At 41.8% G+C, this 72,089-nt stretch overlaps 1 protein-coding gene across 1 annotated transcript; it reads left to right on the top strand.

Annotated features, from left to right (window-relative positions):
- The first annotated feature begins 12,746 nt into the window (after positions 1–12,746).
- Amot (angiomotin) lies at positions 12,747–62,683 on the top strand. The gene is made up of 13 exons (XM_032904053.1): positions 12,747–12,801; positions 19,093–19,241; positions 21,461–22,394; positions 28,725–29,181; positions 32,987–33,131; positions 33,473–33,565; positions 37,256–37,401; positions 47,091–47,240; positions 48,800–48,990; positions 55,599–55,721; positions 56,463–56,695; positions 57,785–58,720; positions 59,049–62,683. Exons 3-13 carry the CDS (start codon positions 21,523–21,525, stop codon positions 59,144–59,146), a joined length of 3,444 nt encoding a protein of 1,147 aa, XP_032759944.1. The 5' UTR covers positions 12,747–12,801; positions 19,093–19,241; positions 21,461–21,522; the 3' UTR covers positions 59,147–62,683.
- Positions 62,684–72,089: the final 9,406 nt, after the last annotated feature.

Raw genomic sequence — 72,089 nt, 5'->3', positions numbered from 1 at the left:
TGTGTGACCTATGGTAGCTCTCCAGTTGCCCCTTTTATATGACTCCTATTTTCTATTCTTAGTAGTGTCCATTATCCTACTGACTTTAAGGACTCGTAAAGTTACAGATTCTGGGAGCACCATCATGATCTGTTTTCCACCTTCCTCCTTCTTCTAAGCGGAAACTCTTCCTCCAAAGCACTGTCTTCTTGGAGAGCACACTTGTACTTTTTGTACTTGTACTCTTTGTTTGCCTTAGGAACTTGGGTCCTGAAGGGCCATCATATAAGAACCACGCATTTGTCCCTTTGTGGCTGATTCATTTCATCTCACGTAATATTTTCAAGGCAGATATTTCTTTTTAGTAGACTCTTTTCACAGCACAGACTTTGTACACCGAAGTAGGAATTTCATTTTATGAAGAAGGTCAAACAGGGTCCGTGGTTTGGCCTGATGACTCTTTAGTTCTCAGATAAAAAAAAAAAAGTCTCCTTTTCCCCCCCTACCTAATGCGATAGTTTTTAATGCATAGTACTTCAGTAACCAAGTGTCTTTACACAGGTGTTTTACAGCTAGTGGCTAATTCTCCTGGTATCCCCCAGAGGGCTTCCCATATTTTATAGGCAAGTCTTGAAGACATAGGGATGTTGTGGGGATTAGTTAAATGTGTGTGGCATAGTTTGCTGTATAAACTCACTCTCTGAAACTTAGTTTTCACTCCCTGCTCTTAACTTCCACAGCTTTTACTGTCAATACCACTCATTTAGCACTTAGCATACACTTGTTACTTGTCTTTTTATGTGCATATGCTGGAAGGCAGGAGCCAAGTCGCATACCTTTTTGTTTTTTTAAAGTCCTGTCCATAATAGCAGTTCAGTCTAGGTTTGTTGATGTTGCCCTCTCCCTCCCTTTTAAGTAGGGCAGGCAATGTGGGGCTTTATAAATTCAAACTCAATTTAAACAAGCTGAAAGGTTTTCAGGGTAAAAACACAGAGGAAGTCTTGCATGGCAGGAGAGGAGGAACACCTAAGACCTTAAGACCCTTGGGAGACCCCCTGGAGAAAAGAGAATTACCTAAAAACCTGTTGTTTGCCACAGGCTAAGATAAAGGTGACTCACTCATCACCCGATTCACCATCAAATTTTCAACTGGTTGGAGAGTCATAGCCAAGATTCACAGTTATAGGTTCCAATAGCTTCGGGGAAGGCATTTTGAAAGTGATTTTGAAGGCAGCTTCGAAGATTATGAGCAAGCATATCACACTGAATCCCTCAGGCTTTTGCTACTGCAATTTATTTTTCCTTGGCGACACAAGACTGGCAAGGGCCCTCTTAATAATGAACTGAGTGAAAGTATTTTTGATGAGTTATGAACAAACAGAAGGTAAAAGTAGTTTTCCTGATAGGGACAGACATCTCAGGCATATCATTGAATAGACAAATTCAAGGTATGCCATGAGTGCTAACCTCACTTATAGGAGACCAAATGAAGACCTCAGCACTGGACTCATTCTTTATTGCTCGGCTTTCCTCTTTAGAACTGCATATTTTACTCCCTTTCCACTTAAACATCAGTGTTGTGGAAACAAGTATTCTCTTGTGGTGATGATCAGGAGGAATCCTTCTAAACACCAAACAACCTCACGAGGTAGATGTTTCTATGTTTAAGCACTCAAAAAGGTTGCCTCCCCATGGCAGGGGGGAAATCACCTGACTGACCTCTCCTCACACATAGAGTGAATCAGACTTAGAATCCATTTTGTCACGATCTTAGCCTCTGATTCAGCAGCTAGTAGAACATACTGTACAGTCTGCAGCAAGTCACCCACCCACTACCTTTCTTATAGCAGGAGGGATATTTGAAGACCCTATTTATCATGAGACAGCCTTCTGACCCTGCCTTCCTTGGTTGCCTAGATCAGTGGTACCCTCAAGGCTCCAAATTGGGTAGCCTAGGATTGGATGTCCCTCTCTCATTAGCATGGGTTCATTATAAAGACTCTGGACTAATGGGAGCTTTTGTACTTATACTTGTTTCCAATTCAGAACATTTTCACTTTGGTGATACACAGCATGTTTTCCTCTTTCAGCATCAGCACCATAGTACTATTAGGTGGTGACGAAAACCGCAAAACCTTTGGCAAAGAACTCACCCACTGTGATTAGAAGAGGGGGTAATTTATTATTCTAATCGGGGGAGCCAACTTCATATTCAGCCTCAAAACTATAGGAAAAGAGTTGCCTTTTCACAGTGAAGCCACAGAACCTCTACAATTGTGGCTATAAATGCTTAAAACAGGTGGGCAGGAGATCAGACTCTCAAATACAATCACATGCTAGAGGCTCTACTGTGTGCGTCACACATGTGGGGAGTGAATTAGAGTCTTTGCATACATTTCATTTGACTTTACCATCAGTGCCAGTTAGAACACGGTACATGCCTTATGGCGTTTACTTACAGATAAGAAAGTTAAGGCTGAGAAATTAAAGTCCTCTAAAAGTCACCCAGCCAGGTAATATGTGCTAGAGCCCACAGTGAATTCTTTCTTTGGTCCCAACTTTCTCATTATTTTGCTTCCCTTTAATGTTTGTGTTTTCACTTACCTAAATGGTAAATTTGCAGATTCCAAACCCAACCCTGTGTCCTGGGATACTGTAGTACTCAACTCTCCGTGTATTTGAGCAGTATCAATTTTATTCCACTGGAAGGAAATGTGAGTACCACAATGACACTTCATGTATTGTCCTTTCCTGGTTTTATGAACTAAGAGGTAAGTTACCAATTCCCAGAGAGCTGGACAGTGCTTTAAATATAAAGTTATATCTCAGTTGGCTAACACAGTGTCGCACCCTTTTAGGATACTGAGAAGCCAAGCATCTCATCTATCCCCAGCAGAAGCTGGGGAGAACAGAGAGCTAGACAATAGTCTCTTGTTTAGTTTTAATAATTTTAAGGGCGGGTGGGATCAAAGGATAAGATTGGCAACTAAAGAGACCAATCATAGGCCAACAGCAGTCGTGACTGGCCAATAAGTAGATGTAGAAGAATGGTGGGTGGGTCTTACTAAGGGCCGGCTCTTCTAAAGCAAGCACGCCCAGCCAGGCCAAGAGATGGAGCTTCTCCTGAGTCCCGCCCATCCCTTGGCGCCCTAGTGACCGGCCTCCGGGAGGGGGACATGGACCCTTCTAGAAATTTGGGGCAAGAGGCTGGCCGGGCAGGATGACGGAAGAAAAAGGGGCATTTTGTTGGTTTTGCCTTAGGTGGTCAAAGGAAACAAAGGGGGTAAAAACGAAGGAAAGCTGTTCTTGAATTTTGGGAAGCTTTGGCTCCGTGCTGTTTTTTGTTTTTGTTTTTAAATGCATTTCTATGATTTTTTCTTCCTCCCGCCCTGAGGCTGGGAGCTGTGCTGACGCTCCCACGCGTCTCTGCTACTCTGCTCCCATAGATTATTGAAGTCTTTGAACAAGAAAAATCCAACCAATCAACCAAATGTCCAAAACCAAAAAATCAAACCCCGTGCCTTTCTTTCTTCTCCCGCTTTAATTCCTGTACACACTCTCGGAACTACCATTACCGAGTAGAGTCCGCCGCGTGGGAGGACGGGAGACCTGCGCGTTATCCCAGATCTCTCCAGACTCCTGATCTTAGCCAACGTAGCAGATCAATTGTTTGAAAGTTCCCCGCCAGAAGGCCGCCTGACCTCCTGGGGCGCCGCCTCCTCCCGGTCGCCAGGGTCCAGCGGGCCTCCCCCCCCTGCCTCCCGCCCTGCTGGCCCCGCCCTCGGCCCGGCCCATCCCATCTTCCAGCCCCCCTTCTTGTGGGCGGTCCTAGCTGCTCACCGCCAGAAGAAAAGCCACCGTGCCTCCCCTGCTTCTACCTCTCATCCTTCTCTCAGGAGCTGCCTTCATCGCAGTCACGCCCCTTCCTTCCGAGGAGCTTTCGGGCTGCGTTCGCTGGTAGACCCCTGAAATCACCCCTCCGTCTCCCTTCTCTTTCGTCCCTTCCCTTAGTTCTCCTCGCCTTCCCCCACTACCACCACCTCCAGCCTATCTCGCCTCTCACCATCCGCTGCTCCACCCTCCGGCCCGGTATCCTGCTCGTCCACTGCCACCAAGGAGAGACCGGAGGGAGCAGCGAGGTTGGGAGTAGCCGGGACCTGGGGCTTCCTCCCTACCCATCCCTGGCCTCCGGCCCGGGACCAAAACCCCTTGAGGCTGCAGACGGAGAGTCCTCACCTTGTCTTCATTGCTTTCAGAGGTAGGAGAAGCGTCCTTACTTTTGCGGGGAACTGGGGCAGTAATCTGTAGTGCTGTGAACTTGATCACGTCCTTATTTGTGAGTAGGTTGTTGTATGTGCCTGTGGGGTCGCCTGTATGTTCTACAATTTTTGCCGTTGGCCTTGAGTTTTCTGAGATGTGCAAGAAGTTTATTTAACGCAGTTTAAAAGTATTGGTTCCTGTCCTACTTTTAGGAGGAGATGCTGGAGGGGGTACCATTGCTTGGTGCTACTTTACTTCCTCCCTGGGCTCTTGTAGGTTCCTACAGATTTGATCGCTTAAGGAACTAAGGACTTAACTAAGTTAGGGACTCCGAGGAGGTCTACCTTCAGTCCTGCAATTAATTGGGACTCCGGAGTCTAACTTCAGTCCCGCAGCGACTAAGTTAGGGACTCCGGGATCTACCTTCACTCCTGCAACCAAATTAGGGACTCCGGAGTCTAACTTCAGTCCAGCAACCAAGTTAGGGACTCCGGAGTCTAACTTCAGTCCAGCAACTAAGTTAGGGACTCCGGAGTCCAACCTCAGTCCAGCAACTAAGTTAGGGACTCCGGAGTCCAACTTCAGTCCAGCAACCAAGTTAGGGACTCCGGAGTCCAACTTCAGTCCAGCAACCAAGTTAGGGACTCCGGAGTCCAACTTCAGTCCAGCAACCAAGTTAGGGGCTCCGGAGTCCAACTTCAGTCCAGCAACCAAGTTAGGGACTCCGGAGTACAACTTCAGTCCAGCAACCAAGTTAGGGGCTCCGGAGTCCAACTTCAGTCCAGCAACCAAGTTAGGGACTCCGGAGTCCAACTTCAGTCCAGCAACCAAGTTAGGGACTCCGGAGTCCAACTTCAGTCCAGCAACCAAGTTAGGGACTCCGGAGTCCAACTTCAGTCCAGCAACTAAGTTAGGGACTCCGGAGTCCAACTTCAGTCCAGCAACTAAGTTAGGGACTCCGGAGTCCAACTTCAGCCCCGCAACCAAGTTAGGGACTCTGGAGTCTAACTTCAGTCCAGCAACTAAGTTAGGGGGACTCTGGGCTCTACCTTCAGTCCTGCTTGAGGAATTACCCTTATCTCAGAGAGCTAGATGGCTTTCTCCTAGGTGCTTACTTGGGTTGGGAGCTCACCCTCCCTGACCCCAAGGCCACAAATTCTTCAAGTTTTAAAATGTGGAAGTAATGTACCACACAACTATTCGCTTTATGCACGCATGTGTAGTGGTAGTGGTGGTGAGACTCCGGAGGCGGAGATTGCCGTTATTTGCTTCAAAAGGTCAGAAGATTTTAATAAGTGGTTGTGCAACATCACGAAGGTGGCTGGTTTAAGGTCCAAGCCCCCACGGCCACTGTACTTTTGTTCATCAACAGCAATACCATCTTCATAGATAGATGAAGATGAGGAGAAGGAGAAGGAGGAGGGAGAATGACAGATTTTATAGACCGCAAGCAGTCCCTGATGATTGCCTCTAATAAATCATAATAGGCGAATAATTTGCAGCAAGGGACTAAATACAAATTAATGAAAGATGAAAGGGATAGATTTGAAAAAGCCTTTTCTGTACTGCCCCTCACCTCCAGATGTGGGGAGACAATTGAAAACTTAGAACTTTTTCCCTCTCATTTAGAGAGAAAGATAATCAACCGTAATCTTTAAGGATGAAGGGCTAAGGATATATGTTACTCTTCTTGGGTTGGCCTTGTGAAACCTCTTCCTCAGGCCAGCTTTGGGAAACTACCTCAGACCTTTTGGTACCCTCCTTCAATAGCTAAGAAAAGTCTGAAATGGCATTTTGGACACAGGATAAATTTTTACCTGTCTCCTACTTCTCTTCACTTGGGCAAGTAAGTGCCACAGGCTTTATACTAGTTGGGTTGAAAGACTTGTTCCCAAAATGTCCGGAAGCTGTTGCTTATTCTTTAGAGAATAAATAATTTACATATTTACATAAAATCTTTGGTTGATTTTTAACAGGGGGCTGCGGAAGATGTAGGCAGGGCATCAGGGGTGGCCAGGAAGGTAGAGAAGGAATGCTACAGTGTTACATAGTGACGATTTTAAAGGCTATCATGTTTCAGATCAGCTGGGAGGGAAAAGCTGGCTGGACCACACTACATTTTAAAACGGGCCTGGGACATTTTAATAGCCAGGTGGTTGTAGTGTAGTTACATCTATTTACGGAAGATAACTCAGGTCCCAGCTATTCTGTATGGGTTTGCCTGGTGTCGTTTATGGGCCCTTTCTGGCGCTACATCATACTTTAGTTTAAGTTCCTTTGTGCTTTGGAAAAGTTTGTGTCTCTGGTAAATTGAAAGTTAATTTTCTTTTTAATTCACAGCCTAGGTACAAAGTAATCCTGTAACTCCACCTGTACTTACAGTAAGTTTTACATGGACATCCTGAATCCCTTTTACTTGACAAAAAATAAAGTTTAGAAAGAGATTTTAGCAATTCATATTTGTCATTGAGATTAGGACAATCAAATGTATTTTTTTAATTTATGAAGCAAGGTTTAGTAGACTAATGCATAACTAAGGCATTTTTGGAGGTCCATTTTCCTCTACTTTTGTATAGAGTGACAAGGACTTTCGAAAGCTTTTGAGAATGGAGTAGTAGGAAGATAGAGGGATGGGTACTTTGACTTTGAGGTCCCATTGAGTTGCCAGCATTCTAAGTGGGTACATCTGCTTCTGGGCCTCTCCTAAGAGCTCTCTCCCAGGGCCTGTGCCTTCTTTAAAAGGGTGTCTTTGTAATTAAGCAGCCCTTCCCCCCAACTCCCTTCTTCTTTTGATCCAGTTTTTTAGGCTTATTTTCCATTTGGAGACAAGAGGAGTTTCTCACACTCTCCTGCTCCCCTCTTAACATTTCTTTTCTTTTATCCCAGAGAATCACACCCCCCCTCCACACACACCAAGTTCTCAGGATGGTTAGCAGTTTTGTTTTGTTTGGGACAGAGGCAGTGTTACCAGTGAGGAGGAATAGAGGATATATTCCTTCTTGGGAAATGCTTGTGGCCAGGTAGCCTCCTCCATGGAGACTGAACATTTGGAATGCATGAGAACAGTCTATTCTTCAGGACTGTCTGGTAGAAATTGTCCTTTGCACCCATTAAGCCCAGCTTAAACCCACTGAAAGGGGTGGAGAGAGGTGTGTGTGGTCGGGGCCTAGCCTTTTAGGATGGTAAATGTTTCCAAATCTCCTATTACATCACCTCTTTCTCCCGTAGATTCAGTGGGTTTAGAGATCGGCATGACAAGTTAATTAGCTGGGGACTAAACCAATTTGTTTAGAATTGTGATCTATTGATTTCCTGTCCCCAGGAATTTTTGTTAGTGTTTTACTATGATGTGTTGTCTTTAGCATTACTTACTTTTCGTTCCTTCTTGCCTTTTGTGGACTTTGGTCCAAAATCTAGGTTTCCACCCCCAAGTCAAAGGTTAGAATTTAGCTGCAGGAACTAAGGGGGTATTAAACAGGCTGGGATACCGAAGCACTCGCCTCCATGGTGGGCTTCTGACCCTTTTTAAGGAAGTTGCCCCTTCCATATACAACACACACAATCTGAACAAAAAAGAAAAAAGAAAGAAAAGAAAGTAGAAGGTCATTTGCCTTATAAAAGCAGAAGTTCTTGAACAGAACTAGCTTTCTTGGTTAGTTTCTTTAAACCATTGCTTGATAGGTTAAAAAAAAAAAAAAAACTCACTATATCTGGGCTTTCGGAACATACTTTATTGCATAAAAGACTACATTAGCATTTTCTGTGTTGATTATTTCTTGAACTAAATGAGGCTGTTGTTGGGCTTTTGGAGCCTTTTGTTATATGGGATCGAGTTAATTGTCTATATCATTCTGGGTTGTAATAATGCTGGCCACCTTAGAATTAGCCCACACAGGCTTGTAGAAAGGATTTAGCATTACTTTCTAGAGACAAATCTAACGTTGCAGATTCTGAATGTCCACCTCATTTTGGTAAAATATTTTGTTTCCATTTATTATGTTTGACTAACAGAAGGACCTAGTTATTTTTTATTTTAGCAAACAACGATCCCTGATACCATTTTACATATAAGAATGTATAATAGGCTTTCTGGGTGAGCCCACTAGTGAGAGGAACCTGGGCTTTAGGCATGTTTCCTCCACTGTCAATTGTGGAGATTGGACAGAGTGGTTTTGATAGTCAATTTTCAAAAGTTTATGCATGTCTTTTGAGGCCTCATTTACGTGGTCTGCCTTTGAAGGATTGCTATGAGAGTGAGGTGTAACAGTTATGACAATCCTGTGTGTAGGGGTGGGTTGAGGGATCAGTTGTAATAACGTATGTATAGAAATGTGCTTTATATTTTAGTAGTATCAGATAATAAGCCAAAGAGGCTCTATGAAACTTCAAGAATCCTGGTCCCTCTACGCATGTGAATCTTCCTTGCTTTGGGTCGTGAGAGTAGGTAATGTCGCTTTTCAATAGGAGTTCGTCGGAGACAAAGCTTTGTAAACTGGTATAGAGTAATGGAGTATGCACCAATGACTCCATGCCATGATTCTCTTGTGCCATTGCTCCTGGTGTGCCAGGAAGCACATAGGTTTCAGTGAGCTCTAATCACTGTCTGACTTAGAGGTGGTTTATATATGTAGCAAGCCTGTTAATACTATTCTTTTTTTAAAAAATTTTTTTAAAGATTTATTTATTATATCTAAGTACAGTGTAGCTGTCTTTGGACACACCAGAAGAGGGCATCAGATCTCATTACAGATGCTTGTGAGCCACCATGTGGTTGCTGAGATTTGAACTCAGGACCTCTGGACGAGCAATCAGTGCTCTTAACCACTGAGCCATCTCTCCAGCCCCTGTTAATACTACTCCTGTAGTCTCCTCTTCCACTCTTCCACATGAAGACAAACCAAACCAGAACCCAGTGTTTACTTATCTAATTGATTGGACATTATTTTTAAATTGCTGCATCATTGATATTTCATTAAGATAGTGTCCATTCAGATGAACTGCAAAGGACCCAGAATGAGGTAAGGGGAAGCAGGCAGGCCTAGATATGCTTGATTGATAGCTTCAAAAGTAATGTTTGCCAGACTGGCGAAAAAAGAACCAGGGAGGAGATGATTTTTGTAGGCAATGGACTAATATACAGCACACAGGTATAGTAGTGTGGTCCACACACAAAGGGTTCTTTTATCTGAGAACTTTAGTACATAGTGAATCTTAAGTTTCTTAAACCTTTAACTTCCCTTTAATAAAATATAGTCTGTGTGTGATGTCTAGTTTTTGATATCGGGTAAACTAATAATATTTCTGCACAAATTCAATGAAATTTCTCTAGCCAAAATAGAAATACTAAAACCTAAGTCTCTGGCATGTAGACATTTCCAAATGAAATACAGGAATATATGCTTCATACTTTGTGCACCTGAGGGGAAATGGTGGTGGGTCTATTTGTTTGGTAAATAGTTTCAATGCAAATCAATCTCTCTCTCTCCTCTCCTCCCTCCCTCCTCTCCTCCTCCCTCCTCCTCCCTCCCTGCAAATTTAGTTGACATTTGTGAAGTTACTGTCACTCCTTCTCTGGCTGCCTAAAATGGCATTAGTCTGTGTGACTTGAAGGTAGATTCTCCACCCAGCCCCTCACTGACTTGCCATGTGACCAAGGATAGCTGAATTAGCTGCTCTAAGCTTCAGTTACCCTTCTGGGAAGCGAGGCTATTAAGACTTCACAGAGGTGTTTAGGCATGCTTCGTATTGGGCACATGCTTTGAGGTCATTGGATGAAAGGTGTTTGTATGATGGCAGAGACGGCTTATTATAGGGTCCTGAGCGGGTGTTCGTGTTTAATGAGCTTTTGCTCACTTATAACATACAGTGCCCTTTGGTGCCCTATTGCCTTACTGACTATAATTAAGATTGAGCCTACATTTGTGTTATTGACCCTCTCAACCTTTTCCAAAAACAATTAAAATATTTTCATATTCTGTATAGGCTGAGAGTAAGGATGAAGAGGATGGTGGTGACCTGGGGTGAGGAAAAACAGTTTTAGAAAGAGACCTTAGTTAAAAGTGACCAGTGAATTTTACCTACAAATGTTCTGAGGAAGAAAAGGTAGGGTCTGTGTTTGCAGGAGAAAAGTTTTGAGTAATATTTGCCTGTGACAAATAATACTAATAGCCAGTGACTAAAACCCAGCTCTTGTAGTGTTTTGTGCACAGCTGGTTTTTATTAATGATGGAATATTTATGCTTGCTGTACAATTCGTGGCTCATTTCCATGTATATGTCAGAATTTAAATACCCCTAAAGGCAACATTAAGATAACATTAAATATAAATGTGGCCAAGTTAGAGAGAGTGGATGGGGGTGCTATCTCCCTTATATTTATTGGTGATGCTTTAATTGCAATAACTGATCATCTTTACACAATGATGCTGATCTTATAATGTCCCTTAGTAAACTTCACATTTGATACCTTTGATTAGAACAAGTGATTGCCACCCCAAGCATGATGCAGATGAAACTGATGTATGTATTTTTTAGGAGCGGTTTTTTTCTTCCCCAACACATGCTTCTCATTATCTTGGAGGCCTGGTCTCAATCAGGAAAAGAGCAGAGAAACCACATAATTGAAAGGAGAAGGACGGTGGTGCATACTTGGAATATTTGTGGGAAGGGGATTGCTGACATCAGAAAATGCAGTGGCCTGAGTGTTAACAGCATTGGAGAGAAATCAGCTTTCTGTTTCTGTGTATTGAGAAGTATTTTAAGGCGATACAAATACGGGCCAGACTTGACATCTTTTATGAAGTTGTCCTGGAAACTTTGATGAAGGTTGTTATAGAAAAGTTCAATTAAAGCCTTCCCTATTAGGAAGCTAATTAGCGCCTCCTTTACTCATTTTAGTTGTTTTCAAGGGGGCACGAGTTTGCATTGAATTAGTGACATGCTTCCTCATGTGATAGCAAACTAAGATGAAAAAATATCACAGAGGGGGAAAGGCATTTAGATCGCCAGTCCTGAAGACATAGAATTTCCTCTGTTCCGTTTGGGTTTTCAGTTCAGATCTTTGTTTCACTCCCTTACTTTGGGTTGGGGACTATGAGCCATAGCTCACTAATGGGAGTTCTCTGTTCTGAATTGGGGAAATCCTGTGGCTTATCATGCCACACCGTTTTATTTTATTTTCCCTTCTTGTATGATTGTCTTCTCTCTGTCACCCTCCCCCCTCTGTGTGCGTGTGAGTGTTTGCCTTAATACATGCATGTGTGTTGGGGACAGGAGGGAGGTGGGTCCAGATTGAGAAAGGCAAATTATTTTCCCAAGGAAATAGTATTTGGAGCTAAGAAAAATATTGATGACCTGTTTCACCCCCTAGAGATTCTTTTTGCCCGAAGGTGCTGGTTAGGATTGTGTAGGGAACTGTGGCAAATTTTCTGGCCTGGTTGTTTCTATGACCAGGCTAAGCACTTTGCTCTGTTAGTAGTGTGAAGGGGACAGGTTATGGCGGTAATAACCTTAAGAGCATATGCTTCCTATAGTTTCTATTTTGCTTCACCTCTTTTGGGAAATAAACGTTGGTTTCTGAGATTTCAGAACCATCTTCAGAAGACTAGAGGTTCTGTAGAGGGATAAAATAGAAGTCTATTTTGAGCCTCATTTCCCTCCATAATTTGTAGGAGATGGTCATTCTTTATACATAGTCCCTCGTGCATTTTTCCCCATGGGCTATGCCTGCTTTAGTGTCTGTTACTGGGGCGGTTACTTTGGCTATATGGCATGTGGCATAACTGATCTTAAGTACTTTGAGAAGGCAAGATCTAAATTCAGCTCTATCAATCAACCCAGTCAAACTGGGTTTCTGGTGCTTGCAGGTCAGCAGTGGGAGGAGGGGCTGTCTGTGTCTTGGGAGAGTGACTCAGGTTCTTTGGCATGACGATATGAAACATTGGCTCCTGTCCATGCACCTGCTGGGTGAAGCCACACCTGCAGTGGGCACCTGAGCCTCGCTCAGACACGAAAACCTGACTCCAGGCAAATGGGGCTCCTTCCCAAAGTCATATCACAAAATGGGGGACTCTGAACTATGTCAGTGGAACACCCCATGAGAGTTAAATGAAGCCAGTCATACCTGTGTTAGCTTGGGGAAAGGTCTTAAATCTTTTCTTGTAGGTGGAACACACTTAGACATACTGTTGAAGTGTTGAGTGTGATTTGGCTTTTTGAATAAGTTTCTCTCTTTTTTTACATTAAAATTTATATGTAATTAAAACAATTCTGTTAGGAACTATCTTCTTGAAAGCCAGACAAGGAAAAAGTATGGGAGGTTTATGTCTTTACCTACATAGGATAGGAAGTCGCAAGATTTGGTTCTGATCCCAATCCTACTGGTAGACAACAGTGAAAGATTGATCGAGTGAATTAATATTAGCTATCTGTTCTGGAATCAAATTTCTCTTGTTGTAAAGTGGAGTTAATCACATCTGCCTTTATTTCCATCCACAGTTGCTGAGATAACCAGTAGGAATGAAAGAACCACCGATTCCTTAGAAAGAAGGCCGAGAAGCAAAAGGTAATAATCATGTTAACATTCTATGTCTTCCCTTCCTTTTCTTCTATTTTAGCTTCGCTTCTATACAAATCTTTGGAAAATCATCATTTACTTTATGCACATATCGGGCACATTGAATGCATGAGTTCATATTTTACATTCTGGGATAGAAATCGTATACACCCGTCCCATGGCCTCAATGATCTCATATCCTAGCAAGTTACACTTGTCTTCTGTTTCTGGCTCAATTTTCTGCTTGGACACTTTAGAAGCACAAAGGAGGAGAATTACCTTCTTTTATGTCTCCACATTACTCCTGGGGACTTCCATCCCTGAAGCAAAGTCTTCTTCATTGAAGTTATATAGAGGAAAGGACCGGAGAGTTTACTTTACTTATAAAGAAATTAGTTTCACTGTTACAATGTACCGATGATCATTTTCTTCTGGGGTCCATCTCTACCAGCCCTGGTGAACTCTGTTTCTCCTCTGTATGCCCCAACTCTCTCTTATGACTTTATCAATTAACCATATACCAATGACTTCTGAAGATATATTTTAGTATGTCTTGAAATCATGTGGATTCACAAATTCAGGGCCTTCCACAGAGCTCAGAGTTTTTTCCCCTTCTGCATTATTCGAGATATAGACCACAGCTCTGTGGTCTACAGAAATATTATATTATCTTTTCCAGGAGCTCCTGATGCCTGGGCTCTGATTGGCTTTGGATTTTTTTCCTACCCCAATGTTTACTTATTATAAGCTAAAGCTAAACACTTATCTATAGTAAATGCTCACTAAATGTTGGTGAAAATACACTATGATTGGTGCTAAAATAAACTGTATACAAAGTACAATAGCAACATAAAGGGAACAGAATTTATTTCCTATATTGAGAAGAATTCAGTGCAGGGAAGAACTGGAGAAGAATTAGTTCAGATCTTTGAAGGAGGAGAGAGAAAGCTGAACAACACTTTTCTGAGCGTTCTGGAAAAGAACAGAAGAAAAGAAATGACCATCGTCTTTTCTTCAGAAGCCAGAGACATCTCTGGCTGCTGCTTTCACTACCCAACGTTTCTGTCACATTGACCATTTAAACAGGTGGCACTCACTCATATTTTATTAAATCAGGTCACCTTTTTAAAGTGCTACTTTCACTGAGGCTCCAAATAGAGGCATGCACACAGACTCCTTGCTTGTGTACATTCAGTTTTACACAGCAACATGCGCATTCGAGTAGGTTGAAGATGAAGATGTCAAAACTCACAAATTCCATTCTCAGAATGTAGCAGGCTGGGTCACTAGAACTGAATGTCTTCAAGCTGACTGTCAGATCTTTCCAAGGGCAAAATGAAAGATGATATAAGCCATTACAGGCCATGAACCTGTTCTCACCCATCTGATGTTTTTGCTAATTAGCTTCTTGGCCAAGTGGCAATTTGGGGCAAGTGCATGCAAGCTAGATTCCTCAGGGAGCCCACATTCCACTCTCGGCCATTACCAAAGCCACTGAGGTCCTACACTGATTCTCTCAGCTGTAGCCTCCCAGTGTCCCCAGAGCCCTGCTCTGACTTGATAAAGAAATAGAAGCAGAACATTATATTAAGTGAAAGAAAGATTTCATGAGGCTTGACTGTTTTGCTACTTTTTGTTTATTTGTTTTAATGGGTTGTTGACAAATGTGTGCTCCTTCATCCATTTATTTCATCTGTGGGATTGTATCATTAAGAAACAATATGTTTTACTAAGATTAAGATTTTATCAATATTGGTAAGAGACCATTTTCCAAAATATGGCAAAGGATTAAATGACAAAGACATTTGTATAATATTATTTAAAGTAGCCCAAGACTGGAAGCCATTTGACTATCTTAATAATTGGAAACTGGGTAAGTGCATGTGACTACACTCATTTAATGGACTGTTACATGGCCATTAGAATATTTGTTACGTCGTCTATTCCAAAACATGGCTGAAAGGCTTACATTAAGGTACAAGTGGAAGAGCCTATGGTTATAGGCATGTTAATGCCTCATTGTGCTGGTTTGTGGCTTACACCTGTAGTCTGAGCACTTGGTGAACTGACGAAGATTGCTGTGAGTTTGAAGCCATCATGGATTACATAGTGATTTCCAGATGGATCCAGGCTACACAGGAAGACCTTGTCTCTCCAATCAAAAGCTGGTTTTTTTCCATTGTTTTGCCAAGATCTAAATACGTTCAATAATATTAACAATGTTGAAGTACTGGATTTATAAGTGACTTGTCTTCTTTATTAGAAATATTTACATGCCATGTTTATGTTGTTCATAAAAATTAAGTGTAAATCACAGCACCATAGTGGGAGGAGACCATTGAGGCAATGGGTATCCAGGTACAAATTCTTTTCCTTTTATGTTCACTCTGATTGTATGGATCCCTGATACTTTTTTGAGGCAGTAAGCAGTGAGATGTGGTAAAATGGTTCACTCATCTTCTTTTGAAATGGACATATATCAGAAGATAGAGCGGTGGCAACAGAATTCACCCTACTACTCTGTGTTTCGCTGGCCCCTCCACAGTCTATGTGATAAAAATTTTGCCTGTCAATATGCTTGGGCTAGTTGCTTCAGCACAATATAAACTAAAGTCTAAGTAGTCAATAAAAAAATGAGTGATCCTGGTCTGGGCATGATGGCTCAACTGGTAAAGCAAATACCCCTGGGGAAGACTGAGGTCCATCTCTAGGGGCTGCATGGTGGAAGGAGAGGTGACTCCTGCAAGTTGACCTCTGATCTGTACAAGCGTCACATGGTGTGCATGCCCACACACTACTGTCCATACACATACGTAAAATTTGAGTAAATGAATTAGCGTTTTAGAAACCGATCTCTCACAAGATCCTTGGTAAGACTTGAAAATTTCAAGGCCTTTCAACTATTTTCCAACGTGATCTAACCAATGAATGACATAGGTCAAAACTTGTTTTCTAAGCAAGTTAGGAGTTAAGCAAGAGCAGATGCCAATCTGGTGTGAGAGTCACCTGAGTGTGGGCCATTAAGTGGTCTCTCACGAGTCTTTCCAAATTTGATTGATGGCTTAAGAAACCCTGCACCAATTACTGTGACGCAAATGTGGACTTTAAAATAAAACAGCCCTAAATTTTTAAAATGCAAGAAAAAGAAACCTAAATTGACATGATAATTAGAGTAATAGTTAACTTTGGAGTCGTTACTGTGTTTCAGGCTCCATGCTCAACATTTTACTTGGAACACCTCTACCTATCTTAGTGTTTATAATGCTATTCATTGTGTAGACCACTGTAAGTGATGCCACCGAGCTCCATAAGAGTGAAGAAACCTGGATGACGGCAAGTAATAAAGACCTTGATTCAAGATTTGAAGTTAAGCCGGAAGACTATAGAACCCTTGCCTCTGGTGGTTTTACTGCTTCCCCATCACCTCTTAAACTCATGGTACCTTATGCAAGGAATTGAATGTGTGCTTTGTGTCATAAGATTTCTTGGGAAATATGTCCATGAAAGATCAGGCCAGTAAGCAGTCCAACTTGACAGAACATGAGAATATACTGGGACTTCTTCAAATTTTTGTTGTTGTTAGATTTATTTGAATGGATCTTTGGCCTGTATGTATTTGTGAATGATGTGTATGCAGTGCTTATGGTGAACAGGAGAAGATGTATTATACTGTGGGATTGGTGTTAGGCAGTTAGTTGTGAGCCATGCGGGTGATGAGAATTGATTGAACTCTAGTCCTCTGGAAGAGCAGTCAGTGCTCTTAACCACTGAGGAATCTCTCTAGCCCACACTTCTAGCTTTTAATGAGGGTGTGCCTATGTCCATGTGATGTTTTATTCACAATGACATAGTCACAGAAATTTTGACCATTTATGTGGAAATAAAGTATGAGGTAGTTCGATCCACATTTAACATAGGAAGGTTTTCTAGACTGTTTCCCCTCCTCGATTATGTAGTAAAGTGGAGGCAGAATGTAGGGGGAAGTAGAACAAGGGTTAGAAACACCTAATAGGCTTATTGCAAAATTCATTCGAAGGGCAAAAATAAGGCTTGTCCTGGCCACCATGTAATGTGAATTTTGCCGGGTCTTGGCTCGGGAAACATCTGAGCTCTCACTAATGTGCTAGGCTCAACTTCTAGTTATATGGGAGGGATAATGGCTGCAAATGGAGTAAGAATTGAGCTTCACCTTGCTGCCTTGCTGTTACAGAAGAGCTGAATATATGGATTTGTAAAGACAGAGCTAGGTATTTCCTTTCTTCTCCCAACCAGTATCGTCAAAGGCACTCTCTGTGTCCAAGAGCACCAAGGTTATTTTATTGATTGAAGATGATGTCAGATCTCTGGCAGTGGCATGATTAAAAGTGTGGGTAAATTAAAGGTTGCAGGGTTCATACTATTTTAGTTCTTGTGTATAAGGCAAGGAACCATGTCTTTAACAGTGTCATGTCTTTCCCTAGCATCCAGATGGTCATAAGGTCTTTAAGAACAGAGCCATAGCTGAATAGAAACTATGTTCAGTGTCTGTCTGTTTATTTGTTTGTTTCCGAACTGATTTGCTTTCCGCTAACTAGAAACCAAAAGGATCTTGTATGGGAGTGCAAGAGCACAGTGGGTTCTATAAAGTGATTGGGGTTTTGAAAAGAATACAGGAAAGAGGAGAAAAACATACGGGGAAAAGAGATTTGAGACGAGTCAAGCTTTCTCCAGTGAAGATCAGGGTGTCAGAAGAAATCCAGTCTTAATCAGCAAGAAGAACCTAAGAAGTTTTTGGAGAGAAAAACCTGTGGCACTTTCTCTCCAGAGGCTTCCACTTGAAAGGCCTTGGGCCGTTTTCTTGTGTTTCAGTTGAAACCCAGATAATTGTTTTGCTCTGAATAGGACAAAAGAAGCTTGGTGGTTCTTTACTAAAGTTCTTCGCACAGTCTGATTTTGATTCCAATTAAAAGTTGCTTCTCTGCTATGAAGTGAGGGAAAGACACCCTAACATAATTACCTTGCAGATTGGATGCAGTTTTGCTTTTGATCATGATTGTAATTTTGGACCAAAACAAGATGGAAAGACAAATTTCCGGGTTTGTTCACTCTTTATCTGCTCGGTTTATTTTTGGCAACATTGCAAGGAAATAATGTTAAATTAATCATTGTGTGGTTTTGTGGATTTTTTTTTTAAACTTGAAAATTTTGGACAAGCTCCCAAAATACGATGCTCGTGTGTTTCTTCTGCATTGCTATGCTGCTTACAGAGCCTCTGGTGTGGATTAAAGTTTTCTTTTATTTTTTTTTCTTTCCTTTAAAGTGATATGAATGAGTCATGGCTGGGCCAGGATGTGGTTCATGTGCAACCTTATCTAAACACACACTCTTAAATTTTATAACAGCATTGGTTGGACTTGGAGGGATTTTTTTTTTTGGAGAGATTCAAAGCAGAAATTGCAAATGAAGATGACCTCGAATCCGTGTCCGTGGGATGTTTGTATCTCATCTCCAATTGTAATTGTACTTAGCTTTTTTAAAACGTAGAATTCTTTTGCTGAGACCCTGGGTCACAGGAAGTGCTGAGAAAGAAAAATGAAGGCAGGTTCCGCTGCATGGAGAAGGGCTGCTGGTTTGAACTGGGTACATCAGCTTTCCTACTCTGGCGAGAGTGATTAGCCCTTGATCAGAGTGTAAGCGCCGTGAGAGCAGGGATTACATCATGTGTATCTTTGTGACTCATTGTGTCTAGCACAAGGCTGGCAAATGTCTGGAATGGTCAATATTCAATAAATATTAAAGGACTCGGCTGACGCTTTGTTTTTCTTCTGCCGACTGGAGGCTGAGGCAGTAGAATCAGGAGTTTGATATTCAGTGGCTTTTTTGTTTTTAACTTCAGATTTATTTTATGATGTCTGTCTTCCCTTCTAGCTTGTAAGACAGTTACAAACTCAGGAACCTATCCTGCTACTGACACCAACCAAACATTGTTCCTAAAGGTAACTGTGGTTGTGGTTCTTAACCATCAGCCAGGGTTCCGATCGGCATGGCGTTCCAAGGCTGTGAGACTTGAACATAGCAGCACTTTCTAGGGTCACACTTCAGCCTTCCTGTCTCCCGGAGACTGGAATGACCTCCTGCATACACCTGATGAACACTGCTTTCTGCCTTAGTGTGGATAGCCTTTGCCACTCATTTAAAAAGCCAAGCCACACAGGACAATACTTTCCCTTGGAAGGAGTAGTTCGGTTAACTGCTGGCTCTTGGTGGCAACTTAGAAACGACATTTTTATTTCTCCCCCCTACCCCTCCTGAACATTTCAGACTGACCAGTGGTTGGACTCTTGCCGGTGCTTACCCTGAACCTGAGTGTTAGGGGAGAGGGAATCTGCCGCTGCGGTTTCTGGAGCTGCGCATAAGCAAGAGTTTCCTATCCTGATCAAGGCTTTAAGCCTAAAAGAAAGCAGAAATAGGTACGAACCATTGGTGTGTGTGCATATGTATGTGTGTGTGCATGCCTGCTTGAATAAGTATGTATATTTGTGTGCCTGCGTGCATGGGCCCCGACGTTAGTGTGTGATGACCCACACATCCACATGACTGTTTGCTTCAGTGTGTGTTGGATGGGCGGGTGTGGCCTTGGGAGGGAGTGGCATACCTTTGAAGGTATGGGGTCTGGGACAGCTCAGTGTCGACATTCTCCTGCTTTGCAGGAGAGGGGTGGAAGTGGTCTGTGCTTTAACTGCAAACATTCTTGTTTCCACCTTTTTTTTTTTCTAGAAGAAAAGAATTTGGTAGTCATCTGTCCAATTTCAGGCAACCGAAGAGGTTTTTTGAGTCCAACTTTAACAACCCCAGAGTGTCATTGGAGTGGAGAGTACAATTATGGGTTAGGCTGGTTAGCCTTTTAGTGGTTAGTTTCCACCTCTCAAAAGAATATAGATGAAACTAAAACAAGGAGAAAGAGAGCTTCTAGGGCTGGGAATGTAGCTCAGAAGTAGCATGTTTGCCTAGCATGCCTAAGACCCTGAGTTCCATTTCTAACAGCACAAAATGAAGCCATCAACAAAAATAACTATTTATCTGAATTAAAAAAAGTAAACTGTACTTTTGGAAGGGTAACTGTTGGATCAGACTATCCCATGGAACAGTTGGAATGCAACTTGTGATAACCATTACAAAATGAGAAGAGCCAGAGGCTGAGTAGGCCCATCTGCTGTGCACCTCCTGGATGCCCTGCAGCACGAAAGAAAGGGAGTTGCAGAGAGCCTGGAGGTGGGGAAATATCAGAGAGATAAAAACCACCTGGCAGGTAGAGTCTAGAGTTTTCCTTTAGAAACCTCTAAAGACTCAGTAGGTTGACTTTTCCAGTGACTTCGTGTGTGTTCACACTGAGTTACTTCAGATATTTTCAATGAACAGTTCATTGTTTAACATTATTGCTTACTCGTAGTACTTAACATGACTGACTTGTATTTTTCAAAAGAGTCTTTGCGTGCCTGATAAGGTGATCTGAGTAGGATAGTGTTGAGAGAGATGGGGTGGTGCATGTGCCTTCCCATTCAGTTTCTCAGATGAGAAAATAGAAGTCATGAAAAGAAGAGTACTGCATATGGCTACCCTAGGTACCATAGTATGACTATGACGTGAATCTTAATGTGGGACTCTATTATCTGTTTTAGAAGATCCATCGTAGTTCTTTAGGAGAGCATGATGGTAGTCAGGGGCGTGGTCAACATTCCTGTTTCCGAAAGCATGGACATTGATTTTTTTTTTTTCAGTTTCTAAAAGTTGTCAGAGAACTATTTCAAATCAATTTGTCCTACCCAATAGCAGCACCAAATTATCCTAGCGCTATCCTTTGATGGCCCAAAAGAAAAGTGTCAGTAACATTTGTTCAATGACATTTTCTTATTAAATTACGGAGCATCCAAAATGAATACTAAAAAGGTTTTTTTAAGATTATATTTTGAGGGCTGGAAAGGTGGCTCAGTGGTTAAGAGCACTAACTGCTCTTCCAGAGGTTCTGAGTTCAAATCCCAGCAACCACATAGTGGCTCACAAGCATCTGTAGTGAGATCTGATGCCCTCTTCTGGTGTATCTGAACAGCTACAGCATACATACATATAATAAATAAGTCTTATTTTAGAGTTATAGGCAATCTGAGAAAAACTGGGCAGAGTTCTTTTATGCCTGGTATCAGCTAAGCTCTCTTTACCCATTATTTATTTATGTTATTATTTTGCATTTTATTTTCCTGGTCACATGCTGAAACTGCTTGATAAATGCTTTTTAGTGGGTAGATTTGCTCACTTTTCTGGCTGCACCTCCATAGCCATAGGGTATTTTTAATTTAAACAGAGTACAGGGAGATGAGCTTTGTGATTGAGAGTCTTAGAAAACAGCCCCCTCTGATCCCCCTACATGCCTGCCCCTTGTTTGCCTTTTTGAAATTAAATCAGGATCGTTTAAAGAAAAGTAAAAGAGAAATCAGTTTTTTGGGCTAACTCTTCCTCAACATATCAGTAGTAAAGACAATAATCATGGAATTAATCTATCGTTGATCTATACAATCCTCTGTTTTCTTTCTGTAATGGACTGCTCACCTTCAAAAGAAACACGTTTTCTTCCCCTATAGAGGACTGATTTATACATCAGCTGGATGTTAAGCTTCCTGTTTCCCCTTCCCAGGTCAAGGGCAGCCCAAGTGCCCAATTTCTCTCTCTCTTCACAAAGCACCGCCGGCTATAGAGATGAGAAATTCTGAAGATCAGCCTAGTGGAGGAACTACGGTACTGCAACGTCTGCTTCAAGAGCAGCTTCGCTATGGCAATCCCAGTGAGAACCGCAGTCTGCTTGCCATACACCAGCAAGCCACAGGGAATAGCTCTCCATTCTCCACTGGCAGTGGGAACCCAGTCCCTCAGAATGATGTATTGAGTTCCCAGGATCACCACCAGCAGCTTGTGGCACACCCTGCTCGTCAAGAACCCCAGGGTCAGGAAATCCAGTCAGAAAACGGCGTCATGGAGAAGCAAGTGTCCCCTCGAATGCAGAATAACGAAGAACTCCCCACCTATGAAGAAGCCAAGGTCCAGTCCCAGTACTTCAGGGGCCAGCAGCATGCTAGTGTTGGAGCTGCTTTCTATGTCACAGGAGTCACTAACCAGAAGATGAGAACCGAGGGACGTCCATCAGTTCAGCGACTCACTCCTGGGAAGATGCACCAAGATGAAGGCCTTAGAGATCTTAAGCAAGGGCATGTCCGATCCTTGAGCGAAAGACTGATGCAGATGTCATTGGCTACCAGTGGGGTTAAAGCCCACCCGCCTGTTACCAGTGCTCCCCTCTCCCCACCACAACCCAATGACCTCTACAAGAATCCGACCAGTTCCAGTGAATTCTACAAGGCCCAAGGGCCACCTCCAAGCCAACATAGTCTGAAGAGCATGGAACACCGTGGTCCCCCACCAGAATATCCTTTCAAAGGCGTGCCATCCCAATCTGTAGTGTGCAAGTCCCAAGAGCCAGGGCACTTCTATAGTGAGCATCGCCTGAACCAGCCAGGGAGAACAGAGGGGCAACTGATGAGGTATCAGCACCCACCTGAGTATGGGGCAGCCAGGTAAGAGTTCCCTTTCTGTCATTTCCTGGCCTTGTCCCCAATCAGCCTCTTCTGCTCTCTGCTGGGAATCTTAAGGGAAGGAACAGAACGGGCAGGTGTTTGATATGACAAATTGCCTAGTGGCTGAAGAGATGAGCAATGCTTTATTTTCCTACTGACTTGCTCTATTGCCTCCTAGGCCTGTAAAAAAAAGGGGTCAATGTTTCACGTCTGAATTCTTAAAGCCTTCCTTGAGGAGCAGAAGCTAATCATCTTGGCCTTGAATAAGTCTGCAACATCCTATCACTTACATGATTCACAAATCACTTTTGTTTGTGGGTACCGATCTGTTTCCTGTTGTCTGTGCCTTCTCAGAGAATTAATTGGGATCCTTTTGGATACTAAACAGTCGAGGAGATACGGTTGTTGGTGAAAGAAGAAGAATGATAGACGTATGCGGGTTCAGAATGTTTCTTGCCTTGAACTTCATGTCCAACTTCAGGGAACGTCTGAGCTGCTTGTTGGCTTTTCTTGAGAGAGTTTGTTAGGTAGCTGCCTGCCGTTCATGTGTTTTATGTATCTAGGTTAAGTTCACTTTAATGTCTGTAGAAGTTCCTCCAGATGTTCAATGGACATGGAATGCTACTATCATCTCTGTTCTGTATCTTAAGTATGTTTCCAATGCTTAATCATTCAACTCCCATTGTCCTTTGCACGACACACAAGATCCTATGGTTCTTTATATTATTTGTATTTTTACCATTTGGTAGACTTTCAGGACATGGTGTGGGGGAAGGGTTAAACCATGACAGATATTGCAACAGTTGTGCACGGGATCCTGGCCTCTTCCCCGGGGTAGGTAATTATGGCTGTCCAGAAGGCTTGAAGCCCCAGGTGGCTCGCAGTCCGAGACAGTGATATCACTGGCATCTTCCTCTTTGTCTCCTGGGTCCAATCATTCATTTGGGAAAGAACCTCCTGGCTAGCAGGTGGTGACTCACGAGATAAGGCACCTGGGGTGGGGTGGGAGGAGGTAAGAGAAGTTGCCTAGAATTTCCTGGTATTTTTTTTTTTTTCTCCCCCAGGTCCTGATTTTTCCCCATCCAGAGGCAATTCATTTTAAGCTCCTCCTTGCTTTACCGGTTTTGACTTTTTTTTTTTTTTGTTTCTCCCTAACTCAGGGTGATTTCTTAACCCTTTGCAAGGTCTTCTTCAGCTTTCAGAAGCCTAATTTTTGATAATTTTCTCAGAACAGGAAATGGGACAAAAACAGGTCCATTCAGCTTTCAACTAGTGCACAAACCCGGCCTTCTCATCTGCCCAGTGAAATGGAAGATCCAGGGAGAGCGCTGGCAGCACCTTTTGACGCCTAGCTTAGTGAAAATCCATTCAAGCTAGGAAAATGTCAAGGAAGCCCAGGGCTTTTTGTTTTGCTTTTGCCCATCAGTGTGGAAGCATCTGAGACAGTGCCTCCCTCCATGCTGATCTGTAGATGGGCTGACGTCTGATCTGTTGCCTTGTTGGAAGCACTGGTTGGTATATTGTGGAACTGAAGCCAAAGCCCCTGCTCAGCATGGCCCCCTTCTCAGGAAAGCCACTTTCAGAACTCATTCACCAGTGTTGTTTGTGATCTGAAGTGACTCCCACAGTGTTTGAAGCTAGATGGAAAAGCTCTTTGATCTGCCTAAATAAATAATGAGACAAAGAGGGGTTTTTCCTTCCCATACTGATTAAACAACCAAAGAAATTTAGCGGCACATATTTTATAGGAAGATAGGTCTAGTTTCTCCTTCTAAATGAGCTGTGGATCTCACTCTGAGTCTGTGCCTTGAAACGACAAAGCCCATGGGGACCTGCCTTTGTTTTTGTTTTTGTCTTGTTTGTTTGTTTTTCGGTTGGGCAGGGTGCTAGGCATCTATCTAATCCAGTGCCTCCAGCAGGCTAAGCAAATGCCCTACCTTTGAACTCCTCCCACCGCCCTTGGGAAGTATTTTGACACCGAGATATATGCCAAGAGTTGATTCTCTATGGGACAGGAACAACGTGGTTGATATTCTTAAGGGATAGTAAAATTGTCTAAGCTAGCAGTGCTCCATGTGAAGTTTGGGTATACATCAGACAAACCCTGTCTCTAAGCATTTGCATTCACTGGGTCCGGGCAGTGGCACCTATAGACAAATCTTTGGCAAAAGGAGGCAATTCAACAGCTTTCCAGAAGTCTACCATTGTTAGGTAGAGACGCATTTTCCTCCTTGATTTCCTATATGGCTTGTGAATATCTTCCCAAGTAACTGTAGTTTATAGGAAGATGGATGGATGGATGGATGGATGGATGGATGGATGGATGGATGGATGGATGGATGAGCCTACATTTTAAATTCTGAACCCACAAATGACAGATCAGTATGAAAAATAAGTTTTGTTTTGTTTTTTTTTGTTTGTTTGTTTTTTTGCTTTAACAAACTGCTATTAAAAGAAAATATCATTTTTCTTTTGCCTTTGGAGAGTCAATGAAATGTTGAGATTTGCTATTAAAATGAACAAAATGTTATAAACAATCCTTTGATTACTTCATCATCCCCATGCCCTCCTCCCTACTTAAAAAAAAAACTAAATAAATAGCATAAATGCTCAGAACTCCAAATGGGAAAGAAGGCCAAACCATTTCAAAAAAATTTAGTATCTAAATCTTTGTCTTTCTAAGTGCTGAACCCTTTTTGCATCCTGGGTTTAGACACTGATCAGTGCTTGTAAAAAATTAAATTATTTCTGTTTATAAAGCGGCCACCCCCTTTGCAATTGCTGAAATCATGCCCAGCTCTGAGGTTTCTTGAAATGCTTTTTTTGAGCAGAATCTCAGGGTGACCTAAATCTGTAGTTCCGAACAGAGCTCCTTGTGCAATTGGAACGGTCCGGAATTATTCACAAGCTGCTCTGCGATTCACATTCACTGCCACGGAGCCTGGGAGAGGCACCATTTCAGTGGTGAGACGTTGGCTATAGGCTGTTGGTGGCACCTGCTCTGATGAGAGTGTATGTTGGAGGGCAGGTGTGGGGAGGAGGGCACATGTGTTGCACTCGTGTTGGCAGGTGTGAGTGAAAGAGTGACAGAAGGGTATGGGGACCCTAGTCATGGAGGTAGCAGGGTAGAAAGGGGTGTGTGCGTGTGTGTGTGTGTGTGTGTGTGTGTGTGTGCTTGCAAGCACACACTCGGTTTTACTTTCCCTTTTTGTCTTTACATAACTTCTCTTTGAGATTATGTCCTCTCGTTCAGTGCAGCTTTTCGGAGGAGTGGTCTCCTGCATAGATAGTCAGGTTCTCTCTTTGGTAGAACACTTGTAGCCCATGAGTCTTACGAAGGAGTACAGAGTTGGGGAGAACAGGCAGGGAGGCAGATCAGATTGTCCGTGGGATCACGTGATTCTATTGTCTCCTGTTGGTGGCTTGTTGTTCCCAGAGCATTTCCAGCTGCTGTGGGGTGGGAGAACCTGTAGAATGTTCTCCTTTCTGCCCCTTTATTGCTGTCATTACTCTTTCTTTTATTATTTCCTCTTCAGTGTGTTTTTGTTTTCCCTGACAGATTGCCATAGTTCTCCCAACCTGTATCTTCTTCCCAAGAGCCCCCTGTTCTCAGAAAGAACCTCATTCCAGTGCCCCGCCTTTTGATGGTGGGCAGATGCTGGAGCCCAGATGGAGTTGTTTTGCCTGGAGGGTTTCTAGTCCTCCCTACCCCCAACTACCCAAGCCTTTGCTTGTTTGCAAATCTGCCAGTGAAGACTGAGGGTTTTTTCAACACCACAGTGTTCTGCTTCCTTTTGTAGCGTGGGGAGTCAAGGGCTAGCTGCTTTGTTTTTGCTTATCTTCATCCTGGGCTTATCTGACCCTAGAGACCTTCCGGAAACTTCACAGTATCCTTCCCTAGACCCCTGAGAAGCTGTGCACTGTCCAGGCCTTGACAGGCCATTCAACCCTCAGGGAGAGTGAGGCAGATGCCTCCCTGTTTGAGAGAAAGGCCCCTTTTACTTGATAAGCTTTCAGGGGAGCCATTGGGAGGAAGCCCCTTTTGAAAGTTCAGTTTGAAACTGTATTCAGAGAGAACATCTCCCAGGCAGTAAGTAGGCTTCCAAATCCCAAGAACAGGGACAAAAGAGAGTGGAATGACTTCTTTCCTCTTATTTGAAAGCAGGATTGGAAAATAGGAAATTTAAGACCCTCTTTCTGCCCAAGAGATTTAACACCCCCCCCACCTCAAATCCCTGGACATTCTAACTCTATATTGAAAGTCAATTAAAACAGCTCTTGGAAAGAGAACGGGTAGTTGTGTTGACCTGCATGGAAATTGAAGGTCCACAGAATAGAAAATGCGAACCTTTCACCTAGTAAGTTCATAAGCCACCCCCTGGCTTTAGAACAACTGAAAGTTTTCAGCTCTTGGAAAGAAAAGTTATGAATGGCACCAACTTTCCAGTTGTGGTCATTAATATCTTATCACACGTTCTATATGTAAGTTATTTGCATGATTTCTTCAATATTAAACAATTATTTCCAGTGACTTATATATAAAATTGGACAGATGTGTGTATGCTAGAGCCACATACTGGACCGTAGGACAGACCTTAGAGTCTAAACAGGTTTGAATACTTTTCTGAGTATCTAGGTCATTGGATGTGTTCTTGAGCCAATGTTTGCAATGATTTGGTTGTTGTAAACAGCCCGTATAGGGAGGAGTTTTGGGGGATGCTGGTGCCTGGAGTGTATGAAAGAGAAATGCATTAGAGCATCTGGATTGGTGGTCATTTGTCCAACTTCCATCAAGAATTTTATGCACATTAGCACAATGATTAACAGGTTATTCTATGTCGAAGATACTTAACAAGACAAACACATCTCACTGGTAGATAAGAAGCTATAATTCTTATAGAGTCAAAACATGTGAAGGTCCCAGTATTTTAGCCATTTATTTTCATCCGTGCCTCTCTAGAACTCACTATGTAGACCAGGTTGCTCATGAACTTACAAAGATCTGCTTGCCTCTGCTTTTCCGTGAGTGTTGGTACTAAAGGTGTGTGCCACCATGCCCCGAAGATAATTTTAAAAAGGTTTATAATTTTATAAAGGTTTATGGGTAATTTGCTTGCATGTATGTCTGTGCTACGCATGCATGCCTGATGCCCACCAGAACACAGCAAACCATCTCATACAACATGGCTGTTCTGTAGGTCTGAGAAATCAAACCGAGGTTCTCTAAATGAGCACCCAAAATGCTCTTAACCACAGAACCACCTCTCCAATTTCTATATTAAGTAATGAAACAAGGTTGCCCAGCTAGTGAACAGTGACAAAAGTCTCTCAAGTTCCTTTATTGGGATTTCTAGAGACTTTTTGTGTTTAGTAATTAGGAACCAAAAAAACAGCATACCAATGTTTTCTTTCTGAACATTCTGTAAGCAATAAGTTGGGGGTTTATGGGTTGCTGCTCAGAAATTAGTGGCGCCAGAAGATGGAGTGGGATCCTACCACTAACTCACCTGAATTAATTCTCCTCAATCTCTCTGTTTCTCTGTCTCTTTCTGTTTGTTTCCTTCAGGGTGGGACTCAGGGCCTTCCGCACTTCAGGCCTATGTTCTTGCCCAGTACGTCATCCTAATCCTCAGCACAGCTCTTTTCTTCCCTGAGTCTTTGTTTCACTCTGTTCAGTAAAATAATTTCTTTAAAGCCTTTCTAATTTCTAAATGTGGTGATCCAGTAAATCAAGGGGTATGGTGATGTTGCTTGTGTCCCCAAGCCTTCAAATCACCACTTCATCTGTAGTATTAAATTGATAACTGGAATGGGCAATAATTATTTGGTGTCTTGAAATGCAACGAATGTGTTCATCTCTTTAAGTCATTCTCGAGTGGAGGAATTCTCCAAGGTGGCCACAAGTGGAAAGGTGAAAGGTGGTGGAATGACTGCTTGAAATAAGCCAGTAAACATTTTTTACATTTAAGTCTGCATGTGATGGGTTGCATACGTAAAGTTTTTCCAGACAGGTTCAGTTTTCAGTCAACCACATGAGCATTACTTTGTACAAAAGGAATTTTAAACGAGTGAGCAATGAATGTGGAGATAGCCATCTTAAGATTCTCCTACTTACCTCAGAAGTTATCTGGTTTCATCTCCAAGAGGAGCATAGCTAGTGAGCAGTAGCAGTTGGACAGAGTCTCAAAATGTTTCGGTAAGAAGGAGCTCGAGAAGTCGTGGATGGGGATCTAACTCTGCCTACTTCTCATTCTACCTGAATTTGGGGAGGAATAGCTCCGTGTGCCTTGGGGATGAATTTAATCAGAGCTTGCATTTTGTGTTTTTCAGGGCAACACAGGACATCGCCTCCCTGTCTTTCTCAGCCAGGAACTCTCAGCCTCACAGCCCTACTTCGTCCTTGACAGCTGGGGCTGCCAGCTTACCCTTGCTGCAGTCTCCACCATCCACTCGATTGTCTTCTGGCCAACACGCCTTGGTCTCGAACCAAGGCGACCACTCTGCTCACCTGCCGAGGCATCAGCAGCATCTTCTTCCGAATCAGAGTCATCAGGGGGACCACTACCGGCACTCCCAGCCCAGCCTGACTCCAGCCCAGCAGCAACCAGGAGAAGCCTACTCAGCTATGCCTCGGGCTCAGCAGGCAGCTGCTTATCAGCCCATGCCAGCTGACCCTTTTGCCATCGTCTCTAGAGCTCAGCAGATGGTTGAGATCCTCTCTGATGAGAATCGCAACTTGCGGCAGGAGTTGGATGGATGCTATGAGAAGGTGGCAAGACTGCAGAAGGTACGGCTCCCCCTGAGGGTCAGTTCTACTCTTTGAATCTTTTTGGTGGGACTTGTTAAGTGATTGTTATGTTCATCTGTGTGGGTATATCTTTAAGATTCTTCTTCTGATGTTGGTCAAACTTTAGAAAACCTCTTTGCTTGTCTAGGATAACTAAGTTTTTCCTCTTTTTATTACCATACCTTAATTATATGAAATAATGGGTTTCATGGTGAAATTTTTATAGGAATTTTAAACGAGTGAGCAATGTATTACCGTGTAATATCATGTATACTTTTTTGTACACCCCCCCTCGTTTTTTAAGAGGAGTAACATTTTACATTTTTACTAAAAGAAATATACTACCGATTTCCCAGACTCTGCAATCCTAGAAAACTTAGTTGATTATTTTATTCAAAAAATCCTCAGAGATAGTTCTTCACAAAGAATATTAGTAAGGCCTGTGTTCGGAAAAAAACTAACAGCATTTAAAAGCCTTTTGTCTTGATTATGGTTTCTCCATATGATTTTGGCCTCAAAAATATAAAGCCATAGTACACAGTTACTAGAAAAATCCCACCAGCTGAGAGTTTGTATGCTTTATGTAAAGGCTGACAGTGCTTTTCCTTGTGGGAGTTCTTTTCTTCTCCTCCCTGCTTTTGCTTTGGTCTTTGACCACAGATCCAGCTCAACATCTGCTCTCTTTCTCTTGGTGTGTGTGTGTGTGTGTGTGTGTGTGTGTGTGTGTGTGTGTGTGTGTGTGTGTGTGTTGAGGGGGCACACAAAAAAGGAGCTTAGCATTACAGCTGGGTGACAGGTGACAGCCATAGGCAGAGGGAATTTTTTTTTTAAAAAAAGTGTCCCCAGTTACCCTTCTTCCCTGTTTCCCCCACACCCACTGTCTGTTTCAATTGGGACTTTAACTTCGAAGCATGTCCTAAGGCCCAAACCTAAGTTTTTTGCCTTGGTGACTCTTAGTGAGTTATGCCTCTGGCAGTTTCTTTGTAGCCTTTGTCCATGAGGGAATTCACGTGGCGTGATCTTGCAAACTGTTCTGGGAAGGTGAGGCTGAAGGTGGGGACAGAGAGACACTTGCTTTGTATTGCTCAGTAGCTCTGTCCCTAGGATACAAGAGGAATGGAGGTCTAGGGGCCTGCAGGATGCTGAGAATTCACTGACACCAGATCTTTTACCTAAAGGAGAAGTGGGCTTATTTTTCCATAGTAAAGTGATTTTTTAAAAAATATATTATGAAAAAGATCCCTCCCTTTCTCACTCTCTTCAAATTTGTTCGGGGGCTCTCAGGATGGATTGAGAGCTATTACTTTGTCTTGATTTTATTTTTTCTGTCTTCTTAGTTTGACAATAAATACGCCTTGCTCATTTCACATTCATGCCATCCATGGGTTTTGTTCATTGACTAGAAACCCCACTTCGCTGAGTAGACCTCCTCTAACTTTTAATTGGCCTTGGCCTGGCCTCCTCTTTGACACAATCACCCAGGACTGAGCTCAGATCTTCCTTGCTAAAGGATCGTGATGACAGGGACACTACTAGGAGCTGGGTTGGGAAACTAGTTTAGGTAGCGGAATAGGAACTTCGTTGATTGTTTGTTCCTTGTGCAGAAATACAATCAGAAAAGTACAATCATCATTCGCTGCAGTGTCTGCAGAGGCACAGTGTAAGCCAAGGCTAAGGTTGAGACAGGTAGGGGAGAAAAAGAAATTAAAAGTAGGGGAAGATAAGATTCACACAAGATAGATGCTAGAGCGAGGAAAAAATTGGAACACAAGGTCTTGAGGACAGGAAGTAGAATGAGCAAGTCTGGAAACCCATGGGCACTCTTCCTCTCTTCTCCCTATTCCGTCATGCATGCCCAGCCAGTGGATCCTCCCTTCAGGGTAAGCTTTATCTATCACACAGCTCTTTGGAAAGGGACAGTATGTCCACAAGGGGAAGGGGACTGGTTAGCACCAGATCCTTAACAAGCAGGCTGTGCACTTTGAGAAGAGGGTCTGTCTTCTTAGGTGTGGCCTTCTGGGCCGGAAGTAAGAAGCCTCAGTTTCTCTGGGCTGCTTCTTTCACAGCAACACCACCTGGCCTGCTCTTTCAAACGGGAAGTGCTTCTTTTCTCCTCTCCGGCAGTTGATTTTCCCGTTAAAGCTCCATCCAGCACAGACCCTGCGGATCTTGTCTCTAAAATGCCACTCACCAGTTTTCACCTTCTGTGCTGCTATCTTGGTGCCATCTGCAAGGCGAAAAACACTTTCATGTCTGCTCTTTTCAGGAGTGTAAGCCTCATTTGTTTGTAGGCAGTTCTGTCTCCAGCGGGATTTTGAAGATGGGGGCAGCTGGAATTGGAGTTGATTGAAATCCTCCCTCCCCTCCCCCACCCTCCATTGGGGCGCCTGTTTATTTCACCCCCTAAAGCCCCCGGAGCTTTGTTCTGGAAGAGTAGAAAACTGAGAAGAAATGCAGAGTGGTTGGAAGAGTCAGACTTAATTTGACAATTGCTTAATAGGCCAGGGGGTTTATTTGTCTTATACAAATTATATGCAAATAATCTCTGCGGTTATTACACAGGCACTGGAGCTGTACTGATCGCAAGACTCTGGAGTCTAATTTCTTCCTTTCTTCCTGTTTCTCTCTCATTCTGGACAAGAGTCTTTTTCCGATTTTTTTTTCCTTCTCCTTTTATAAGATTTGCAGAGAGGTGTCATAAAGCAACACAAATCCTGAATTTCAGTTAGAAATCTGCACTAGTTTCCCACTGACTCTGGTGACTATGGGATAAAGTCCAAATGCCTGACATTTAAAACCATTTTATGACCTGACTTCAGTCCATCTTCATGGCCACATCCCTCTAGCTTCCCTGTGGCTACCACACAGTGTCCAGCCAGATTAGACTCCTGGTCATTCTGGGAATGCATTTGCTTACTCAGAATAGAACACCCTTCCACTCACCTCTGCCCATTGAAATCCAATCCAGCTTTCAGGATCCGACTCTAAATGCCATCTCTCCCTGAAATTATTTTCCTCCCCTCCCCCAGACAGGGATAACTTCACTCGTTCTTTTGGCTTTGTATTGTTAGTCCTTGTTTTTTTAAAGCTGCAGCTTGCCCTCTATTCTCTGACTTGATTATATTGAAAGTTCCTTGAAGGCAAGGATAATGTGGATGTTCTTGCTCTGGTTTGCACAGTTCACAGTTTAATCAGACCTTCTTAACTATTTGACCCTTGATTAAATAGTCATGACGGATTGGATATACTACAGGAGGCTGACACTTTTGGGATTTCAGGGCTTATGCTTGCTGTTGATCTGTACTAATTAGATGGTTTAACTACTCTCTAAAATAGGGCAAGCTACATTGCCCTAGGCAGATGTCAAACAAATGAGAGAACTGCAAGAAGTCCTTTGAGTGCTTCAAAATAAAGGTATTACAATATTATTAATATTTTCTAAATCAGAAGATAATTTAGAAATTAATGTCATGTATGAAGTCTATTTTATCATACTACCTCCCATGAAGGCAGAAATTACACTGCCCAGCGTTCACTCCAGAGAGGAGAAAGAGAGAGGGGAGGGAGAGAGAGAGAGAGAGAGAGAGAGAGAGAGAGAGAGAGAGAGAGTCTTGCTTTTGTCCTAAGGAAATCCCATGAAGCATTTGAGTCATTTACTGAGTTTACAGTCAATCTTAAGTGTTTCCTGTATGGTTCTAAACTGTCATTTCCATCCAAGTCCTAGTAACACTTTCTTCCTTCCTTCTTTCCTTCCTTCCTTCCTCCCTCCCTCCCTTCCTTTCTTCCTTCCTTTTCTTATGTTAAGGTGGAGACAGAAATCCAACGGGTCTCTGAGGCATATGAGAACTTAGTGAAGTCATCTTCCAAAAGAGAGGCTTTGGAGAAAGCCATGAGGAACAAGCTGGAGGGCGAGATTAGAAGGATGCATGACTTCAACAGAGATCTGAGAGGTGAGCGACAAATGGACTTCACTTTCTAGTTCTTTTGTTTGTTTGCTTGTTTGTTTTTAAGATAATGTGTCTTTACCCATTTGGGGCTGGCCTAGGACTTACAACATAGTCTTTGCCAGCCTTATATTCTACAATTTCCCTGCTTTACTCTCCCAGGCAGTGAGGATAAAAGCATGTGCTGGCTCTTGCTTTAGACCAACTTGTATTACTTTAAGAATCACACTTGAAAATTCAGGACTGTGTCACCCACCCCTGTTTGTCCAAAAATATGCTGACCTTTGCCAAAGGCTAGTATTTAGAAGTCAAACTGTATGTGCATTAATCATCTTCATATTCCACAGACCGTCTAGAGACTGCCAACAAGCAGCTGGCAGAAAAGGAGTACGAGGGGTCCGAGGACACCAGGAAGACCATCTCTCAGCTCTTTGCCAAACGTAAGTCTGCAAACCCCAGAGGCAGGTATGAATGTGTTGAACAGGTCTGAAGATGTTGCAGGTATGGATAGAGGTATCATTTATGAAAATGTTGCCTGGCTCTTCTCTTTAGCTTTCTAGAACAACCAGGAAAGAATGAATATCTTTTTCCTGTTAGTGCCTGAAAGGCCAAGAAGGAGTATTCTTTGCACTGTCAGAGAAAACCCATTAGAATTCCTGCCATCGTCAAGGCTAGCTGCGGAAAAGACCTTAGGGAATACTGTCCTCAATAATGCCAAAGGAATTATCGTAGGTGATTCCATATGCTGGCTCTAGATGGGATGAACATACAGGACAATCTTTAATGTTTGAAATCCCCAGCCTATACCATGGGTTCACCTATCAGACACTTACTGCTGTGTCATATTATTACCCACTGGTAGATTGTAATTTAAGCAGGAAGAGCTTTGGCTGTGACTTGAACTCATGGTTCTGATTACAGAGTTGGAGGGTATGGGGCTGGGCAGAGCTGTGCTTTCCTCATAATAGTGTTTCCTTTGTCTGGAAATACTCCTAGGACTGTAACAATGAATTAATCCTCTTCTTTATCGAGTCCCTAATGGACTCCACCCAGCTAGACAATGCCTAATTCTTTCCAATTGCTATAATAAAAGTCGCAATAAAAACTTCATAGTAGATGGAGTCCGCTGGGAGAATGAATTGGGTTGAGAACAGATGAACTGTCCTTGTTTCGACAGATGCCTAAGCGTGGCTCCCCAACCCCCCACCCCAGCCTCCCTCAGTGCAACTCCCACTGAAGTCCTTCTTGTTGGGGACTTGTCAGTCTCTTCTATTTTTGCTGGGTCTCCCGATGACCCTTTCATGTCATTCTGTGCAGTTCCCAGTTGGCTTTGACAAGTCTGTTTGATCTTCATTGACAATATTCCCTTCCCTGCCTGGCCTGCTCTGTTGTACTCTGGCTCCAGAACAGTTTTTCTTCCTCTTGGCCCTGAGCCTCCTGTTCCTTTGTCAGTAGTCTTAAGGGCAAGGAATGTTGTTTTTCTGGTGTCATCAGAACCTAGGGTAAATTGTGAAGTTGCTTTTGTGGTATCACTGTTACCCTGGAAGCTAGTTCAGTGGTAGGAAGACGGTGGCAGCCTCCCAGAATAAAACAAAACATATGGATTCTTGCCCTGCATCTTCCAGTTTGTACTCCTCTGTGTGAAGAAATGGTATTTCAGGTACTCTCAGAGCTCTGGCGTGGGTTTATAAAATTCAGTTAGTTACTAAGCAGAATTATATTAACAGCAGGGCGAAAATACTGTCAGTGGTTCTAAAACTAGGTGAAGACGAGAGCATGCCTTTTTGACCCCTTTGTTTCTTGTGCCCTTGGGCATCCAAAGGGCCCTGGAAGATGGGAACTGTAACAGGAAGAAAGAGAGGTCTTTTGAAAAACCTTCCCTGGATATATATACTCCAGCAACCCCAGAGAGACGTAAGCATAGCAATTCAAGCCAGGAGGCAGTTGGGTACAGTAGAAAGACCTTAGTTCGAGTCTGGAATGCACCCCTCATTTTCCAGGAGCTCTTGCAAGTCAGTCATGTTTGCTTTCCAAGTCCTGTTTCCTTGTATGCAAAATAGAGAAGTGAAGAATGATACCTCATATCCTTGTTCTGAGAATTAAGCTAGCACGATGTCTGGTATGTAGTGAGCATTCAGCAAATGTTCATTTCTTTCCGAGGTACCTCGATTCAAATAAGGGTCTGTGGGAAAGGAGTCCAAACTGGTATCCTGGAGATAGTGTTCAAGGTCTTCAAAGGAAGACCACCTCTACCTACACGTCCACACTAACACACTAACACGTCTCTGTGATGAGGTTTGTCCTAGTCACTGGAGAGGTACCTGGAAAAACATGAGACATACAGTGTATGTCATTGTCCCTTGTAGCTGTACTTTAGTACTAAATTCGGAAACAAAATTACTACTCTTACAGGTCTGGTAACACTTAGCCATCATATTTTAAAAGTTAATATAAAAGAATCAGCCACGTTTAATTAAAAGACATATTTTGAAGCCTTTAATTCTTTTTCTTCGTTAATCATGGTGATGACTATCACTCTCTTTGGCACCTTTTCATGTGTCCTTCATTTAAATAAATTCTTTTATCTCATTGGATCCTTAGGAAATATGGATGACAAAAGACGGTATACTGTCACCTGTGCTTGCATTATAGAGGGTTTTTATCCTTTCATATGATCTTTTTACTTCCTCTCCTGTCCTTCCATTTTCTCTACTTTTTCTTATTAAAAACGTAAGCATCTTATTCCTAAGTGTTTCCAATTTTGGACCTGATCATTCGAACCTCCTTGACTTCCCTGGGTGTGGGTCTGGTGTAGAAAAGAAGCTGTGTAGTTTGTCTTTTAGTTAAAAAAATATTTTGATTATTGTTGCTGAGTAATAGGAATTATACAGGGGCTAGGAACTGCAGTAGACAGGCATTTGAATAACACTTCTCATGCATTGTTGTTTTAAGGGCAATACTCTTTCCTATTATAGCATAAGGCATGGGAATATAGCATAAGGCATGGAGCAAGTTAAATAGTATCTAGCCCTACGATTTTAGCTTTAGTGAGTCTGTGCTTTTGGACTATGGCCCTTACAAATGTGGCTCAGTCCCTATTCTTGTTTACTGTGCTAGGATCAGAGGGGCCTAGAGTCGGGGTATTTTTCTTTAGCCTGGAACATGTTAAAATGAACATTATCCCTTCTCCATACTGGTTAGCATCCAAACTATTCCAATAAGTTAGGTTCTGGTTAAAGTTTCTCCTCAGGCCATGCCTTGTTGAGGAGAACAGAATGCTCTGGGATATTTCATAATGGTCACCCCACCCCACCCAACCGCCCGTCACAAATAACACGAGGAAATTTTTTTCTGATCTCCTGGAAGAATCTAGATGAACACCTGATGGCAAAACTTCTAAAAATGTGGGTGTTCCAGTATGAGTGCCTCTCCCAGGAATTAGCTCTCACATGTGTGCATACTGAGCCACCAGCAATTTATCAATTATATAGTTCAGGGTTTCCTAACTAGCCTCGGGTTTCCATGGTCCCTGCTCATGGAATTCTAATTTGGTAAATTGTGATCCCCTGTCCACAGGTCTCCTGCTTTAAGGGCAGAAGCTCCTCTAGTAAACTTCACTTCTGAGGGCTCCCTACAGATCTCTCCTCAATTGTCTTCTTTTTTTTTTTTTTAATTCAGCCGTTTAAACCTCTGCTAATGTGGAGTCTCGCTTTTTAAATTCCTTTCATGCTGTATTAGAAACCAGAAGTTCTATTATTCTACTTTAGAAGAAAAAAAAATTAAGACATGGCTGGTCATGGACCTAACTGCCTTTCATGTTTAAGTAGGAAAGGTCCAGGCAGGAGAGAAGCTAGAATCAAGGTCCTATTTAAATGGAGCATCATAGATTCGAGGCTCAGACTCGTGATATTTACTGAACTACCCTTGCATGGTTGAGATAAAGGCCATTTCATTTTGCTAACTCATTTTGCTCAGATTTTGCTTGTTCAGCTTCATTTGAACAGAGATAAGGGAATGATTGTGATGTTCTTTTCTGTGTTTCAGTGTTTTTTTTCTCCTGTTTCTTTCGAGTATATTTTCTTTATCCTGCTTGACAAAGACTCTTCTTTGTGGTTTCCATGTGCACACAGATAAGGAAAACCAGCGGGAGAAGGAAAAGCTAGAAGCTGAGCTCGCTACTGCCCGTTCGACCAACGAAGACCAAAGGCGACACATTGAAATCCGAGACCAGGCATTGAGCAATGCCCAGGCGAAGGTGGTGAAACTGGAAGAAGAGGTAGGTTTCCTCAGGTAGCATATGAGCCTGAGAGTAAAAGCTGGGGAGCTCATAGCACTGGGTTTCTTATCCGTTTGAATATGCAGCTTATACAGTATTACAACAGAGACAGATTTTGGCTATTCAGTTTTATCTGGACAGAAATAAGGGATAGACTGCTGCTCGGATTCCATTTTCTATGTTTCAGAGTTTCGTTCTCTTATTCATTTTCTAATGTATTTTATTTATCCTGCAATGAAATTCTTCAGTGATTTCTCCTTTATGACTGGTAGTCTGCTTCTGACTGTGACTAACAATTAGAACCACTTTTTAGTGATTCTTCCATTCTAAAGAGTAGACGGTATCTACAAAAATCCTCATGCACACACACACACACACACACACACACACACACACACACACACACACAAGAATATATTTATATATGCCAGAATATGAAATCATTACAAAGGAGGCAATTTCCATTCTCCTATTTATTTAATAAACAGTTTCTATACCATAAGTTCTCCCTAGTACCTTAGCCTTGCCTTTAGCCTCTTCTTACTAAGCTTTAAGCATTTACCTTCAAAGGACTATAGAATGATTCCAGATATTTTAAAATACTCCACTGATCTTGCAATTGGAATGGTCCTGTTCTCCCCACACTCGATGGAAAGTCAAACCTGACCTTGTCCTAGGTCAGAAATGCATCTTGACAGCCCTGTCTTTGCTATTGAATTTGACAATATTGTTTGGAGATAGAAGCAGTCTTCAGAGGTCTGGGACAAAAATAAGACCCAGGGAGAGTTCATAGTTTATGTCAGGAGAATGCATTGGTAAAGATCTTTGTTGTGGCTTAGAGACCAGTTTTAAAGAATGTTATTATGTGGTGCGGTTGAATTTGTCAACTCTTTGTATGAGTAGATGGAGCCATCCCTTGACAAATACAAGGGCCTCTGAATTATTAGTAAGAATGCTTTAAATATGTATCCGATTAGTGTCCATGTAGAAGCTGCTATATTGCGACACTAAACTGTCTTACTATGAAAAAGCGGGAACTTCTCTGCTGTACTGTTCATTAATTAATCTTGGATGTTGGTTGTGATTGTTCTGGAGTAACATTAACTCTTAAATGTTTTGAATGTTTGGGGAATGGGTATATTCCAACAAAGAAGTGATGATGAAGTGTAAATTTGGCTAAAAAAATTAAAACCTTGTTAAATTCTGTTTTGAAATTGGAATTATTTTAAGAGAAATAGTACATTTCATGGATCTGTAGTAGGAAACCACTTGGGCTACATAGCAACTCCAAGGCCAGCCCAAGTAGTATAATGAAAACCTTTTGGAAAACAGTAATAATAGTCTCCGTTATTTTAAACTTGAAAGCTATAGGAGCCTAAAATAAAATAAGATCGTAGTTTTGCAAACTAAATGACATTGTAGCTATTGTATGAGAAATGTCTTCCCTGTGTCCATTAATTTTCCACTTCTTGGTCCTAGTAAGAAAGACTGTGGTTTCTGGAGCTCTCCAGACTTAGATTTCCTCTGATCTTCTTTTTGAGCCTCAAAGACTGGTCGGAGTTACGTTGTGAGTTAACAGTTTACTAGGAACTAATACCATGTAATCCATGATATCCTTTAGCCTGCCTTACCCAAGTGTTAATGTCAAGTTGTAGAGAATCGACATAATACTTCTTCAGTCCTCTCTCTTAAAAACATACTGTTACTTCATGATATGAAGAGGTTTTGGTTATTCAGGATTAAAACTGCTCAACAGAGAATGTTAGGATTCATAAACTCTGCAACGGTTTGATATGCGATCTTGAATGTAGTTCTGTCACAAAATCAGTGACTACTTCTGTCTTACGGATGCTTTCTGTGCTGGGCACAGTGGCACATGCCTTTGATCCTAGCAGTGGGGAGGCAGAGGCAGATGTGTTTCTGTGAGCCTAAGGCCAGCTCAGTCTACACATTGAGCTCTAGGACAGACAGAGTTACATTGTGAGACCCTGTCTCATAAAACAGAGTGACAGACAGGAAGGTAGAAATGAATTAATGAATAGATAAGATTTGCTTATGCTTGGTGGACATGGCTCAAGGAAGGCCATGTTGGAAAGCCGAGATACACTGGACTACCTGCCAGTGTCCTGTGTAAATCCGTATTGTGTGGTTCATGTCTGACTCAGAACTTTGGAGTTTTCCCAGGAAAAAGAAAGGTTTTTGTTTTTTTTTTTTTTTTAACTTATTTAGCAAATCAAAATTATTCTCGAAGCAGGCCTTTTGTGAGGGGAATATTTTTCCCAGGTTTCTTAAGTTCAAGGTCACTCAGGTAATTAGTTTTCATTACATCAAGGTGGCAGGGAATTAACTGTATTGATTCAAGGACCCTCGAGTTCTTTTATACCTTCACCTCTTGAAAGCCCTCATGTGGGTGCATTCCTTGACATTCATTTCATTTTCTAATCCGTTGGCTTCCTGTGAGTCTCGAGTCACCCTTCTAAGCATTCCATGGAAGGCCACCTCAAACAGAACTGTTTTCCACCGGTCATAACCTGATCTCTCTCAAGATAATACAGATTCCTTTATGAACCATGGTCTCATGACATCTACAGAGATATTTTGCTAGGGTGGGGATGAATAGATTCCTTTTTCTGACAAGTCACTGGGATACAGACCTTAAAATCAGACTACCTCCTATGTAGCAGACAGCCAGAGGAGGTAAATGATGCATTCCTAACCCCCTTTTCCCTTACCTTTTGGGACACATGGGTCTCATTGAAATTGACACTGATTCAACAAGTCTAAAGAGCTCTGTGTCCTAAAGCAACCGCAGTCTTCTCACATTCACAGAGCACTTCCTCCCATCCCCTCAAGGTTACCCTCACTGGGGAGTTTCCATGGATGTCTGGCATATCTTTTCACAAAACGCAAGTCAGCCCAGGCTTCTGGCCGGCTGCTACATTAGGAGAATACAGAGTTGAAGCAGTGGCTTGGATAATTGTTTCAGGGATGGTGGGAAAAATAGACTTGGCAAAACCCGAAGGGGAAGATGCTGAGGGCGAGCTGCTTAGTGAGCACAGTGTGTAGGAAAGTAGAAAGCAGGAGGTCAGAGGACCTGCTGGAAGAGCCAGGGAGTCACATTTGGGGCTGGAATGAATGATTGAAGTAGAGGCTGAAGTAAGTAGTCACGTGTTCAGAACCACAGCGACTGATGATGATTTGGACATTGCTATTCTTGTTGAGATCCTTGGGTAGCTCTCAAAGTCCTGTTGACACCTCAGCCACGTCTCCCAATGTACCTACCTCCCTTTTATTCCACTTTCACTTGCATTCTTCTTAAGAGCTAACATTTGCCAATCTTTCCATGCTCCTCACGACTAGAGTTACTTGGCTTTTTGTTTGTTTTGTTCTAAAAGATCATTTTGCTGTCTACCAAGTAATACACCAGTTTCTCCTTTCCAGTCATAGAGGAAGATGTCTGCATAACATTTATATGTTTAATACTCTCCAATAATTTTGAACCAGTTGAGCTCTGTCGGTGAAGTTTAAGCTTATACAGTAGCTAGAATGTTATAAGTTTGAGTGGAAGTCTGAGAGTGTGAATTATATGTGTACTTAGAGGGTTGATAGGATGGGGTACATATGCCATAAGGAATTTCCCGGAATGTTCTACTGATGAACTATCAATTCATTTGAAAGGCATCTCATCAAAAGATGACATTTCTCATCCCATGACACTGCAATTTTGTTATAGTGATTGTTTATTGTTTTTAGCCACACACCCAATAGAAATAGGACTGCCTCTCTTAGGTTGTTTTTTCCGTTCTTTTTTTTATATCACTATGGCCTTTTAAATTCCCAAGGTAGAAGCCTTATATATTTCTTTATTCCCGAGGCAGCAAGTTTTCAGAGGTGGTGTTTTACTCCTTAAGTCTTTTAATATCTACCAGCGGACCATAACCTTTTGGCATTGGACAGAGGCAGCTTGCTAATACCAGGCTAGTGTTACCAAGTTGCTTCGGTGTGAATCCTGACATAGAGCAGGGTCTCCGGGTAAAACTAAATCAGATCAAACAAAAATTACTGAAAGCTCATGGGGCAACATAAAGCTCCTCCTCTGCGAAGAAGTGGAACAGAGAAAATATACCGTAGACATGACATTAGAAAGGACTATGCGTACATAATGGAAGGCAAGAGACTAAGCAGATAAAATGCGGGCACACTGTATCAGCTTCAGTGTCCTTGAGAAGATGGGCGCCTGGGTATGTCAGGATTCACTCCTGCCTACACATCTGTATTTTTAATCTCTGATTTGTATTTTTTCCAGAGAGCCGTTGATGTGGCTCAGTGGTAGGGCACTTGCCTGGGATGCACATGGCCGAGTTAAGAAAGAAAAAAGAACAACAACAGATATATTTTATATCCTCTGGGAACCTTCCAAGTATTAGCATCTTTCCACAGATGAGAATATTAAAGTGCGGACAGATTAGGCAGGACAGTTAGAAAGAAATCTCGGGAAAACATACACACACTACGAGCCCTGTTACTCGTCATCCTGTAAATAAGTGGGAAACATATGGATTAAGGAACTTCCTTGTAAAAGCTTGAGACAAACAGCTTCCAGGTGCTCTAAAACTAATTTTGTATAGCTTTCTTAAAAAAAAAGTCAGTTTGAAAAGACACACACAGTTGTTGGAGGAAAAATGTCGTCACATGGCATTCATTTGGGATCAGATTCTCCTGAGTCAGAAGGGTTATGGGATCTACCAAATTCTTGGAATGGGTTCAAATTATTACAAGTGCAGTGGAAGATGATTGACTTAACCCGCGAAGATTTGTTCTGTTCTCTATCAGATTACTTTCTCGCTGTTCTTTCTCCCATTTCTTATGATTTTTAAAGATTCCTTTTGTGTGTCTGTGCATTTGTCTGTGAGGGCAGAAGGGAGAGAGGGAGGGGGAGAGATTGAAAAATTGAGAGAGAGAGAGGGAGAGACAGAGAGAGAGTGAGAGAGAGACAGACAGACAGACAGACAGACAGACAGAGAGAGAGAGAAGAGGCTTCTTCAGTTTTCAAAGCGCAGGGATGACAGACCTGCACTATATTTGACAAAGATTCTCCATTGAAAATTTGTATTTATTCTGGATAGGAATGATTTGATATCCTTATCATGACTTAGTGAAGCAAAGTAAATATTGGTGGGAAGACAAAAATGGTAGTTGTCATAGACTGAATCTCTGGGGTACAGTGGTTCCTGGATGGGGTGAGGAGAATATGACTCAGAGATGAAGACAAAAGCAAATAATGGGTTCTGGAGACAAATCGAGAGAAGACAGGCGAGAGGATAGTACGGGAAGGGAAAATCTTTAACGAACTTCTGAACCAATGTTTACTAAGAAAGCTTAAATAGATGGAATGATGTCTGCTATTCACTAGACAACTAGAAAGATTCAGGTTGAAATGATGGACTTACATGGCTTCTTCTAGGAACTCATGAGTACAGGGTTTGATTAGAAACTCAGAGTGACTAATCTGTGGTTCTGAAAACTCATTTTCTACATGCAGACCAGAGCCGCACTTGTGGATTTGGAAACTTAAAAAGTGAACCCTCATTTCCTTGAAGACTGAAGACGTCAAAAAATAAATAATCTAGATTTCTATAAAATCACATTTTCTGTGATCTCTCTTACACACACACACACACACACACACACACACACACAGAGAGAGAGAGAGAGCGCATTTACTTAGTTTTTAACCTCCACAGTTTTATATATATATATATATATATATATATATATTCTAGGACCTTATTTAACATCTTATTTTCTTTAACACTCTCAGATATTGTTCATTGTTAAATATGAAAAGACAACTCCTAGATCTGTGAACTATGGAAGTTTAAAGACCTGTAGAGGTCATCATAAATTATTTATCTAGTTTTGTGGGTTTTCTTTAAGTTCTTAAAACTTTGTGGGAGAAGGAATTGCTGAGCGGTGAGGAGCAAAATCACCAAAGGGTATATTGGAACCGTAAGTAGTATGTGTGTAACAATGATGCGTCTGTTTTATAAAAAGATAAATGTCACGCTGGATGTAGTGGAGTAGACCTGTAATCCTAGCATTCTGGAAGGAGGATCTTATGCTTGAGGTCAGCTTAGGCAGTTTAAAAAAACACTGTCTCAAACAAACAAGATGATTGAATGCTATAAGGTATGCAGCTAGTTCTTTATGAAAAACAACATTGGAAACAAAAGGGATGAGTATGCACATGTATGTATGTGTGTATGTATGTATATATGTATGTGTGTATTTATGTATGTGTGTATGTATATATATATGTGTGTGTATTTATGTATGTGTGTATGTGTGTATGTATGTATATATGTATATATTAGGATGTTTTTACATATTAGGATGTTTTATGTAGAACACTAAATATATAAATACCCAATAGAGGAGAAGATAGCAGCAACTCCGTACAAAACATCAGATCTGCAGAATTCAGTTTGAAGTTTTGACACCCTTCAGAGATTGATGAGGTGCCCACCCCCATAAGACACCCTGGCTGGCACTACATAGTAAATAGTTTTTAATATTTTTGAGGGCAATGTAGTATCGGTTGCAATTGCTGTACTCAGTCTTATTGGCTGGAAGGCAACGAACTGTTCACATTCTACAGGCCTGGCATAGCATCAGCCATCTAGCTTTGCTGATTCGTGCACTGCTCCTCCTATTACCCACAGTTGTCTGTTAACAAATGGAGACTCTGCGGCAGAGTGGGGACGTTGTCATTCATAGCCAACCAGTAACCCAAGTTGGGGAGCTTAACAGCACACATAACTGGAAAGAGAGTAAATTATAGCCCATAAAATCTCTGGGAGCAATGAAGTTAGAATACATAGACCGCAGTACTAGAAATATCTACACTCTGTGGAGTATATAACCCTAGAAGATGGCTGAGTTTATAAGTTAAATGCATAAAACCTAGCATACAAGGCGGTATCCAAAATTGCCACTCTCCATTCTGGCGTTATCTAAAAAGGTGAGGCTTCCCAGGTGCTTACAGTATTTGTTATTGAGCTATACTCTTTCATTTTTTTCTTTTTTTAAAAAAAGATGTACGACTGTGGCAGCAATAACGGCCTTTATTTTTCTTGGCTTGCTCTGCAGAATCTGTCTAAACACCCAGTTTTCAACAAACTCAGAGAACTCACCGATTCCACATTGCCTTTCCCATTCAGAGGGCTGGCTCAGTGGCTCCTCTTTTCTGTGGGTTTGCTTTCATGGGATGTTTAGGTTTCCCTTTGTGAGAAAAGGCAGGGGCGTAGAGAGTGGCATGACCGTGGATTGCCTTTTCAGTTTTCAGAGCTCCCTTGGCTGTACTTTGCCATCAGGGCCAGAAATGGCGATGCTGTCACGTTTAATTGCCTTTAAATTATAACTGCTCTAAGCCCGTGGTATAATTTCATTCTCTGCATTACCATTTACTGCTCCTTGGGGTTTTCAGCATGATTCTGAAATAAATGCATTCAGCTCTAAAATTACAAAACCCCAAAGGTGAAGGTGACAGAATGATTCCTTCTTTCTCAGTACCGAATGCTTTACAGAAAGCAAGGCAGAAGCATCCCACACCCCAATCTCTTGCTTGCCCTAGTAAGGAAGGAAAGGTTTAAGCTTCTTGAGAGGCAAAATAGGATGATTTCTTTGATCATTGTATACAGCTTAGGAAATTTTCATAAATAGTAAAGCATCTAGACTTAAATTCACTTCTGTTGGTTTACAGTGCCAGATTAAATGAGGCCTGCTTTGGAAGGCAATGCCAAAAAAAAACATTGAAACAATTTAAAATGGTTTCTTTTGTTGGTCAAAGGAGACATCAATGGTCTGGTGATAGGAAAATATAAGGTATGTTTCCTGACACCCAGGGAAAGCTCAGAAATTCTGACCTGGATAGGAGAGGATTCTGAGCAAATGTTGTTTCCCCACCAGTAAGTGGTAGTGCGGTTGAAGCAGAAATACAAAACAACTGTGGTTTAGCCTCATTATTACCATGAAGGAGTTACCTGGTCTCTGCACTGAGAAGATCTGATGGGTCCTACTGGCTTGACCAATCGGGCTATGTGGCTGTGGACAATATTGACATGGTGTGCAATTTCTGCCATTGCAGCTACCTACTGAAGTCATCCAGGGCTTAGGAATTACCTGCAGTTAACTGCCTGGATTTATGTTTTTTACTACCTGTTAGCAATAATATTTTTACTCTTAATCTCAGTGGCTGAGCTATCTCTAACCTTAGTGACCAAGGAAAAGATAATGATAGGAGTGCCCCACTTGGGAGGAATTTATTGTAGAAAGAGCCTACAAGTTGATATGCTCGCATTCAGGGAAGCTATATGGTAGTGTGGGAAGCAGAATCTGTTCTTTTGCAAGCAAAATGGTAAGGCTGCTGGCTAATTTTCCAATGTTATTGGATATTGGAGTATGAATGTCTTATTTAAGGCTGTCCAATGGCTTCCTTGATCATTGCTGCTTTGTCAGGGTTTGGCTTACAAGATAAACGGGTACAAAGAACATGCATTCTTCTCCCTGGTTATCTCAGTTTTTGCTTACAGTCTTGCAAAGGTGAAGAATCATATCTGACTCAATCGTTCTCTGAAATATATATTGATTCATTTGAGTATTTAAGGGACCCTTGGCTCCAGAATAAAACTAAACAGTATACAGTCCACAGTCACCATCAGCCTCAACTTTGGAAATGAAAATCCCAAATAATTTGTAGTCTTTTAATTAAAAATTAAACAAAAATAAAACAAGTAAGACACTGCTTGTCCTGAGGAGACCAAAAGTCATTTGAGCCATTATTTGGCATCACCAAGTTGAGAAACAGAAGTTCTCCAAGAGAGCCAATGTAGGCTACTTTGAAAAATGACCAGGGCAATTTTTCAGAAAGACATTTTTGGTGCCTTTGTATCCATAGTAGCTGCTTTCTCTAACCTCAGCCCTGGAAGGAGACAGTGTTTTAAGGGGATTGTAGGCTGCTGAGAGCTCTATGGGTAAATGGCTTGCCACCAAACCTGACCACCTCAGTTTGATCCCTGGAACCCAAATTGTAGAGGGAGAAAGCCAAGTCTCACAAGTTGTCTTCTGACTGCTATATGCCATTGTGGCCTGTGACCGTTTAAGTACGGATGAGTATCTCTTTGTCTCTCTGTCTTTCTCTGTCTCTATGTCCCCACACACAGATAATCAATGTAAAACACAATTCAAGGGAGTAGGCTTCTAAACAACATTGATCTTTTCTCCTTCTTCTCCTCCCACTTCTTTAGCATTTATTAACTGTGAGAGCGCAAATGAGACAAGCTTCCCTCAAACCTTCTCATTTATAGTAAAGAAGAGGGATGAGGGCAGCCATAACTGGGAAACTAACCATCTCGCATTCTAAGGTATTGTTTTGGGTGGAGAAAGCTTGATGAAGACATACAGATTAGGAGGAGGAGGAAGGGATACAAGAGAGGGTCCTACCTCTCTTCACATTTGTATGATATATACATTATAAGCAGAAAGCTCATTCCAAAGGTCCATCACACTGTTTTTTCTTCTTGAATCAGAAAGAAATCTCAGTATAAGGCTGAATTTGGGAAAGGGTATAACTGACCCCGTGTCTTATTTTCTTTTTATTTGCGAATCTCCCTCCCAACCTGGATTTCCAGCTGAAAAAGAAGCAAGTGTACGTGGACAAAGTGGAGAAGATGCAGCAGGCTCTGGTGCAGCTCCAGGCAGCATGTGAGAAGCGTGAGCAGCTGGAGCACCGACTCCGGACACGTTTGGAGAGGGAACTGGAATCCCTTAGAATCCAGCAGGTAATGCTGTGTGACATCCTGGGGATGGACAGAGATGATAGATGTGTGAAACTATGCTACCCAAGTCTGTCTTAATGAACCAGGAAGTTTCTTAGGGTTGCTTCCAGAAATACTGGCAGGGGGCTACTTACGGAAGTATAGGTGACTCAAATGCAGCTGGAAAGGTCTTCCTTCCCTAAGCATGGGGGATGACTCATTATAGCTGAATCACTGAAGATCTCTGCTGAACCTCCAGGCTGCTCCACCAATCAGAATTTTGTCTCTGTAGCAACTGTTACTGCTTATATAATCTTGGGGAGAGGGGGACTTATAAATCTTGTGCGGGGTATTTAGCCTTGGAACGATCGTTTACTTCTTTATTCCTCGGGGCTCGTTTCCTGAGGCTTACTTAACTAGTTGTGGAATGAAGGAACGGGAGAAAAGAAATGCCAAATTCCTGGGTATTTGCTTGCTTCTTTGTGTATTATTTTGTGTTCATCAGACTCTAAAGGTACTTAGTGCTTGTTAATCTTTACATGTTCGCCAGCTCCCTGTGGTAGAGTAAAAGGTGTGGCCAGTATAAATACATAGCCTACCTATTTCTTCCTTAGTTTTCTATTCCAGCAAAATCTGCCATTTTATTTTTCCCATGAACCAGAACAACAACAACAACCTCAAAAAAACCCATATGAAGTGAAACAGATGTACACCTAAATTAGTTGATGTTTTTTGAATTGAAGCTGGTGGGATCTTTGGACAGTTTTTCTGTTTTGTTCTGGGATTGGGTCTCTTGTAGTCCAGACAGGCTTACGACTTAGTCTGCGAAGGTGTACACCACCACTTCCAGCTGTAAGTGGTCTTTAATAATCTTCTGACCATACTACTTATTGGGGTTTAGAGGAGAAAAAAAATCAAGACCCCCTCACCCCAAATGTTGAGCACCTCAGTAAAGATCTCATAAATTAGGGACAATTTTGGAACCATATCATAGATATAAAAGAAAAAAATTCCCATTTTCCTTGAGGACTTTACTGTCAGCCAAGGACTGAAGTTTTTATTTCATTACATCTAAGTTTCAAACAACCTAGCAATGTGGAGATGTAAATTCTCCTTCCTTCTTTTGAATCAGCCTTGTACTCAAATTAAGAGCTGAGGTTAGGAATAGGTTAGGAATAGAACAGTTCATCAGTGCTCACAGCACTGTTTGGTTTGATACCTGGAAACACCAATCAATAACAGAGTGCTTGCCTAACATGCATGAAACTCTAGGTTAGATCTTCGACACTATGCAAAAAACAGGCAGGCAAAGAAACAAAATAGCATGGCCAAGCCTGTTCTTATAAAACAGAAGCTCTTTAGACCAGATTGGGTAGGGGAGGCTGTGTCAGGGGATTCATGAGTTCAAACCTAAATAGTGAAATCCTGTCTTAGAAAATCAGCAATGATTGATACATGGATGGATGGATAGATACATAGATAGATACATAGATACATAGATATATAGATAATCAATCTTCATGACTTAGGCAGTATGGTTTTTCTTTCACTAACTTGAGGGGTCTTGGAATCTCCCCCAATAGCGCCAGGGCAACTCTCAGCCCACTAATGCTTCGGAATACAATGCTGCTGCACTGATGGAGCTCCTCCGGGAGAAGGAGGAGAGAATTCTGGCTCTGGAAGCAGATATGACTAAGTGGGAGCAAAAGTATTTGGAAGAGAATGTGATGAGACACTTTGCTCTGGATGCTGCTGCAACCGTGGCTGCGCAGAGGTAAGTCACTGAAAGATGTGAATGGGAAAAGCAGGTACACTAACTCATTCAGAGATTTCCCAATATCTAGTCATTTTCCTCCCCTTCAGTTTCTCTTCATATATGTTTTTCTTTTTCCAATTACACATGGACCGGATGGATTTGGGGACAGAATTGTAAAGATTTCAAAATTATGGACTTTCTAGCATGATAATTGAGTTTGCATTAGGAATGAGCTGGAATATTACAGATAGGCTTAGTAAGTATTTGTACACCTCATTCCCTATTAGCTATAGATCCTTTCAGCCACGTGTGCCTGGTGTTTAGTCTCAGGACCAACGTGAAATCCCCACTGCAGAAATTCCAGTCAGAAAGCAAATGTCACTCAGGAGTAGCTGCTGCCATTTGATAGTCCTGGCTCTTCCTGGGTATGTGTGGAATATGAGTCCATCATGGCCCTTTGAGAAGGTCTATATCTGCAGGCTACAGGCTCTGTATTCCTGAGATCATCTTATATAAGAAGTCTCTTTCTATCTGGTACCAGAGAGAAAAAGGCAAGAGGAGTTCTATTTTTGGTTTCTTGGGTACTTTTTTTGCATATTAATAAAAAGAATTAATTAGCTTTTATAGGAAACAATTGTTCTTCACAGCTTTTGTATGTTGCCTATGTTCATAACTGTTAGCGGAGAAAGAAACAGCTCAGGTATCACCAGGGATAGCTTTGGTCGGGGGGATAATAGACAGGATGTGGGGTGTAGACATAGGTATTAAAAAGGGGGTCTTGTCTAGTCTCTTGCGTTACAGTATGTTATTTACCCAAACAGGCTTCTGCTATTCGAAAAGTTATTAGACACACAGTGTCTTTAATGCTTACAAATGTGCACATCAGTAGAGTCCATACTTGCTAGATTTTAGGTACTAATAGATGTGTGGAAGGAATCAGTGTTGGACTGGCACATTCTAAAGATACTCATGATTCTTCAGGTAGACTTATTCCAGAGTCTCCTGTCTCCAGATAACCTTATACCTTTAATAGACTGAAGCCATCTTTGTCTTAATCTTGAGGTCTTTGTCAGCTGAAGTTTCCCTGGCTTTGTTTCCTGGGAAAAGCATGCTCAGTAAAAAGCCAGTGTCATAATAGTGTCCAATGAATCTCCATGTGTGTCCGAAGATGGTCACAAGGCTTGGAGGCAGATATGAAGCAGAATTTAGTATCATATTATCTACAGGCTCCCAAAGAAGTGCAGCATTTGCTCAGAGATATTTGTGAAGGCCTGATGCAGGAAATGTGCTCATGGTGAGCCAGAGAGATGCAGGGTAGTTTTGTCCACTTTGTGCAGAAGCTTTGCATGATGTAGCTCATAACTGTACAAGGCATGAGAAAATGTTTGAAGGAGGCATCTTGGTGCTGACTACAGAATGGATTCCAGGGCAAAGTACAAGAAATCTAGAAAGGTGCTTGGCACAAGGGCCATTATATAAAAATAAACAAACCATTCCTCCTCTCCTTTCTGGAAAGCACTAAGGGTGGTGGGTTCACACAGATCTATGTCTAAAATGGGTTGACTTAAATTGGTGCTTTTATCACTGGGTAGATGTGTCCACATATTACAATTTTCAGCAAAATATGCATGTTTTTCATTTAATGGGATAGAACACAGGCTGTTCCCAGTGTTCCTAGCAAGTAGGAACACCTTCTTCCAGAGGCAAACATTCCTGATCTGCACTGTTTATAACGAATTCAGACAATAGGAGAAAATGAGAGGTGAAGAGATTATATTGAAATGCCTGTAGCATAAATGAGTTAGACTAGATGATTCCTCCTGACCCTTTTATTAAAGGTTTATTCTATATTTCCAACGATAATATCATTTCACTTTGTTCTACAGACTGGGTTCCTTATTTTAAATCTGTGAGATGATATTCAGAAAACAAGATTTCTTACCTTATAGGCCTTTCTCTCTGTCATGCCAATATCTCTTCACATTCCTTCACTTCGACCTGCCACCAACCTGAATCGTTTGTCCTTGTTCTGTGCTGGAAATCATTCATACACACACACACACACACACACACACACACACACACACACACACACACACACACACACACACAGACATTCAATGCAATTTTCATTCATTGCGATTAAATTCAAATTAAATGCAAAATGATGCCTGGGATGTTGACTGCAGATGGAAATTGCTCAAAATTTGATTAAAGAGGAAAAGTAAAAAAAAAAAATGGAGGGAGCAGAGAGGGAAGGAAGAAGAGGAAGTGAGAGAAAAAGCAAGGTTTCTTTAATCAATGTGTGATTAGCACTACATTTTAACACTCAAAATAGAAGTCACATTCTCCCGTGACCTCCTGGTCCTTAAACTTGATGCTTTCCTTCCTAGGCAATGACTCATCTGGTTCATGTCATAAAACTACAAACGTCTTTCCTAGACTGTCAATAGAAAAGGAGTTACATTGTGTTTACGCTCTGTTTTACTTGCCCTGCTCAGCATAATTATTTTGATCCATCACAGTTGATGCATTTATTAATAGCCCATGCCTTCTTATTTCTGTGTAATGTGTCATGGAATGGATGTATCATAGATCATTTATCCATTCATGTGATGATGGATATTTGGATTATTTCCAGTGTGTGACCTTTGAATATAAGGAAATACAAATTTTAACATAGGATTTTTTTAAAAGTTTATTTTCTTGCATTAGAAGCCATACTACATGGTAGTCTGTCTATAACCTTTGTAGTGCTTTGATTCTAAATAATCTTTTTCCAAGGGAAAGCTGTTGGTACAATGTTTTCAGACAGGAATTGGGGACTAGAAACTAGAAGTGTGTAGGAATAGACAGTGAGACTGATTGCTGTATGTATAGGTAAGTTGTATTCAATGCAGTGGAAAGGAAAAGAAGGGGAGAAAGAAAGAATACATTGAAGGCTTCTTTGGCTTTTCTAGTGAGGTAGTTGAATTTCACCTTTTAAAAAATAAGTACCTGAGCTGAGTGTGGTGGCACCAACCTGTTGTCTCAGTTCACAAGAGGGACAGGGAGGAAGGGTGTAAGTTCAAAGCCAGCTTAGGCTCTATCAAACCCTGTAGAAAATGAAATATAATAGTATGTGGCACTTAATATTTTTTGTCCAAAGGCTACGAAAAATGTATTTCTCAAAAACAGGCAGGGCTCTAGTGAGAACTTTAAACATATTACTTATCTTTTAAAGGTGGGTGCTATTATCTATTCTGCTCTCAGTCACGGAGGTATTCTATCATCTATAGAGCAGTACTCAAGGGCACAAGAGCCAGAATGGAAATCAATAGTGTATCCGTTTAACTGTCTCCTAGCTCAGTGATGATGAGTTTGAGATCCTTCGCTGTTCAATGAAGGATTAGCTGAAGATTCTTAGGCGCTTGCAGGAGTTGTCAATAATTGCAGGATCATGCCCTGCATTCAGGCTCTGAGTTACTGTGTCTCCAGAGAATCTAGGCACTTAATATGATGAATGGAAATCCCTAAAAAGAAGTCCTTCTTCATTCCCAGAAAATCTGATTTGGCAATCCAGATTTTGAGTTTGAGCGCATAAACGGTGAGGTTATACCTGGAGAGCAGCAAAAAGATAATACGATAACAACCCATCAACCATGTCATCTACTAGGATGGATTTACTGAATTGGGTTGTTAACTTGGAATGTTGCAGGTTTGTTTTGGCCAATGCAAATCCAGAAGAAGAGGTGGTAAAGTAACCGAGGGTGTGAGGAAGATTCGTACCACACTTGGCTATGTGTTCCTTCCTTAATGTCCTTTCTCAGTCTGCATTGTACTTACCTTGTTTTCAACCAGAACTTCTCTGCAATTAGAAAAATACTGTAATAGTAGTGCTTTCATCTCTAAGATTAAACTTAGAAATCTCCAGCAACTTGATGGATCCCATCATAGGGCTGTTCTCAAGACAACTTCACTGCAACAGCTCTGTAATCGAAAGCCATCATAGCACTTTGGAAAAATCCTCTCCTTGGTTCCCCATGACAGCAAACACTGTTCCATGATTTGAATTACAAGTACAGTTCTCATTCATTCTTTTATCTCCCTAATGTTACCATGGACATGGTCTCCAAGTCCAATCACGTCCACCACCTACAGCCCGTTCCCGTTTCCCGTGCCCCTTTACTGGTGTGCGTTTCATTATCGTCTGATGGGATTACTGCAATCACCTTCCAAACTGCTCTGCTTGATTCAAGTGCCTCTCTCCTCTGATCCACCTCTGTGTTTCAGCGACAGATAGTGCTGTTGTCACAGAGCTTGGCACACACTCTTTCATTCCCCACAAAAAGCTCTAGTGATTTTCAATGCCTGTGGACCAAAGTCCAAACTCACTCCTGTAGTAGTTAATTATTTATTTCTTGTCTACCCTTGCAAGTTTCCTACACCTAGGGCCTAATCATTTCCACATGTTTCTTCTCTCTAGCCTCCCATGATCTTTGGGTATTAAATAGGCAGCAAGATGCTACCAGTTAGAAAAGATGAAGCATATTTAGTGATTTATTTTTAAGGTATTTTTTGATCTTTAGAGACAGAGTCTCAAACAGACTTTGGCTGGCCTGATACTTGCTATATAGATCTGGTCTTGTACTGGTAATGATCTTCCTGCCTCAGTTGGGACTACGCTATTAGAGAAAAGGAGAGCATAATTTGGGTGGGGGGATGTTAACAAACATCTATTTATTTAAGAATTTTAGAGGACGAGATAGGAGGTCCAGGGGCATGTGGCTTTGAATGCTGTCTGCAGCCTGCAGCCATTATCTCCTGATATTCTTGAGGGTAGTCTCAGAGAGCTCTGGACCTAGTTCCTTCAAATGCTGTACTAGCTTGCATTGGCAAAGCCATTGGCTTCCTAGCCCTAGCCCTTCTCCAAGGAAGATTGATGTTGAGGGCTGTCCTGGCAGCCCTGTAGGAATTCACTAAGTGCCCCACATTTTCAGGCTCCATTCCTGAGCAGTTCACAATGTCCATATCAATTAGCTGGCAGGGCTCTGTGTACCCAAACTGGTCTTTTATGCAATGAATGGCTGTAGGCCAGCACCAGTTCCCCCAATGACAAACCGTACGTTCAAACCCCCAGTGTCTGTAGACAGCATGCACTTTTCAAGAGGCTTGGCTCTAAAGAGTTAGCCTTCAGTTTCCCTTGGCACTCTGTAAGAGCACAAATGGCCTCCAGGATTGCACCAAGGGGCACACTGTCTCAAACTCATACTGACATTTTGTTATTCTCTTTCTATTAAAAAAGAAAGGGCATTGTTGTGTGCCTTTCCTGTGCCCAATGGTAGATGTTTTTATATCACTAACTTTAATTTACATAAAAGGGCAGGAAATGTCACTTCAGTTCTCATTTTGCATGTGAAGAAGAGTAAGCATAAAAGCAGGTAACTGACTTTTGCACTTCAGAAAGTTGGTTTCTGGCAGAGTACTTGAGGAATCAGCGACTTGATCCTGGGGCTGTCTCTAGGAATAGCCTTCATATCGAGTACTATGCAAGGGGGTTAATTCAGGAGAATTGTGAACAAGTGGATTGCTCTGGAGAAATATAGAATTTGGGGATGTTAAACTAGTTTGATTTGGCAAATGATGGAGAGAAAGTGTATCCCTCCCACTTCTTCCCAACTCCAGTAAACGGTTACAAGTTTGCAAAGGAGCTGTAGGCATTGGGACAGCAGTGGTTTTTATAGAGGGCTACCAGACAGACTTCCCTAATCTTAGGGAAGCTAACTTACCACCTGGTCATTTCCTTGCTATTCTATTACCCCAAATCTTTTCTGGTCACAATCCCAATGCCAAGAGAACATGACTCTTTAGCTTCCATCAGATAACATACCTGGAATCCGGAAGGAGGTGAGTGAAGCAGGCCCACTTCGTCCTTCTTCAGCCTGTTGTCCTGATTCCTGTATAACCTTTAACCCCATGCATGTCTTCTTTAATCATAATACCTATCTCTCTCTTAGGCCTCATCTCTTTTCCTTGTCTTTTGGTCTCTCATCTACTCACCCCTCTCTGTCTCTGGTATTCTCCTCTGCACACATGTTTCTCCTTTTTTGAGGCTTTGAGTTAATGGCCTGAGACAATTCCAGGTGGAACACGATGATCCCTTGCACAGCTGAGACTCTGGCATGAGAACAGTCACTTGAGTTGGTTTAAAACCCATGTATTCAGTGAGAGAATGGTTGCTGATGTAGATTAGATGAAGAAGCAAAGAGCACCGAGTCAAAGGCCCCTTCTGTTAGTTCATATGGCATAACTGGCTTTAGTTTCTGTGTCTCTGTTGTGTGTTTCTAGCCCTCATATGTAAATGATCCTCAACTGTCATAGAACCTACTCAGCAATCCTCTGGTTTCTTTCAAAAATACCTTTCCATTTTGTGACTGTTAAGGGAATGAAGTCGGAAGTGTACATATTCCTGAAATCATACTTGCTCAAAGCTCTTTCCAGTGAGTCCCTGACAAATCAAACATTCCTGTTGAGATCAATGTTAATTTAAGAATTTTCAGCAAATCTTCCATTGACTTAGGATTGAAAATAACATGTATTGGTTTTGATGCCTGCTCATCATCGTCACTGCCCTTTGTCTCCCACAGAGACACAACAGTCATTAGCCACTCTCCTAACACCAGCTATGACACAGCCTTAGAGGCCCGCATCCAGAAAGAAGAGGAAGAGATCCTGATGGCAAACAAGCGTTGCTTAGACATGGAAGGAAGGTAAAGTCTGAATGCAGACCCAGAAGGATTGAGAAGTCGATATTGAGACCAGCTACATCAGTAGAGTAGGGCAAGCCTGTTTATTCAGAAATGATGAACTTGATTGTGCAGCCTGCCCACCTCCTACCTCTTTACCCCTGCCAGTCTGTTACCTAAGGTTTGATGTGATGACCTTAATAATGAACATTCTTGCTAACTGTGGAGTTCCAGGTAGGGTTGCTTTTTCCTGGATTTTATAATTGTTTTCCATTTGTATTCCATTCTGAGGTATTCCTTATAGCAATAATTCTATAATACAGATAATTTGTCAACAAAATATCTGGGGATTATGACACCCAATGTCTTTTATAGACTCAGTGTCATTTATTACTACCTGGAAGTCATGCCTTACTAGAAGACTCTTATCTTCTCACTGAACTTACTGTTATTATGGACATACTCCTTTACTAGAGAATGACTTCTTTCATACATGGCCTTTCTATTTGCCAATATTTGACTTTGATCTTCTAGGGTGTCCATAGAAATTTTTAGATACTCTCTTACGTCTACTTGGCAGTCCAGAGGATGTGCTATTTTATTTTCCTTCAAGCCCTAACACACTGTCCCTTGCCTCCAACTAAGAGTTAACTACACCAGCCCTTAATAGAAAGGATAATAGGAATACAAATTCATATAGGCAGTGAGATTAGAATGGAGAAGTAGTAACCAAGTCTCTGTGTGTGCTTTTTCTTTGTCTCCTAGGATTAAGACCCTCCATGCCCAGATTATTGAAAAGGATGCCATGATCAAGGTGCTGCAGCAGCGCTCCAGAAAGGAGCCTAGTAAGACAGAGCAACTCTCATCCATGCGGCCAGCGAAGTCTCTGATGTCCATTTCCAATGCTGGATCAGGCCTGCTTGCACACTCATCTACATTGACTGGTGTGCCCATCATGGAGGAAAAGCGAGATGACAAGAGCTGGAAGGGGAGCCTCGGTAAGAAAAATGAAAGGAACAGAAGCAAGGGTACAGTGACATACCTAGAAAGCATCATGGCTCTGTTACACGCAGCAAGGAAAAGGACAATGGTCCAGCTTCTAGAGAGGAGAGTTTGGGGTTATTTTTTCTCCTGATGGAACTAGATGCATAAGGAGGACTCTGAAGTCTCATGATGAGAACAGTAACTGAAAGACTGAAAATATGAGAATCCTGTGTTTAGGGTTGGGAAAGAACCTAACTTGAATTTTATGTAAAAAAAAAAAAAATTCTTGTATTTGGCTTTTGCCACATGGGAGCTTTGTTCAAAACTGAAATTGACTTTATCTCAGGAAAAATTCAAAATTACAGCATCGCTATGTTCCTTCCTCTCCTATGGAAAGAGGACCCAAAATTCTCTTAAGGCTAATGAAGTCACGTGTCAGCTTTTCTTACCAGAATGTTCAGATAAGAGAACAGAATGTACTTTTTTGTTCAATTCCTGTCCATTTTATCCCCTCTAATTAAAGCCTCGGAGTACCTTACATACTGAGACACATTTTTGATCCAAAGGAAGCAAACAAATGATATATTTCAAATATTTTGCTGTTTTTAACTCCTTTCTTGATCCAATGAATGCAGTATCCTTCAGTCAGAGTTCTTTGAGCCCTAGTCATGTTTGGAACCGTACATTACACAACTCAAAACACCCTTATTGGTATCTACAGGCTCCCCATGCCACTGAGTTATTTTCATCTCTCTGGTTAATGTGGGGTATTATGACTGGTACAAAAAAGACCTCTGACAAGTTGGTCTTCCGAACTCACTAACGAAAAAGAAGTGTAACCGATACCCAGGACACTTAGAGGTTTAATGTTATGTTGTTAATTGCATAATAAAGACAAGAAGGGATCCTCTAAGTCCAAAAGCAACTCTTAGCTGGGATGTAAGAGAGAGAGGATCCCAGAGGTTCACTAGAGGCAAAACCAATCACGTTTGGAAGAAAACTATCAAATATTTTCTTTTCCTCAATTCCGAAAAGGGTAAATAGTTAATCAGTATCTAGAGAAAAATCACTTCCCATCCTCTTGTTCCTTGCTTCACCCTTAGGCATTCTTTTGGGTGGAGACTACCGTGCTGAGCCTGGGCCATCCACACCTTCCCCTGTGCCTCCATCTACTCCTCTACCCTCAGCTCATTCGAAGACTGGCAGTCGCGATTGTAGCACCCAAACTGAGCGCGGATCGGAGTCCACCAAAACCGCAGCTGTCACTCCCATCTCGGTTCCAATGGCTGGTCCAGTTGCTGCTGCTGCTCCTGCTGCTGCCATCAATGCAACTGCTGCCACCAACACTGCCACTGCTGCCACCAACACCACTATCATGGTAGCTGCTGCTCCAGTTGCTGTTGCTGCTGCTGCTGCTCCAGCTGCTGCTACTGCCACCCCATCTCCAGCAAATGCTGCTGCTCTTGCTGCTGCTGCTGCTGCTGCTGTCACTCCAGCTACTCCTGTCTCTGCAGCTACCTCTGTCTCTGCAGCTACTTCGATCTCTCAGGCTGCTCCAGTCTCTCCAGCTGCTGTAGTCCCTCCAGCTGCTCCTGTCTCACCAGCTGCTGCTGGTCAGATTGCAGTTGCTGCGTCTCTTACTTCTGCTACCGTTTCTCCAACTCCTGCTGCTGCTACTGCTGCTGGTGCTGCAGTTGCTGGTGCTGGTGCTGGTGCTGGTGCTGGTGCTGCTGCTGGTGCTGCCGCTGGTGCTGCTGTTGCCACTGTTGCTGCTGCTGCGACCACTACTGCTATTCAGGTTGCTCCAGCTACTTCGGCTCCGGTTCCATCTCCAGCTTCGATTCCGGCTCCAGCAACGGCTCAGGCTTCTGCTCCGACTCCGACTCAGGCATCAGCTCCAGCTCCGATTGAACCTCCTACTCCAGTTCCGACTCCAACTCCAGCTTTGGTTCAAGATGAGGGTCCTGCAAGTCCAGGTGCCAGTTCCGGACCACGCTGTCTGTCTACACCAAATCTGATGTGCAATCCAGATAAGCCAGGTAGTTACAATTTTCTTTAGCAGGCATCTTCTGGTGGTGTTCTCGGGTGTACATCTATCAGTTGATGCCCGCCATTTTGACAGAGTTGAACACTGCATGATCCAAAGGGTCAGAGGAAAGAAAAGATGTTCTGGAAATGCCTTCTGTCACTCGCTAAAATGGGAATGGTCAAGAGCAGAGGCCATTTTTCAGTAAGGAAAAGGATAGGCATGTCTGTAGTGGCAAGTTCCATTTAGAAATGAGAATTGTAATGGTTCTTAACATGGTTTGCTGAAAGTTAATCTTTCCTTTCTGCCTAAGTCTTTTCTAACCCTTCGTTTCCATTCAGATGGTCCTGCTTTCCACTCCAGCACTCTGGAAAGGAAGACACCCATTCAGATCCTGGGGCAAGAGCCTGATGCAGAGATGGTGGAATATCTCATCTAAAGGCCACATCAAGCGCTGGAGTTATCAATCAGCAAGAGTTCTTTTTAATAATGTTTCCCTTTCATTTGTTTAATCTGGGGTGAAGATGGGGTTGGGAGGTGGGGATGATTTTTCTAAAGGGACTTTTTATTGGACTCTGGTAGTACATAAGTAATGCCATAGAAATGAATTCCAATCTATTTTGGAATCCTTAGGGAGTACCTCAAAAAGATAGGTTAAGCAGAATGTGCTCTACAGCTTACTGTTGGGCTTTATACAAATCATGGACTATTAACAGGTAGTGACGTCCATTGATGTTTTGAATACGCTTCAACTTGTTTTAAATTTCCCACTTGAGGTCACTTTTCATTGAAGAATACAGTATGTGTAGAAGGCAGGTTGTAACATGTAGTTACGAAGTGGAAATTCAGGGAGAGTTTGAGGACTTGCTACTTTGTGTAGTCACTACCTAGACAACAGCCACAGAAAACTCTTACTTTGGGCTTGAGAAAAGAAAGTGTTTTAGGAGCTATGGATGCTGAAGAAAAGGTAGAGAGGATTAGGGTAAAGAACGGTGCTGGAGCCAATTTTCTCTCCCAGTTGCCAGTTACCCTGCCTCCTCGTAATGATGGTATTTCTCTCCATTTTAATGGTGCTTTGGAAGTGGATTCTTTTGGTTTCTTCCTGGAGGTTGATACATTCATATATATACTCTGGAATAATATATGCATTTGGATAATTAATATATTGCTTTCAGAGGGTAGGAAGGTAAATGAACAGTGATCCATCACTGCCTCTCTTAGGGGATTAGATGTTAGAGGCCTTGATGAAGGGCTGCAAGAGACGCTGCATGCAGACGTTTGTGATCTGGGTATAGTCATGAATATGGCCCAGTCACCTTAAATTAGTCCACTTGACTGACATAGCCTTTTCCCCCCAACAATGCAGACTCACTGGCTGGTTTGCCAGTATTTGTTTGCCAATCGTTTGCACAATAAGGAAACATCTTTGCTGACAGGCTGAATGTGTTGAATTTCTGGCAAATACTCGGAAATGTTTCTTTTTTGTTTTTCCAAATCCTTAGCATGTGCCTTCAAAGGTATATGCAGCTGTCACCTCCAAGGAAATAGCATAAGAAATCCAAAGTACCAGGCTGCAGTCAGGAGCGAGGTTGATTGCAGCAATCTCCTCAACTACCTCTTCTCACTACCGGTGACTCCATCTTGGAATCCCTTTGGGCAGCAGCTGGGAATGTATACATGGGCGAGACCAACACGGGACCTTGCCATAGAGCTGCCTCCAAGGACACAGAGGGTGTCAGGTGTCACTGGTCCTTGTCCCTTGTCTCTGCCCTTCATTAAGGCAATAGAACTGCAGATAGTACCATTAAGATCAGTTTTCAGGACTATAGGGAGGTTAAGGGAGGGGGCTATTGGGTAAAGGGGGTAGACATTTAGAGATGTGTTAAGTTAGAAATGAGATTGATACAAGGGTACCCTGCATTATGCCATGGACTATAGCGGTGGGGAAGAACTTTATTTAGCAATATAGCATTAAGTTTAGTGATGAGGAATCTGAGAGTTGGAAAAGATCAGTGACTTTTTCAAGATTACCAAGCGCATCTCTCTGTTCTGCCAATTACATGCCCATTTTGGTAAACAATTATAAAAAAGAAGGTTCTGTTTTGAAGAAAGGACATCTTCATAGTCTAGGGCATACCTACATTATGAAAATCATCTTGGTGTGAATAGATTGATTGGGTATCTGAATTCTTATCTTGTCTCTGCTGGAGTGCCTTATATGAAATTGTTTTTTTCCTCATCCCATTTAATCATTGAGCTACATGAAATGCACCCCAACTGTTTTTCACTATAAAATTGGGTGTCTTGGGTCATTTTATGTATTCCTCTGTGAGAATAAGAGTGCTATATTTACCTGTATTCTTGTGTAGTTCCTAATTACCTTCCAAAAGATTTGTGTGTGTGTGTCTGTCCGTCTGTCTGTAGATGAGGGAAGGCAATACAACATCTTTTAACTAGTATTTTTTTCCACATTTTTAATAGCAAAATGATCATCCAATGTATTGGTCCTCAGTTACAGAGTGAATGCCAAATAGACATTTAAAAGTGCAAGGAAAAAAACCTTCAGACAGTAGAAGAACCAGGCAGCAAACACCAGGAGAGCTACTTTCTATTCAAGCAAATGAATGAGAATAAAAGAACCTACATGTCCTCTCACGATGAAAACATATTGCTAGAATTTGGGCTGACTCTGGGAGCCATGATTATAATCATATACTGTAAAGCGACAGATGAAATACATTCCTCACTGTGGCAACAATCTCTTTAGAATCCTGTGTTTGAGGAAAGAAGGAAGTCCTTGCTGAACTGTTAATTTGAACTTTGCAGAACCTCTGTGCCTTATCACCTAAGAGGCACTCCTTCTCTTCAGTGTCTGTCCCAGGCAATTTGCTAGAAGGACATTGCATGTCTAAAAGATGGAAGAATACTATGTTGGTAGAATCTGCATAGATTCTACCTTTTGAGAAAATCCCTACCACGTACCAGTTTAAAAATTCAGAATATGGATAAATCTCAAATTAACTCACGTCTTCACGGTTGCGTGAATGTAACATTCTGGGCCTCTTCCTGGACTTCCCAGAAGAGGAGGGAATATTTGTTGTCTTAACTTTTACTGTCTGGTCGTCTATGAGGATCTTATAATGCATTATGTTATCCCCCATGTCCCATGTCCAGCAAAATTTCACTTGAGGGAACTATACTTGATACAAAACTATTAACATTGTTGGGGAGGTAACTGAACTTCCTTTGAAAGTCATGTATTGTGACTGTTGTCTTAATGAAGGTTTTACTTTCAGTGTTGCTTTTGATCTGCAGGGTGATGGGGCAGTAGAAACTTGAAACATCTGCCATCATCAATGGCAGGAAACCTAGCAAGATACCTGTCATGTTCTCTTTTTACTTTTGCACTGTTGAGTGGGTCTAACCAACTTATTTCCCAACTACTTTTTTACATGAAGAATCTAAATCATGTGGCAGCTTAAAGTATAGATGTATGCGCTAACTTTAATAAATGCTCATATCTGTTAGCCATACAGTCTGTTATCTTACATGCTCCTTCATACATGGAATGTGTTACTTAGGATATGTTCCTACTTACAGAAAGTATTTTCAAAGGGAACTATTCGCTGTGGGTTCATTGTCACTGATTTCGGCCTGCCACAACCTTTAGAAGTTCTTCTTTCGAGTGCCGCCCATTGACAGTAGGAGAACGGTTGGAACCATGTGCGTTTTCTTCTGGTAGTAAGAGTGGGTTAAAAGAAGCTTTCAAATCCTTCTGACCTCCTTTGTGGTTAATGGCATGTGTTGAATAAGATGGCTACATGGGTTTGGCAGATTGTTCAAGAAGAATTACTTTTGGCTAATGTATGTGGTCTTTGTAGTGGTTATGATCCTATTCTGTAAATCAAGAGACTTAGATCAAATAAAGTTAAGCCTATCTTTTCAATGATAATAAAGTTAGCCGTTTTAAAATGCAGCACTGTGTGGAAAATGCTTTGGTGTTTACTGGCTTTGGGCGGTGTTGGTAATTACTTTCAAGATAGTGAAAATGTCTTACACCAGCAGCACAATTTGCATTTGCTCAAAGTATGGGATGTGCTTGAAACATCTTCAGACAATATGGCAAGCCGCATGCTCTATAGCAGTCTTTATATACAATGACAAGCAAGCTATATATAGTAAGAGCTTTGCACCTTTTAGATTTTGGGTTCTGAGGAGTAAAATGATGGGCATCCAAAGCAGAGAACTAATTTTGGGATTAGTATTTTCGAGCCACCTTCCCTTGGAATTCCTATTCTGTAACAGTAATAGTTATGCCAATTAGTTTTAGATGGGGCGTGGCTCCTTATAAAGGCCAGTCACACCTATGCGCTATATTGACAACACTCAGACAGCAAGAACACAGAAAAACAAGAACACAGAAAGTTTGGAAGAAAAGGTGGTGGGGATGTATGGGAAGAATTGGGGGTTGGAACATAGGGGTGGATTTGATCAAAACACATTGTGTAGTCATATTTGAAATTAAATAATAAAAATAAAATAAGGGGGAAAACACATAAGTTGGGCGTTCATTAGAAATGATGAGGCTGCTTTTCCTCTACCTTTTCTATGCCTCATGTTTAGTAGTGAGTCAGCATCCTAACTGGGGAAGAAACGCTCCGGAAGTACCTCGAAGTGACATATTTTCACAGTGGAGTTGATTGTGATTGACGTTACAAATGAAATGGATCAGGAATACAGGATTTAGACAACTGTAAGTCTAAGCTGGGACTGTACTTCCTCCATATTTATGAGTTATTTGAAAACTTTGGAGATGAAAAACGGCCCCTTTTCAGCACAAAGAAGATGGGATTAAATGTATCACATCTTACAAAGCTTTGCCAACCAGAGCTTTCACAAGGATCTTGTCCCTGGTTTTTAAATGGTTGTGATTCAAGGGTCCATTCAGAACATACGGCGTTTCAGAGGTAGGAGCATATCTAGGGAGGATTCTAACACAATTTGATATCTGCCTGCTACTCACACCCCTCGATGTAGGCATGCCCCACTGAGATCAGAAATCATATCTCACACTCCTTTAGCTGCCAACTTCCCATACAGGAAGGCTGCTAGGTTTGTTCATTTGCTTACTCGATTGCTTTGGGGGAAAATGCAAATGCTCTGCTCTTGAAATTGACTGGTTTTACCTGATATTTGACGGAAGAATCCTCAATAATAGGACCTACTCCCTACCCCCTCCGAATCCATGTTCTTTTCAACACCAACACTGCGTAGCGCATCACGAGTACTCTTAGATGCAAGTTTGTTGTCATCTACCGCTGGATATGTGAGAGTTTCTGAGTATGTACTTATTTGATGCTTGCATATTGAAAAACACAGGAATACACAATTTTAAGTCCCTAGGAAATTATAGCAAATCACATATCTGTGGACGTGTAGGCTCATAAAATTCACGGAGATACATGAAATAACCAAAAATTCGAGCAAGTCAGGACTAGGGCAAAGGAAAGGAATGGCTGTTGGGCTGACTTGAGGGAAAACTATTCAAGTGTCAACCTGACAGACTAGGGGGTTTTCTTAACATTCCAGGTGAAAGGATCAGTATGTGCAAAGGTGAAATCGAATGACTGTTTCCAAGTACAAAGGTTCTAGAAAATAGGTACAACTGCTGAAAAGCTGAAGAAAACCTTAACATCTAAATTACCTGGCATACAGAACTAGTGTGGAAGTCACCAGAGCTCTGTGTTTGAGTCCTGGCTCTTCCAACAAACACATTTACCTGTGGATATGTTTTGTTTGTTTGTTTCTAAGATAAGGCTTATCAGTAAAACAAACAAATATATTAGTCTCTGTGTATCACATGAGCATATGGTAGAAGAGCCACTCAAAGAACATTAAAGATCACAGTCGAAGCAATAGACTAAAATGTGGGGAGCAGAGGAAGTCCTAAGTGTGTGAGGTCCTCAGTCAATATGTGTTGTTGACATGGATACCGCCATGTCAAGTTGCCCATCCTCAGACTCTCAAGGAAATGGCAAAATCTTCTCTTTAGTCCATGTGTGGATGTTGATAATGTATGCAGAAAATGTCCAACATAGCTACCCATAGATGTTTATGGCTCAAAGACTTCTCCCCTACATAGATTGCTCCTAATGAGATTAGATAAGTCTGTCACCTTGATCAAGCATAAACCCTGCCTCCTTGGTCTTCTGCATGTAATAATTCCTCCTCCAAGTCTGGCTAGATGCAATAATTCCTCTTCTCTCTTTGACTCTAATAAACAGGCTTAGGCTTTGGGGTGCTGTGGTTTCTCCTGCAGAGAGCCTGGAGTTTATGATAAACTATCTGATGTCCTTTTATTTAGCTTTCTGCAATGCATATAGTAATCTTACAACATTTTTATTTTTTTTCTTTTCTTTTTTTTTTCGGAGCTGGGGACCGAACTCAGGGCCTTGCACTTGCTAGGCAAGTGCTCTACCACTGAGCTAAATCCCCAACCCCGACAACATTTTTATTATACAGATAGTCACCCTACAACATTTTTACATGGCTCATATGACTAAAATAGAAAGCGGTTCTTAAGTAAGTGCATTGCTAAGCAATGAGCTCACCATCATCTCAGGTATTCATTCAGTGTCCACTACCTGGCCTTGCATTTAAATATGCTGATCTTATGGTTCTAAAGTAAGACCTTGGAATCTTCATTGGATCCTGCTCCCTGGAAGATAGTGATAGAACTCCTAAGATCACATAGTTTGATTAAAAATGATTTCCTGGCATTTATTTTATTCCCCTTCTCTGAAATTCTCCAACAATGGAATAGACTCCTAACCGTACATGGCTAAATTGTCAATTTAACACGAGTGTTAACTGCAATGCATTCTCCTATTTAAGTGGATGTTTTATTTTCTTCATTCATCCTTGGAAATGGCTGCCCATAGTTCTCAACAGCGATGACTCTAAGTAGTTGGATTTACTGCTACTATCAAACAGAGTGTGTTGTTGGTAACTTTAGTGATTGGTTTACATGGATTATAGTTCTTGAGGCAAGTGCAACCACATTTGGGATTTGCCCAGCTCGTTTGGTGCCAATGACCATTTTGTAATATGAAGTCACTGGATTATGATCTCTAATGTCCTTTCTGGCTCTTAGACTACATGATTCCATGAGACTAAATACTGCTTCTGAGGTCATACATTCTTTCACACAGATCCAAAACCGACTATGAGACACACATAAAAATATCTCCAAATCTGAATGTACTGTAAGTGTTCTATGTACCTGAAGATGTGCCCCTAAAGCTGCCATTTCTTTTTATGGGTTCTGTCTACATAACACCTTTTCTCCCATTCTGCCTTCACCAACAATATTGTCCTGCCACGAGTATGGTTTTTGATAGAAGCAATATCCACAAGAATCCCGTTCATAGAAAATTTGAGAGCTCAAATGAGAGAAAAAAAAAGGATCGTTGGCCTCTCTTTGAAACCCTGAATGTATGGTAGCTTGCATTCAGTCAGTTTTAGAGGAACCAGTGGAATAAACAAGAGATAGTAAAGGGAAAATGTTCAAGATTGGGTTGCAGAATATGGTCAAGAGAAGTATAGCAGTTGCTGGAGCACCATGAAAATGTATGGCAATAACAAGACATGGGCAAAGCAGGAAGGGGGTTTGCTATTTTGTGCCCTGTTGAGTATTATATGCTAATGTGACAGATGTATCACTTATGTACTTTGGGTCATGGTAATATTTTTCCTACAGTTATACAGTAAGAAAACCCAGTATAACCAGTTATAAGATCAAAAAATGGGGGCAGGGCATGTCTTTCAATACTTGTCTTTCTCTCCTACAGAGGGGTAAAGCCATATTTTTACAAAACTTCAAGCTTAAACAGTTTGGAAAGTCTTTTTTACATCAAATATCCTGGAAAACTGTGAAAACAGGGCTTGGAGATGACTCAGTGAACAAAGTCACTTACTTTGCTAGCATTAGGACTTGAATTTGAATTCCCGGCAACCACATAGGAAGTTGAACATAGCTGCATGTGCCTGTAACCATCAAAGGGGACAGGGGTAAGTAGATTTCAAGAGTCCACTGGAACAGCAAGCAACCAGTTATGTGAGACATCTGTCTCCAGGCAACAGGGTTGAGAGAGATAGAGGAAGACATCTGACTTCCTGCTTTGCCCTCTGCACACACGTTCACAGGCATATATATATATATATGTGTGTGTGTGTGTGTGTGTGTGTGTGTGTGTGTGTGTGTGTGTGTGTGTGTATTATATATATATATATATATATATATATATATATATATATATATATATTACAAACCACTGTGGACACATATGCCATATGCATGCAAAAATATTGTGAAGGCAAGCACAGATACAAAAACATTTTTATAACGAAAAATCCCAACTCTATACAAAACTTAAATCAAACTGCCCCAAACACCACAATGAAAATAATTGAATGTAATATAGTCATTCACTACAAATACACACACACAATACCTTGCTTCTGACCTTTGCCCTAATTTGCTTTCTGTTTCTGTGATAAAACATTTACCAAAACCTACTCGAGGTGGAAAGAATTTATTTCATCTTACAGGTTATGTTCTGTCATCAAGGCAAACAAAGGCAGGAGATTGAAGCAGAAATAATGCAGGTACACTGTTTCCTAGATTTTACCCTGTCTTGCTAGGCTAAATTTTTTTGCACAGTCCAGGCTCACCTGACCAGGGGTGACATGGCCCAGTGCACTGGGCCATCCTACATCATTAGCAATCTAGAGCAGGACCTACAGACATATCCACAGGTCAATCTGATGAAGGCAATCCTTCAACAGAAGCTTCTTCCAATTTGTTGCAAGTTGAAAACCAAGATTAGCCAGCATAGTATTAATGTTATTTTTTTTTTGCTCCTTTATTATTGTAATGGTTTGACTATACCAGAGAGTCATTTCTATTCAGAGAACTGACAATTTGTCTTTCTATTCGCATGATTGATTAAAATTACTTACCTGTTGATAGCTGTCACACAAAAGCACGGTTAAAATTCACATATAGATGTTCTCCATGCTTATAAAAGTAATTTAGTTCGGAGAATTTTAACAATATAGGAGATTTGTTAACTTATAGCGTATGTTTATTGCATTGAGAATAAATATAATTACAATTCATTCTTGTATATATTTTGTTATTGAGTGTGATTGTAATAAGAAATTCTTTAGGAACAATACATTAATACCATTTCATTACAGTTTCAAACACTAAAGAACTAGCCTCTTAATATTTTAATTTAATGGTGTCTCAGAAAAACACCAAACTAAATGAATCATAACATATATGCAGAGTACCTAGCACAGACCCACACAGACTGTGTGATTGTCCCTTCAGTTTTTGTGAGCCCCTATGCTTAGTTGACTGTGGGCTGTGTTCCCCTATTGTCATTCTCCTCTCTGGCTCTTACAGCCCCTCATCTCCATATTTTAGTTGTGACTGTTCAAATTCACTCTTTTCTAATGTATCACCATTTTTACGGTTCGTTAATCTCTGCTTTGTGTTTTGGATGTAAAGAACTGATTACTCCCACATGTTTCTAATTTTTGTGAGTGTCTGTATGTACAATTATCTGGTTTGGGGAGAACATTTTGTACTGCTTGAGTTTTTGTTATACATTTCGATGTATAAAAGCATTATACCTTTATCCAGTGCTGGGTCCATTCCATTTAATCATCTACCTTTGGACAGTTGGGAGTATCCTAACCTATAGGCTTTTAAAGGCAGCACCGGGGGAAATTTGGGGCAGTAGCCTTCCTTGATCAACAGTCTATTTTAAAGCACTATATACAAAACAAGTCAGGGAGACTTTGAGCAAGAACAATTCCCAGATTGGGTATCTTTCAGAAACTATGTGATGGGAAGAAACGACATGGGCAGTGGGTACAGAGATAGAATAGAATGGAAGAAAGCTGAACCAGGGAATCAAAATGGACTGGTTATTCCCAAAGCGACTTAGGATATAGGATAGAGCAGAGGTGACTTCTTATCAGGCTGGTATGCTGCTCTAAACCTGCTCTGCTTGACGATGTAGTTATCTTCTCTGATTTTTTCCCGTAAGTTATATTTCTTTATTCATATTGTATCACAATCTCATCTGTCTTCCCTCCTCTCCTCCCAGTCCTGCCTTTATAAATCCCTCCCTCCATTATCCCCTCCTCTTCTCTCCAGAGAAGGGGAGCCCCAGTTAGGTACCACACTGCTGTCCTGGGACAGCTAGTCTCAGCAGGACTAGGCATAGCCTCTCCTGCTGAGGCCCAACCAGGCAGTCCAATTAGGGGAAGGGGAACCAATGGCAGGCAACAGAGTCAGTGATGGCCCCTTCTCCTGCTGCTAGGGGACCCACATGAAGACCAAACTGCCTATCTGCTATAAATGAATGGGGGGGGGTCTAGGTCCAACCCCTGTATGGTCTTTGGTTAGTGGTTCAGTTTCTGTGTGCCCCCATTGGCCCAGCTTAGTTGACTTGGTAGTGGGTGTCCTTACCCCTCCAGCTACCTCAATCCTATCTCCCATTCTCCCACAAGACTCCCCAACCTCCACCTGATGTTTGGCTGTGGGTCTCTGCATCTGTTTCCATCCGATGCTGGATGAAGCCTCTCAGGAGGCAGCTATGCAGATAAATGACTTGATTTTGGTTTCCTGTTACAGAACTTTAGTAATTCCTCCTTGTTTGTGTCCAGTGGGAGCTGGTGTAAGAGCTCAGTCCAAATCAATTTGCCTTCTATAAATGTCATTTTACATATACCCCAAAAGCTCTGTGCCCTACTAATGGAAATTCTTACGGTTTGGATGTGAAATGTTGCCTATAGGTTCGTATGTTAGAACACTCGGTCCACACTAGTTTGGAATGTTGGGAAGGTGGAGCGTTGCTGGAGACACTGGGTCACTGGAGTGTGTGTCTTGATGTTCTATAGCCCACCCTCACTGCTTACATATTTTTTTGCCTCCTTACTGTGGAAACAATATGACTGATATCTGCCTGCTGCATCTGCTTCTGTGCCTTCCCTATCTGATGTAATGGGTCTCCTTGAACTTCAAGCTGAAATCTTTGTCCTTTGCGCTGCATCTTCTCAGGTATTTTGTCACAGTAACAAGGAAAGTAACATGGAGACATTGACTATGGACTGTGAATATATTTGCTTGTGAGGCTTTTATTTCCCTTTCTCGTGTCACTCTTCAATCATTTCCCGGAAGGGAAAGGGGAAAGGCTAACTTACGCAACCTTTCTCCTATGGCAATGACTCCCAGTTCTTGCCTAAATAATTCATGATGTACATAGTGTTTAGTTAAAGGAATTAATGATTAACCCAACAAAGTGCATTCCGTACTCCTGAAATGCAGACATTCTACCTCTTGGGAAAGATATCTATATTAGGGCCGTTCGACCACTACATATTCATCATCTCTAGTTTCCCTTGAAAAATTTTGCACTGCCTCCTTAATGAGCCAGTTTCCTGTTCTCCTCTCTAGGAATAATTACACATGAGAGTTTGATCTGATGTGGCCCACATATATGCTAGCAGTTCTATGTGATTATAACAGTGACTTTGCAGCTATCTTTGTGTATGTAAGCGCACTCTCATATTTGAACAATGATAAAGTAATGTAGCAACAAATGTATCAAAATGTAGCCCTTTTGTAAGAAGATTCATGATTCTATTCCACCCACAGTCCTCTATTCATTCAACCTATAAATATCCGCCTGCCTTACTCACAGTCTTCAACTCCTGTTTCAATGTGAAAACAGCCTTCAGTTGGGAATCTCAGCTATGTTTCTAAGTGTGGAAACGGGTGAGTGTAAGTTATTAACCACCCAGAATTCACTTTAGGTATAAATCATCGCTTTTGACACTCGAGACAGGATTTCTCTGTGTAGCCCTGACTGTCCTGGAACTTGCTCTATAGAGCAGTCTGGTTTCAAATGCAGAGACCTGCCTGTGCTGGGATTAAAGGTGTGTGACACCATGCCTGGCTACATGCCATTTTTATGTAGCTGAAAATTAACCTCGGGAAATTGAAAGTTCATCCATCTCCAAAGTTACATTCGTTTATAATTCGATTCAGTTTGTGCTCATATCTGCAGACTGCAAGCAGACTAGGCAACCTTCTAAGCAACATCAAACCCCACCTTTCCCATCCTTGACCTGCATCTCATCCCTTCATCATTTTAGGCATGTTGAAGTAATTTCCCACAAGCCCCTTCACTCCCTTGTATGGAACCTCTATCCTCCCCTTGCCTCCATGTCTTAGTCTATTAAAGTGCTCAAGCTGAAGTCTCTTTCTTTCCTTTCAAAGCTGTGTTTCAGTTTCTTAAACAAAGCTTATGCTATAAGGCCAGAAAGTCACAGGAGTGGTACAGGAAGGAATCCCATTGGGCACAGGCAGCAAAGATGGTGTGATTCAGAAACTAAGTGAACACAGCCAGTGCCCTAATTCAAGGCCCAAGTAATTTGGGAATTGAAATGGTAGAAGCTGAATTCAGCCATTTATAAGCATCCTACCTCAATTACTTTGGAAACTGGGACAGGGAGGAATCCTTGGGGTGCACCAGTCAGTCCCTTACACAGAAGTGAACAGAGACTGAGACAGGGAAGATGAGTGTGGCTGATGCTGACAGTTACATTCAAGTATTTGAAGTGTTGTCTAGTAAACATCCTTAGTCTGAGCCTATAATGTAGGAGGGAAATAAAGGAGAGAGATCTATCTACAGTGTGAGAATGCATTTTCTATCAGAACATGAAATGATTTAGCTGGAGTGCAATTATATTTTGATCATTATAGTCCTGAGGCTGAATAATTATATACTAGGCATTCCTTACAGCACATTACTTACTTAGCCACAGGACACCTTCCTTCAGTGAAGGAAAGCATGAGATTTATTTTGTACCCTGAGGGGAAAGTAATAAATGCCTTGACATTCTGAGTAAATGTTTATTGTTGACATGGGCAAAGCCATGGCATGGACCAAGATGTCAGATCCATGGAAAATTGGCAAAGCCTTTACCCATATAGGCTCATCCTGCTCAAGATTGTCAAAACTTTCTTCCTCTGGTTCAAGTACAAAGGATTAAGGATCATTGATCAGTGTGTGCAAAAACTAGCAACTGTACCTTCCTCCCCCAAGATGTTTATAGCCCAACACTGCCCGCCTACAAGAGACCTCTTACGGACTAGCTTCAACCACTTCCCCTGTGCTGTACACAAGAAGCATGCTGAAGTGCCTACTGGTGGTGGTACATGTGGTTCCAACAGACTGCACATTCTACCTGCTCCCAGCGTCTCTGGACACGTGTATGTCTGTTATTCCTTCATTCCTTTG

Source organism: Rattus rattus, chromosome 1 (assembly GCF_011064425.1).
Source record: "Rattus rattus isolate New Zealand chromosome 1, Rrattus_CSIRO_v1, whole genome shotgun sequence".
Classification (NCBI taxonomy): domain Eukaryota; kingdom Metazoa; phylum Chordata; class Mammalia; order Rodentia; family Muridae; genus Rattus; species Rattus rattus.
This window is presented reverse-complemented; position numbering and strand designations above follow the sequence as displayed.

Excerpts from the sequence above, each read along its gene's own strand:
- Amot (XM_032904053.1), top strand. The coding sequence starts at position 21,523 with ATGAGAAATTCTGAAGATCAGCCTAGTGGAGGAACTACGGTACTGCAA. Across the intron at positions 48,991-55,598 it reads GCAACCGTGGCTGCGCAGAG|AGACACAACAGTCATTAGCC; the intron begins GTAAGTCACTGA and ends TGTCTCCCACAG. Across the intron at positions 58,721-59,048 it reads GTGCAATCCAGATAAGCCAG|ATGGTCCTGCTTTCCACTCC; the intron begins GTAGTTACAATT and ends GTTTCCATTCAG.